This window comes from Amblyomma americanum, chromosome 5 (genome assembly GCF_052857255.1).
Source record: "Amblyomma americanum isolate KBUSLIRL-KWMA chromosome 5, ASM5285725v1, whole genome shotgun sequence".
NCBI classification, from domain to species: Eukaryota; Metazoa; Arthropoda; class Arachnida; order Ixodida; family Ixodidae; genus Amblyomma; species Amblyomma americanum.
The window spans coordinates 176,833,035-176,894,489 of record NC_135501.1 but is presented as its reverse complement, the minus strand read 5'-3'; the positions used below and the strand labels follow the sequence as shown (position 1 = coordinate 176,894,489).

The following is a 61,455-nucleotide window of genomic DNA, read 5'->3' as shown; positions in this document are numbered from 1 at the left end:
CACCGAAGAATTTAATAATTTAATGAAACAACTGGTCTCATTAAACACTATATGTTTCTAACATACAAATAGAAGTAGAACCGGACTATCGGGATTCCGCAAAGTGAGCAGACCATGACACGTGGCATGATCTAAGTACGATAATAAGGCAAAGTAAAAAGGCAGTATCGCAAAGAAACATATCCAAACTGACTTTTACCAAAAACCCTTTCAGTCGCAGTTTTCATTGCTCAGCAACACGCAAGTAGCGTAAACGTTCAGCTCAGTGCTCACATTGTGAGAGACTGGGCTATATATTCCTTCAAAGCGTTCCCTAACAGTTAAAGCGATAAAAAGTATGTGTACACTTTGAATCACCGAAATTTCATCTCACTAAAAACCTTTGCGTAATAATTTATACATATAACATCTGCCAAAAGCATGTTGGCTGTGTCGTTGCTTGACCACGAATAAAAAGAAATCCGAGTCGCGAACTATTTGCCTCCGTGCAGAATACACAACGTAAACACAGTTATATTGCAGCTGCCAGAAATTAAACAAAATTCACAACACAACATTTGCGCTTTCTTAAAATCAAATAAGCTATCATCCGAAACTCATAGCTGACACCCCCTATGCAGCTAGTCGTTATCAGCAACCTTTGTGGCTGCTATAGGCCTTCACTGACAACGCCATATCATAAATGTCGAACATTGTCTGAGAAACGTTTTGAAAACTGGAAAATTGTAGATACTGTCCTGGAAATATTGAAGCTATGTGATGGCCCATTCTATTGAAATGTAGCAAAATTGGAGTGCAGGTTACAGTTGGACTGCTTTAATTTGCATCCTAGTCTCGTGCGCTCCGCATTTCTCTGCACTGCAAAAATACCTTGCAGAACAGGGCATACAACAATTACTGTGCTTTAAAAGCAAATTCATCCAGCCTTGCGCAAAACAAAGGAATATTCCGCTAAGAGAAATCGCCGTCTCACAAACCGACCGTTGCAACTGGAAAACTGCGTGAATTGGACTTCTTGCTGCTAATTTACGCGCTGTGTTTTGACTAAGCACGGGCAAATTTACACAAGCTTGACTCCATACCATCCGCACCGAGATGAGTGTATGTTGTGCCGCACTGGAGCGAAAGCTCCACTCTCCGAGCTGCAACTTTCAAGGTCAACAAGGTTTCACTTTGACCTTGAGCCAGGCTTCACACGCCTGACGTCATACCACGTGACTGGCCACAGCTGGAGCCGAGCTCCGCCTGCGCCGATCGCCGAGCCACTGCGCCGAGCCTTCGCCATACCACGTGACATGACCACGTGTTTAGCCGTATATCACACGCGCCTCGCCGCGCTAGCTTCAGTCGGAGCCGTTGGGGTCCCGACACCGCGGAGCGATGGAGCCGGGTCCTTCGCTCGTCTCATTCGGTACAACTCAGCTAAACCCCAACCATTTTTGTGAAGCTCAATTGTCACTCTCGTTGTTGGTTCTTGTAAAGGTTTGATTAAGTTGGGTACCCCTTTACAACTGCCATGCTCGTGCAGGTTGGATTTACAAGTTCCGAGAAAGTCGCATTTCTGCTGTTTAAATGTTTATAAACGCGAGGGAAACGTATTCCAAAGCGTAGTGCTAACATTAAATAAAATTTGAAAAGAAAGGAAATTAAGAACATTTAATTACCCGTTAAGCAAAACGCCAATGTAACATTGTTGTAATGTTTCGAAGCTACCTGGCAGGTGCCAGAAAGAAGAAAAGGGGTGGAAAGCCCTCGTATTCCTTGTCATACATGTGTTGGCCTTTAGGATTCCTAGTCTCGAATTATATACACTCATGCCTGTATGTCTCAACAGTGAGGAAAAGGAAAAAAGAAAGCTGTCCAGGCACCGGTGAGATTCGAACTCACGATCTCCTGTTTACTAGACAGGCGCTTTAACCAACTAAGCCACGGCGCCGACGAGACACTGCACCAAGCTCATCCTAAATGAGCTCCGACGAATGCAATAGCGCATATTACGGATATAATTATCGTTCAGTGCACGTTGCCTCCACGCCTTGTCCGCTTGCTCATCGCCAAGGTGAGCACGCGCGGAGTGCGTGCCTAGCTTCCCAGAAGAACAGCCGTCGCGACCGGTTGCCTGTCTCGTCCGGGGCCGTCGTTTCACTGGAGAAAGCGGAAGCCCGGAGTAACAGAGGCGGTCGTAAGCCTTGAGTATATGTTAGACCTCTTTGACATGACAGGTTATCCTGAGAAACTTCAAGATCGCGTGATCTTGACCTTGAGCAAAACATGGCTGAGTGCCTAGACAGGCAAAGCATAAAGGTAGCGTAAAAAAATATGAAGAATTTTAAAGATATATTTCAGAGTCTAGGAATGGGCCTGTCCACACTCCACCATCGGCACCGAAGCATTGGCAAGGTAAGGGTATACAACTAGTTACGTTAGGTAATGGCCGCAGATCCGGGCGGACCGTGAGAGCGAAATAACTAGGAGAATAAGGTTGAATTCGAGAGCATTTGGCAGATACTTTTATATAATGAATAACAATTTACCTCAAGATAAAAGTATATAAGCGCCGTATGCCGCAAGTATTGACCTAAGGGGCAGAAACGTGGAGCATAGCCAGAGGGTTGATATTAAGTTGAGGACAACGTAGGTACCTAAGGAAACACAAATGATAGATAGGTGGAATGTTCATAGAGAGGAAGAGAGCAGCGTGCTTCAGCAACACACGTGAGTTATTGATATCCTGCTCGAAATCAAGAGGAACAAATGTGCGTGGGCAGGGAATATGATGAGAAGGCAAGGTACCCGATGGTTCATGAAGGTAACGGAGCAGATTCCAGGGAGGGCAAGCGTAGCAGGGAGCGTAAGAGTAAGGTGGGCGGGTGAGATCGGGAAGATTGCAGTTGTCCGCATCCGTGGACAGATTTTTTTCAGTTCTTGTGAACGGACGGTTCAGTGGTTGTTTCTATGTGCACAGTGTGTTTCTCTATCACCCTTCATCGAAAAAAAACCCTGGCCACGGCTGTTTTTCCATGGAAACATACTTGCGTGGAGCAGATTTTTTGGCTTGAAGGTGTATATAAGAGAGCATTGATACTTACTCAGTGCCGGCACTCACCATGTTGGATGGTGTCTGCATACAATGGGGCACTGCTGCTTATAATTCTGATGTGAGAAAGTTACAAATGTCAGTCGGAACCATGCCAATCACCCGCCGTGGGTGTGTGCCATTAAGCCTGAGGACATCATCATCATCATCATCAACCCGTCGTAAAAAGGACACTGAGAGCTGGCTCGAGCGCGAGCGCTGAATCTTAGTGAAGAAGTTGAGGACGAAGACCAAGGTCCCCGTCTCGCTGTTCTCGAAGACGACCTCCGATCTTACTGCAATCAGAAAAGAAAGGTGGCCACCCAAGCTGACGAGAATTCCACCGGCGAAAGCAGGAAGAGCCCTGCTACGTCGTTAACGTGGAGGCGCCACCCCGTTGCTGCACTGTTCCACCACGGGTTCCGCTTTCCTGTGCCACCTGCACGGAGTGTGGCTGTTCTCGGTGCCCGTCATGTACCAATGGAGCCGGCTCACCCCAGACGCGTGCTCCTCCGGCGGCGTGGCGGTATGGAAGAAATTAGCTATTCCATTCCTCAAGGACAGCGCCTACAGCCACTGCATAAGGTGAGTGTACTTCATCAGCGCCAGACAGAGCACGGGCACGTCCGCCATTTTGCGACACGCCTCGAAAATGTTCCTACAGAAGCACTTTTTCTGCCCCCTCCCGTTCAGTGCTCACTTGTCCTCTGCGTATGTCGTGGGCCACTCGAGGCGCTTACCATCGCCAGCTTACAGAGTGGAAGCTGCTCAACTCCTAGAGGACGGCACCTACAGCCACTGCACCAGGCATGTCTACTTATTCCATACTACCGACGCGCATATGCAGGCAGACCTGCCGGTTTGCTGCGGTGTTCGACACTGGTCCGACGGACGCTGCCTTTCTCTGTTATCTATTCAGTGCCGAGCTGCCCTTCGAATACGTCATGGACCACTGGTGCCGACCGCCACCGGAGGCGTTCATCATCGGCAGCGTTAAAGGGTGGAAGCAGATGGCTGCTCAGGTCCTGGAGGACGACACCTACAGCCACTGCACCAGACATGTCTACTTTTTCAGGTACCACAGATACGCGTATGCCGGCCTGCCAGTTTGCTGCGCTGTTCGACACAGAGGTTCCGTAGGGGAGGGCACCGGAATAATTTTGACCACCTGAGGATCTTTAACGTGCACCGACATCGCACACCACACGGGAAACTGAAATAGAACTTATGAAAAGCGTATAAAGTGACATAGGTACGGCCACACGTGCATGATCAAAAAAATAATAATAGTATGAAAACCGGACAGAGCATGCGGTAAAAATGTATTTCATGCAAGAATTTTGGACCTCATAACCAGTTGCGAGTTCGGGCTTTTCATTCGTGCATCTCTGTTTCTTGTCTCGTTAGCAGTGTTGAGTTGAAGCACGCAGTAACTAAGAAGCTGAACCAAGTTGCCGCGATTTTAACACTGCTTGAATTGCCCACATTCCCGTATTCGCTGAGTGTTTGGTCATCCAAACGGGCCCTCAACGGGCGCTGTCGTGCATTTCGCGGAGAGGGTGGAGATGCGATGCAACTTTCGCTGTTACTTCGCTCCGTGAAAACCAGAAAAAGAATGTGAAGGTTGTTTAATATTCCACACACGCACACACCTGAAATGAACGGGTATACAGCCAGGTTTTACTGCATCGTTATCATTGTAGTCAGGCCGCAGAGTATGCGCAGACAAGCATTTATACCCGCGAAAGAGGGGACACGACAAGACCCTAGCGTTACTTGGACCTCGCTGCTCATGCACCTAATTTCGCCGGTTTAGCGCAATTGTTGTAACGAAGGGACCGTGCTAGATATTGGTAAGGCCTGGGTATACGCTCTCCATCAGCTACAATGGTAAGACACGATGCTGCAGCTGTAGCGAGGTATCCTGATATTCTGTGATACTTCTCCACACTCAAGGGAAGTGAATTTCAAGTGAATTTCACATTAACTTGAGCAGACAAAATTAACACTGGACGGAGGGGACCTGAGAAACAGTGGTCCTCTGTATATTTCCCCTTCTGTGCGTCTTCGCTGCCATGCAGTCCCCTAATGCTGGCGTGGTAGGAAGCCTCCACAAGAGCGCCTCTTCACCCCCATATCCCACTCCACAATCCCTCGTCATCTCTTGCTAGGCCCCCTTCTAGGATTCTTCCCACCCAAGCTTTATCATTTCATTTAGTTGGTCTACCTATCTCGAATATTACGGCATCAATAGATCGGCGCCTTCCTTCTGGAATTTTTTTGTTGAACTCCTTGGCTTTCACCGACCTACGTTTATGGTCGTTCCGAACTATGTCCTTTCAAGTCAACCCGAACATCCACATCTGCTATGGTCTTAAAACACAGGTTTCGATAGTTGTGCAGAACCGAGCTAGTCTAGCCCCGCCAACGCAGTCTTGGATGACCTTATCTCCGCGAGATAGAAGGGATACTGACAATCATTACTCACAAGGAACGAATATAGCCTGCTTTTTTCCGAGCTCTTGTCTCCGGCGAGCTGTTTCGATCTCGAAAAATCAACTTGCCCCTTCCTGCAGTTTCACTAACATTGGGAATTCTGTACACGAATTGATCACTAACTAAGCGATGCTTAGTGGGGTTATAGCAGCAATCGCCTTTATGAAGGCCCCAAATTGGAATAGCAGGATTCAATTCAGCTCTTTCACTGTTCCGCACGGTTCACAACGACAAGAAATTATGTACGGAACACGAACGAAACGCAAACCGTCAACTCTGACGGGTTTAGTAGTAAATTTAAAAAACTACAGAAATGTAATCCCCGCAGGTGCGATAACCTGGGTGGCGACCGGTGGACCTGTGGGATCATCTGCGACGTCCGGAGCACCCACGTTGGAGGGTGTACAGCAGCATCTTGAGCTTCTGCCTTCCCGTGTGTCACTTGCCAACCCTGACTGCTGGCTGTTTGTCACCACTTTGGTCACACTTTCGTGGTTTCATGACGCTCGTTGTGTCATCATGAGAGGCATGGCGATGGGCCCCTTCGCACCCCTTCGCGGCTCACTGAACTCAGCCCAACCGACTTCTGTGCGATCACAACGCAGCTCACCGCCACGTCCACGACCGTAGACTCCATCTCGCTTATGTCCTTCGGGATACTCCTCGAGGGGACAAAGCGACGCTAAACAGCGTCGCAGTTCTATTAGTCACGCATGCAATGATGGGCTGTCCTCTCCATACCAACGACATTTGATTAACTACTTTTTTTAATTGATTCTGCATACGTCTAAGCGACATGGTGGCGTTAAAAACCGCCTTGTGCACTCTTTAGCGTCGTGAGCTAATTTATTATGCACTAGAAACATTACGCTTAAGTTCGTCTCATTTCTCGACAAATACACGTCGATATGAAGAATTATCTGCATATACGTATTTGAATTTTTGCAATTTTAGTGCTGTCGCAAGAAAACAAAGAATTCAAGTTGAGACGCCTGATGATCTCCATAAATATTGTAACGTTCTGTTAAATGTTTACAAAAATTCTTTACTGCCAGCGATAAATGACACCGGGGCCACGCTTTGGGCCGGGCTGGAACAGGTATACAATTTTGCTGATGCAAGTGCACCAACGGTGCGGTAACTGCTGGTCCAGGCGGGTATCGCGAAGCCCCCAATAAACCGGTCTCAATCCTTATGGACGCCGTAGCACTCCTGCGATGAGGACACAGCCAGCGGTGACGTCCTCGATAAGGTGCACATGGCGCGGCGAAGTCCCCAGTTCCTCATATATATCTACCGGGTGTTTCAATTAACACCACAGTTGGCGGACACTAGAAACCAGGTGAGTCGCTACTGAGCTGGTTTTTTTTTTAGCAACTTGCTGCTAGCCGCTTTGTTACAGGACTGAGTTAAATGATTGCACTAGACACGTCATACGGGGAAAAAATATCCGCAAAATGGAAGTTCACTCAACAGAAATATTAACTCGAACTATGAGTCGGGCGTCTGGTTGTAATCAGATATGTAGCTAGCTCTAAGAAAAGACATCGGTTTTTATATCAAACATGATTCCTGACGGTGCTGCGGCTCAACAGACTTCGGGCTTTACTGGCGCAATCCAAAAAAATCCCCCCTCGCCGAGAGTGCCGAGTGATGTCCATCAAACCGGGTCACTCCACTTAACGATTATGACAAGAGCTACACTGCCAACCGAAATAAACAAAAAGTGTGCCCTCTGTACCGCGCCTGTTGAGGATCAGAGTTCGGCAGCCACAACAGATTAACAAGTTGCATATAAATATATATATCGGTGTTATATTGAAGCAATGTTCCCGAAAGAAATCGAGTTCCTGTGAGAGCAATAAGACTAAGAAAAGAAAAACGCTGGAGGCTGGAGAACCGATTAGTCACAAAATCACAAAAAGAATGGCTTGTGAGCAGCTAACCCTTTTGGCAAACCCTACATAAAGAATGCACATTTTTCTTTAACGTTCATCCGAGATGACCAGTCACACTTAAACGCTTCAGCAAACGGTTGAAAGGTCATGACAGCCTTGTTACAGGCTCTCTCTTTATGTCCCTGCTGATGCCTGCACATTCCGAGGCACATGGTAATAAAGAAGATCTGCGTCTCGGTTGTCCTGTCCAGTATTTTTGGTCCGTCGTTATGCTTTACCGCCGTGTACGCACTGTACGCCAGCTCCAGCGCAGGCACGACTGGGAAGATGTCCTTGTCCACCGAGCGGAGGCACGCTACGCGCTTCTCGTACTCGGCCGCAGACAGTCCAGAAATCCATCGATTCCCGATGCTTCCGTACGCGTCGACAACAACCCCTGTGCTGTCAAGCGCGCGCACAATTTCCCTCCCGTACTGGTAACCGAGGCCTCCGTAGTTCACCGCCCGGGTCCCGGCTGCGTAGAAGAGAGGTCTTGACAAGGCTGCCATGGAGATAAAGGCGATATTCAAGACGGGGACGTAACTAATAATCGGCACGTCGTAGCTACCCGGAGCGCCCAGGAGCTCAACGTTGCCTACAAGATTTTTCGTGGTGTAATTTCTGATCCCTGCTCTAGTCTCCATCCAGTATTCCATGAAAGAGGACGCATTGTCAGGAAAGGCACGATATATGTTGAATAGATCGCCTACCGTGATAAGTTCATTTGGGGGCCAAAGCAGGGTTTTGAGGCCGTCAAGCTTCGCGATAGCCATGCTCTTGCTACGCCATTCTAGCCAATCTACGTCCCTTATCAATTGTACTGCTCTTTGATGGATTCCTTTTATCAGCTCGATGATGGACTGGCGTTCAAGAGGCGTCAGACGCGAGAAAGCAAAGAGAGCATTGACCAGCAGGTGGTAGCTGGCTTCCACCTGAGACGAGCAGTAACGGTGGAGCGTTTTGTTGGCGTCTCGGTCGTGTCCATGTGACAGTAGCATGGAAGGGTCAGATATTGGGCCATAAACATCCTGGAAGAGCCACAGGACATGTTGCATCAGCTCTCTGTTCTCAAACCTGGCGAAAGCCGCGTTGATGGCTTCGAGCAAGTGCGCTTCTTCAAAGATCATCAAATCTTCTTTAGAAAAGTTCTCATTCGATCTAATGTGCTGATTAAGCAGCTGCGGCATGTCACTGGCGAAACTGGCATGATTGGATGCGTCGCCTAGGGCAAACCTGCGCAGTCCGTCGGTGGTAGACGAGCTCTTGCTCAATAACATGCGGAAGATTGCCCTCCTGGTCTCGTAGCTTCGGAGGATGACGCTGTCGCTGGCATGCACACCCTCCGTTTGACTCCAACGCTTGCGGTACTCGTCTCTGCCGTTCAGGCCCTCTAGCGCTGCCTGCCACTCCGCAATCAGCGGGTTCCGGGTGATGAGTACTCGACGAGACGGATGGTGAGCGTTCCGGGGCAGGACGGCAACCCGGAACCACAGCGGCGCCTGCCAGTTGTATGCGACGTCCACAAGAACACCGAACACACTCGTCACTTGCTGTCGCTGGTCGATTGATCGAAGTTTCAGCATATCCATGAACTGCTCAACGGCATCCTTGTTCGCTGGCTTGTGAGTCAAACAGCTGGCGTACATTGCAGCCGCCTTGTTTCCGACCGCTAGGAACTCTTTCCCGTCCTCGAGTAATTTCTCGAAGCCATCCAGCCAATGTCGCCGCATGGATGAGAGAGTGGACGTCGAAACGTCCACGCCGTATGCCGTGGCGGAGGGTGTCTGGTGGCGAGGGCAGACAAAAGCATCGAAGTCCTGGCACGGGTCGACGCTGTCGTTAAGAACGGCGTCGAGGAGGTTCCTGTGTGCCGCGCAATCTAGCGTCATGCACAGCCAGCTGCCCCCGGCTTTGATTTGGCCGGCATGCAGCACTGTTGTCAACACGGCGGCAGCGATTAAAACGAAGCCGGTGAGCGCGGCAGCTGTCTTCGCGTCCAGCCAATGGAGCCATTTGGCGAAGCCTTGGGGTGGTGGTGTCAGTTCCTGTCAATAAACAGAAGGTAATGATATCGACGGGGGACACTTGCAAATCGGGAAAAAAATACGCATGTTATGCACAGAGGTAAGGGAATACGTCTACTTATGGCAGGTAGCGATGGCTGATCCTGATCGCTAGAGGGAAATAACTAGAGAAATAATAATGCGATGGAGCGCATATGACAGGTTCTTTCAGGTCATGAATGGTGGTTTACCAATATGCCTCAAGAGTAAAGTATACAACAGCTGTATCATACCGGTACTCACCAACGGGGCAGAAACAGGAAAGCTAACGAAAAGGGTTCAGCTTAATTAAGTTAAGGAGAACGAAGCCAGCTACGGAAAAAAAATGAAAGGTGTAACGTTAAGAGACCGGAAGCGGGCAGAGCGGGTGAGGGAGCAAACGTGGGTTAATGACATCGTAGTTGAAATCAATAGGAAGAGATAGGCTTAAGGAGGGCACGCGATATGAAGGCAAGACAACCGCTGGTCGTAAAGGATAACGGAGTGGATTCAAAGAGAATGCAAACGTAGCAGCCGGCGGCAGAAAGTTAGGTGGGCGGGTGAGTTTGCGGTGATATGGTGAAAAGGATTCCGCTCAGTTAAGGACAACGCAGCGAGATATGCAAAGAAAAATGAGAGGTGCAACGTTAAGAGACCGGAAGCGGGCACAGTGGGTGAGGGAAAAAACGCGGGGTAGTGACATTCTAGACAAAATCCAGAGGAAGAACTGGGCTTGAGTAGGGCATGTGATGAGAAGGCAAGCTAACCGCTGGCCCTTAAGTGTAATGGAGTGGATTCCAAAAGAAGGCAAGCGTAGCAGGGAGCGGAGAAAGTTAGGTGGGCGGATGAGATTAACAAGTTTGCGGGGATAGGGTGGCTGCAGCTGGCAAAAGACAGAGTTATTTGGAGAGACATGGGTGAGGCCTTTGCCCTGCAGTGGGCGTAGTCAGCCTGAATATCAATATACTCAGCTTTATATCGAATACATCTGTCGAAACGAGGCATCGTTCCGTTCCACAATACTGACGAAGCGCTAGGAGACCACTTCCTTGTCCAGAGCAGCACTGTGGAAGCTATACAGGCAGGAGGGCAAGAGGCGTGACCTCTTGTGCAACGCAGCCCGTCCATCGCGCCTCGCGCAACATTCGTGGTCATGGCGTGGATCTGATAGGCCTTTCGAAACGCTACTCTGACACTGCACGTGCGCGAGTGATCAGAGCCCGCTAACCTATGCCAGGATGAAGAATGACAGCAGGCGCTCGGGACGTTGTCCGCGAACTTGTCGCCCGATAACATCCGCAATTTTATGCCGACACATTTCAAGCTCAAAAAATTAGGTGAACACCGGAACTCCGTCCTTAAGGGTATGAAGAGATTTCGTTAAAGGCTAGTTTCAGCGGTTTCTCTTCACAAATTTTCACTGTTATTTGTTCACGTATGCACATTTATCACAATTATCGCAACGCAGTTTCTGCAGTCTTTGAACTCTTCCACACTGCAGATTAGGCAAATAATCTTATCTATACATTCAGGAATATTCCACACGGTCCCAGATTCCGCACTCAGAAAACTGTACTGCTTCCGTGCCATCTGCTGGGGCAGCGGCGTACATCTGATCGCGAGGGGTTTTTCGTTGGCCGCCGCATGCCGGCGCCACTTTGCAGTGTCAAGCAAAGCGGATATCAAAAAGCAAAGGCACAGTAACTGTCTCACTTATCGGTGGACACCTCAACCGCGCCCATCGGGAAGGCACGACGGTGAGAGTGAAAGATGAAAGGTAGAAGGAGATGCCGTAGTGATGGCTTCACAACAATTTCGACCACCTGGGCATCATTAACGTGCAGTGACATCGTACAGCGCACGGGCGCCATTTAATTTGAGTTTCGCATGGAACAAAACGCGATTGCCGCGCCCAGATTCGAACCCTTGTAGTCCGGCTCAACAAACGGGTGCAAACCTTTGACGTACCAAGAAGGAAAGGTAACAAAGAGGTGAAGTAGCACAAATTTTAAGAGACTGACAAGTGCGCTAGCTACCACTGAATCTCGCGGATTATTATAACGATCATTACCAGGAAATCGGGCAAGCGCTTCTAGTTCCCGTCCCTGCCACCACGTGACGAACAGCAGAAATGCAGGCGCCGCGTCAGAAATTCTGTATACGGTGTCGTGTCCCGCACCCAAGCACAATAACGACTGAGGCGGCGAGCTGCAGCTAGTAAAAATTACTCATCAGGGAGATATGTCTCCTCACCATGAAGGACGATGGGGACGCGGCTCCATCGCGCATCTCGTAGCCTTCGGCGTTGTAGCTGGGCCTCCGGTTGCCTCTGGATGAAACCGATGCCCGGGAATCCCGCCAGCGGTACGACTGGCGCCGCTGAACTGCCAAGGTAGACGGAATCACCTGGAGGGAGACGCGCACAGGAACCTGGACTCCAATTCGTGAGCAAAAGGCCGGCATATGCGGCCGGTTGGTGTGACTAGAACACGTTCTTGGGCAAGTTGATGCATTGCATGAGTAGATGAAGCGCCCAAAGGACAGCAAACAGACAGAGAATAACACGAGATTGACGCTTCGTGTTAATCTGTTGTGGTACGACTAGCAAAGACTTCTACGCACAGCCACCCCATGAGCACAGCTGATGTTGCGTTGACGCAATCAACGGCTATACCGCGGCGTGTACAATGAATCATCTAAAACAAGAAGTAACAGGCGGAGCTATAAGGTATCAGAAAAGAAGCGCACAGACCTGAACACTATAAAAGGCAACAAACGTTTTGCACGAAACTGCGAATTTTCTGGGTATTTATGCACTGAATTCGAGCGTGATTTTGGATATGATACGCCAAGAGAAAAACTAGTAACAAAACTTAAAAACGCTGCCTGTTACACATAGTAATGGATTAATTAATAAATGAATGTTCAAGCTTTGTTCTATTTCATGCTGCTCACAATACTACAGTCAGATTTGATATTCCCGCGATAACTTTAGACTGAACCTACTCGGACAAAGTGTTCAACCGCCACTGATATTTCACAAGAAAGCTAAGCATAGTACGGCCTTTGTCAAAAATATGCTCGCCTGCGCAACACACGGCTCGATTTGCATTGGCGGACCTGCAGAGCTTTTGAAGTTGAACAAAACTCTCGTCCTCATTCCTGCGGAGATTAAAACTTCCCATCGTTCTACAACAATAGCCCCACTACATGGCCGAGAACCGAAGCTTGTTGGCTCTATGAACATTTCTTACAAAAGCATTACATGAGCATAGCTGGGTGGATCCTTTGTCCACCGGTCCTACATGGCCCCTTTTTCAGGAGGGAGGCATGCACACTTCAAAACTTCTTTCGGTCTTGGTCTTCCGAAGCGCGAGAGATCTCATCAATTAACGTTGACTGTATAATTGGCAGAAACTGATACGGTTCTATAAACCCCACCTCTTTTCACGAAATTTGAGCCCCAGTGGAGCATGCCAGTTTCAATCGGGTGAAAAATCGAAGCAGTTCGAGAGGAAACCCCGGCATCACTACGATATATGTCTGGGTAACAGTTAAGCCTATTTTCGTTGAGAGAAGTCCAGCGCCTTAGCAGCGCCTGAGATTCTTTTGTTTTTTGCGTTTCGAGCCTGTATGAAATTTGCAAGCATGAAAGTAGGTGCGCCACTACTGGGGGCGCATTAGATTCTTGTAAGGTACGGCTCCTTCCTCCCTTGCAGTGCGTTTACCGCGAACCGGAATGCATGTTCCAATTTTCACCACCGCAGCGGTGGTCTAGTCGTTTGAGCATCCACCTCGCATGCGGGACGTGCGGGGTTCGATCCCCAGTTCCACCGGGTACCCACCGGTGATACAATGGGCACAAGCTTTCCCCTGCGTGGTGCTCGGCTTCTTTAGGGTGAAATGCTTGGGAAATGGGTCCATGACCCCACCTCGAGTAAAAGCAAGAAATCCTTGTGCCATGGCGCTGTTTGGCCACAGATGCCCTTGCGCCATAAAAATTCATGATCATCGTGTACAGGTTTTCCCTTAAGCCACTCCAAGAGCAGTGGAGACCGGACTTGGCTTATGCAAGTGGCTAAAATGCTGCCCGAAGCGCAGTTCAAGTGGAAAAAAAAATGAATTTGTCATTTTTTTTATTTTAGAGTAAGGAATCACGTAAAGGACAATTATATCCGGACAGTAACATTCAAGTGTTTTGCTTCATTCTCATCATTCCGAAGATGTTCAGAAGCGAAAGTGCTTCCGTTCTTTTTAGTACAAATTTTTAGTAGAAATTTTTGCAAGTCTGAGGCTCGAAATGCAACGCACAAAAATGAAGAACCTTGCGGCACTTCTGTTAGTGGGACACTTTTGTTAGTGCATGCTATAGCAGGGACATTTGTAACTTAAGCGAAACAAGTGGCACGTATATTTCGAGTATTGACCAGAAGCGCATCCAGCGTACGACCGAGCTCACAGTCCGGATACGTCTCGCGGTCGCCAGCAAACCTCGAGGAATATTTTATTTCTGATACTGGTCCCTACATTTTCTTTTGTCATTTTCGTGCTCATCATGACTGCGATTTCGGCTGGTATTAATAAATACTTCGGTATAGCTTTCCTGATTCTACTCGCTAGAGCACCGCTAGAGCATAAGTGTGCCTCCACGTGTTATTGCATGCACCGCTTATCTAAGACACTGAATTCGATATCTTTAATCATAAGTAATTTTTCCCACTGAAAACAAACATTCATTACGGCACACTTTACTATGAACTGTCGTCACTCCGGAGCGAGATAAAGATGCATGGCGAAACTCCCCTCAATGCCCGCGCCACCTAGGACCTCGAAATTGCCCAGGTTATTGAGAATGAGTTTCGGTTATTGTGTATTTTTGACTTCTCCAGCGCCTAAGTATCGTCTTATCGTAATTACTCTGCACATGAGATGCCATTGTATATGTATATGCAGAGAAATGGGAGAAGGTATTTGCCCTGCAGTGGGGGCAGTCAGTATTGTAATGATGGTTATTATGATCATGCCATGTCCTCAACAATCTGGTCTACATCCTGGGTCTCCCGTCTGCGTATAGGCTGTTGAGCAGAGAGCATCCTTGATTACACCCGCCTCGGGTCACTCCACCGATGTACCACAGTGCTTTACGAGCTTCCCGAACGAAACCGCAACTACCGGTACAAAAAGTATGGTGGGGCAGCCAGAAAAAGAATGTAAACCAATAGGCCCCTGCCTGTGCCACTAAGTATAACAGGCTCACGTACCGGTACAGGTGGCACTGGCAGCGCCGGCAGAAAGTCGGGACCGGGAACCGCGAGGTCTCCTTCACAAGACTTCGGTGAGGTCGCATCTAACGGCCGGCTGTGAGCGGAAATGGCGGAGACGTCCGCAGGCTGCTGAGCTTCGGGCATAGCTTGTGGCGAGACAAGGTTGGAGACCGCGGCCACGTCTTCGGGCTGTTGCGGCGGGGACGCGACCGGCGGCGGTGGGCCCCGGTTAGCGGCCACGACATCGTCATGAGGTTGTTCCGATGAGGGTACAACCGACGGAGGGACCTCGTTCGAGACCACGGCCACGTCTCCAGGCCGTTCAGGCGGAGATGCAAGAGGTGCCAAGTCCTGGCTGGAGATGGCGGCAGCGTCCTTAGGTTGTTCCGTTGAGGACGAAGCTGGGGGTGGCGGCGGGAAGCGGTTCGAACCTGCCGGGATATCCTCAGGCTGTGGCAACGGCGGTGCATCAGGCGGGGCCGAGGTGGGTTTGGAGAGGGGAGCGACGTCGTCGCGTACGCGTCCGCCATCTTGGGCGGCGTCGCTCTTGCTGACCCTTCGGCCCGCGTCGTCAGCGGTCGCTGAAGACCGCCGTTTCCCGCCACCCTCCGAGATGGAAGACTTGTGGCCACGGCCCTTGCGAGAACCCTTCGAGCGGTCCTTAGGCGGTTCCTGCGTCGACATGGCCGCCCGCTGCGCTCGATGATCTTCTTGTTCTTCAGGCCACGCTAGCGCGAGCGCACGGGGAAGTGTTCGCGTGGCTGAAACGGACGATCATGATGATGATTATGATGATGATGATTTTAATCGGCACGAAAACTGTTGGCCGATCCCCCTGTTAGGGGACTCCATTGGATCTTGCAGCCGCTCTAGCCCTTTCGGTCAGCTGCTGCTGAACTTTCGGGTCTGAGCTGCACAGCATTTCCTCCCACCGCTCAATTCACCGTTCTTCTATCCTCTCTATTTCTGTGTTGTTTTGGCAGGCGCAGTACAGTGGTGCTCAGCGCAACGCAACATAGGCAACTACAACAAAAGCCACAACAAGAACGATTAAAGAAAATGTAAGTAAGTTATACTGATCTTAATGGCACAAAAGCAGCTGCTGCTTTATGATACGGATGAAAGAAAATGGAATACCATGATCATCGTAAGCGACAAAATGTAGTGACAGGAAACAATATTCATAGGCTTCAGAAGGCTTCATAACTGTCATTCTTCTTTTTTTTACTACAGTTCTCTTGGTTCTTTGTGTTTATATGCGCCCTTTCTGGACATGCAAATCAAAAAAATATTTTCCCGCACCCCCGCGATGGCTCAGTGGTTAGCGCGCTCGGCTACTGAGCAGGAGAACCCGGGTTCTAACCCGACCGCGGCGGCCACGTTTCGATGGGGGCGAAACGCAAAGGCGCCCGTCTGCTGTGCGATATCAGTGCACGTTAAAGTACCCCAGGTGGTCAAAATTTCTCTGCAGCCCTCCACTACGTCACCTCTTTTTTCCTTTTTTTATTTTACTCAAAAGTTTATCCCTTCCCTTACTGCACGGTTCACGTGTCCGCCGAAATGTGAGACAAGATACTGCGCCATTTCCTTTCCTCAAAAGCCAATTTTCCAATTTCCTGATTTTCCGAACTCACATCGCAAATAGCGTAATAGGTCAAAAATAAACATGATCAATGCATACTCGATTCAGACGATCCTAACTTTATGCCGAAACAGAAACTTAAAGCCAATTCACAATGGCGAATCGGGGAGGTCGGCCGACAAGTTTAAATCTATTTGTTACGCTCCATCCCCGTTCTCCTATAGTGCTTCGGAAACGGTAGCTAATTGACCGAAATCAGTCCCGCAACGTTTGCGGCTCGCTAGTGTGAATCCGCCTTTAATCCAAACCGAATACAATGAGATAAGCTCTCCCGGCTTCTCCTTATTATAGTAATAATAATAATAGGCAGGAGCGAAGTCATATTGAAAGACTATTGTTTGGTCACTATCAGCGTCTCCACCGCTAAGAAAAAGTTTTGAATCGCCGACGGCCTTTTTCTTTAGTTCTCGATTTTGTCTTTCATTATTTAGCTCTGTGCTGAATCTCTGAGCATTGAAATTTTCATTCTCGATATTTCTGTGATTCCAGCGACAGTCTTCAGATCCGTTATCATGCTTTTAGATGCCAACTGCGTGTGCGTATTTCGAAATGTATTTACATGTATATACCATAAATTACTTCCAAAGTTAGCTGCACCGCTAGCATTCTTCTTTGAGTGTGTATTAACATAATTGTACAAGTTTTCCTTTTATTCTGTTCCTCTCAGCTTCCACCAGCATTTCATGTGCTTAAAAATGGCCGCAAGCATTGCTCTCTACGTTCTCTCCACCACCCGTGTCTGCAAGAAGCGAAACTGTCCATGACAAAGACGACGGCAAACCAATGTCACAGCGTTCTCAAAATCTTGAACACTTCCAGACAATTACGGAAGGGACCGGTCGCCGTCATTCTGTCACGCTACAGGAACCGAGAGAGCGCATAGCGTCCTTGGGACCAGGTAACTCGGCAGGGTCCGGAGGCAGCGTGCACTGAACATTAATTAGGTGAGGAAAGTGGAATGGTATCGGAGAGATGCTTGAGTAGAGCGGACCACGGCATCTGGCTGTACGGCGCCGTGGCTTAGTTGGTTAAAGCGCCTGTCTAGTAAACAGGAGATCGTGAGTTCGAATCTCACCGGTGCCTTTGCATCCCTTCTTTGGCAGCACCTGCTAAACAGCAGTGCCGTGGGATCAGAATTTTTTTAATTTTTTTGCATGTTTATTCGTTGTGGTTCATACCAGGCGACAGTAGGCGTGACAGGGAGTGAGTCGATGAGTTATGGTACGGTAAGGAACGCTACGGCATGATATGACACGGTATCTTAGGTTTCGCATGGTATCGTATGCTATGGTATTTTACGTTACGATATGGTGTGGTATGGCATAGTTGGCACGGCATGATAAAGCACGGTACAGTACGCTATAGTGTCAAGGTACGGTATATTCGATACCGTGCGGAATGGTACAGCATTATAGCACTGCAAGGTGTGGCATGTTTCGTATGGTATGGTATGGTGTGTAAAGTTGTGTGGTAGGGCGTAATACGACATGGTACAGTTTGTTCGGTATGGTGTGGTACGGTATGGAACCGTATAGTATGTAATGTATGGTAAGTATTGGTATGTTACAGTATGGTGTGGTACGATAGGGTAGGGTATGGCAGGATGGTACGGCACAGTATGGTCTGTAATGGCATGGCGTGATATGGTGATATAGTAAGGTACGTAAGTTATGGCACGGCATGGCAGGGTACGTTAAGGCATAGTATATTATGGTACAGTATCGTATTGCAAGGTATGATAGTGCATGGTATAGTTTGGTAAGGTATGTTATTTCATCATGCCATAACATACCTTACCATACAGTACCATGCTTATCATAGCATACCAAATGGTACGGTATGGCATAGTATGGCAAGCTGCAGTATGAAATGACATGGTATGGTATGGTATGGTTGGTATGTGGATTTTAACGTTCCAGAGCCGCACATAGGCCCCCTCAAATCTTGTAGGAATAAGATTTTCTGTCGCTCTCGGCCGCGCTCAACTTCTGATTGCTCGAACTTTATGAATGGCAAGACTGCACCGTCGATATATATCAGCCTCGGGTTCGATCCCCGCCGCGGTGGTCGCATTTCGATGGAGGCCAAATGCCACAGGCCCGAGTTCCGTGCGACGTTAGTGCACGTTAAAGAACCCCTGGTGGTCGAAATTATCCAGAGAAGCAGTATCACGCGATCGCTATCTTTCCAGAGCGACCCAGTGTACGACTGATAATTTTCTCGATGAGGCGAACAGAAAGCGACGGCGATTAAGAAACGGCAAGGCATTAAAATATAAAGATATTTGAAGCAACACACTGCGCTTACTGTGCGCACAGCCTGTCGTGAAATCCAGAGCAGCATTTCAGAACGCCGTCTAATAGCCATTAAGTGAAATACTAAAAAACTGAGATCACTGCGGCGACCCGCATTGGAGAAATGCGAAAGCATTGCGTTACTTGTTTGTATAGACGTGCAGTGACGTCGGCGGATGTGATGTCATGGCACTTTCTAGAACGAGGGGTTTTTCCACGACGCCATTAGGCGTTCCATGACGCCATCGAGTGACGTCCAGTTATGTCGATGTCCGGGGCTGCTGTGACGTCTGAGTGTAATTTTCATGTTTAATTAACTAACTTCAACTCATCAACCATGTTTTTCCCACACCAAGATCTCAACACGCACTATCAAACAAAAACTTTTGCACATTTATCTTCACAGGACAACGTAATCGTGCGGACAACTTTTGCGGACACGAAACACGGGACATAGCCTTGTAATGCTCGCGCACTAATAAGAAACAGGAGTAAAGTCTTCCTTCGGCGCATTATAATCAGTAACTGGAAAGAAAAAGTGACGGACAGGCACCGGTGAGATTCGAACTCACGATCTCCTGTTTACTAGACAGGCGCTTTAACCAACTAAGCCACGGCGCCGACACCGCATTGAGCGAAGTTCCATTCATCTGAAGAATAAATCACATCTCATTAGACATTCCTTACCTCATTTATATTCAGTACACACTGCTAGCTACCGGACTTTGCCAATTAACCTGGCGCCAAGGGCGCTGTGAGCTCGTTTCCTTTCTGTAGCGTGGCTCAGTAATGGCAGCTGGCCCCTTCCGTAGCAGTATAAAATACAGTCGCATTTTTTTTTTCGTAAGTATATTCCACAAGGCCTAGAGAGTAAAAATAAAACTGAAGCGTTAAGTATTGTCACAAGTAGCCAACCAATCCAATTCAGTGCAAGTAACGACCAACTGCGACAAACAAATCGGTCCGTCAACCACAAGTGGAAATGAGAGTTACTGTTCGGAAGGCAGCGCCGCCTCCCAGCGAATTTCAAATGCTTTTAAAAATAGCTTTTTGCAGCGCTGTCTATTAATAGCCGTGGTCTTGGGTCTTTGTGCTATCATCGTGGTCGTCGGGTGGTAAACGCGGTCGTCGCAAGACGCCGTGAAACGCGTCCTAAAGCCTCTCGGGAAGTCATTCTGAAATTCCTCAAGTCTTCCTAACCGGTTTCTATCGCACTTCGGCCTGCAGTCGCCCTTGACGGCGAATTCAACGCCGACATCACGAAGCGTGACAAATTAGTCGGTCGCATTAGGCGACTTCACTCTCAAACCTTCTGCCCAGTCAACATCATGAAACACGTTCAACGTTCTTATGTTCAGCAGGCAGGCAGTGCAAAAGTGATTACGACATATATGCGAATTTCCGTATTCGCAAAGCAGTCATAACTAACACGCAGGAAACAGATGCAGACAGAGCTAATAAATGCATTTATCAAACGCAGTGGTATGCATTGTCTTCATTTCATGTTAAAAATGATGTTAACCAAGGACCCGCCATTGAAATATATGTGTGTGTGTGTGTGTGTGTGTGTGTGTGTGTGTGTGTGTGTGTGTGTGTGTGTGTGTGTGTGTGTGTGTGTGTGTGTGTGTGTGTGTGTGTGTGTGTGTGTGTGTGTGTGTGTGTGTGTGTGTGTGTGTGTGTGTGTGTGTGTGTGTGTGTGTGTGTGTGTGTGTGCGTGTGCGTGTGCGTGTGCGTGTGCGTGCGTGTGTGTGTGTGTGTGTGTGTGTGTGTGTGTGTGTGTGTGTGTGTGTGTGTGTGTGTGTGTGTGTGTGTGTGTGTGTGTGTGTGTGTGTGTGTGTGTGTGTGTGTGTGCGTGTAACAAAGGCAACAATAAAGATGTCGCTATGCATCTCCCTAAACTTGTGATCACAAATGCTAGCGCTGACATTTGCAACATGTTTAGAGTGGATGCCCGTTGTTTTTACAGCGAGAGCTGTTAGGAGCCCGTTCCTGGCTTTCGCGTCGCCGTCGGCGTAACCGGTGGGTGGATATCATTAACGCAGCCACCGGCCATTAACGCACTCACCTTGCATCACTGTTAAGCTGGGTCGCATAAGCCTACGGGTGGCTCTGTTTGGAACAGCCGCCTGTCAGTGCAGGGGTGCATCACGTTACCACTACACCAGCTATCGCTGAATCTCGCGTTACACAGTCGTAACCGCCCTGTGAGTTTTTTTTTTTTGTCAGAACATTGTCTGAATGGAACACATACCCCTCCATGTTTATCAAAAAAATGATTTCACAAAGGAAAAAGTTTTTTTTTCTTACACAGTGCAATAGCGTTCAATATACCTGAACACACTCCGTTATACCGAAAACATTTCATTTCGCCTTACAAATGGTTCTCAAGAATTACAACAACACAACAGTGAAATAGGATCAGACAACTCCCAACCTAGACATTCTATACAACTCTCGTTGGATAGCGTGCAGCCAGAATAAAATGTCCCGGAAACGGCGGGAACAGTCGGAGATTACGTCTACTCGGCATCCTGAGGCTCAAGCGTTTAAGCAGGTCGTCACGAAAACGAAGCGGCCCGTAGGAATCGCTCTGACTGTTGTGTAGCTTAGGCACAAGTACGAACAATGGGGTCCTCTGAAGGACTTTAAGAGGCGTGGAAATGGGGCGGCAAATCAAAAATCCCGCCTATAGAGTGTACGGTTCGTCCTGCATCTCATACCTTAGGAGCTTGTATGATCAGATAGCAATCCTTTTTTTCCCGAACCATGCAACTCATCCGGAGCTGCCATAGACAAAACACGCGGTAGACAAGAGAGGAATTACATCATAACCATTTATTAAACTGGGGCTACTGGCTCCTGTGGAATCGAGTGGAATAACAACGCCGGTAATAGTAACATTTCATACCAAGTCTTTACGAACCAGGAAGGAGAAACTATTAATGACCTTTTGGGTCGTGACGTAAAGCAACGAAGGGAAATTCTACTACACTGTAAACAGTCGGCCGTGGTCCCGATACCGAAAGATGGAAGACCTCCTACCAATATACAGTCATTACGTTCCGGCTCACAACACGCCAACAATTTATAAAACTTAGGAGAAGGTGAATGTCGTGTGCTTGTTATGGCGGCTATAGAAAACAAGCTCAAATTCCATTCACGACAGATTGGGTTTCGGGAAAGCTTGTAGGTACACGGAAACTGGATTGGCTACACTGGTTGAATAGGCCATACACATGTCGCCTCATGGCCACCTTGCAGGCACAGTGGTGCGTACGGACCTAGCGAAAGCGTACGACAACCTGTTACACGCGAAGATCTTTGAGAAAATGGAAGATGCGGTCATTTCCCTACCGACCACGAAAGTTGTACATGACCTGCTTAAATACAGGGTGTTATTTTTCGCCTATATAGAAAATAATAATAATATTAATAATAATAATAATTGGTTTGGGGGGAAAGGAAATGGGGCTGCATTTGTCTCATATATCGGCGGACACCTGAACCGCGCCGTTAGGGAAGGGATGAAGGAGGGAGTGAAAGAAGAAAGGAATAAAGAGGTGCCGTAGTGGAGGGCTCCGAAATAATTACAACCACCAGGGGATCTTTAATGTGCACTAGCTGAAATCGCTACCAGATTAATGGTTTGGTCGCAATGAAGAAATCCCGGGAAAAAGAATGGCGTTTTCCTTTGTCCTCTAGAATGGAAAACCTCACAATGCTGTTCGTGCATTTGGCTGAGTTGAGAAAATCTTGTACCTGAAGTCCCTACGCTCCATTAATCTTAGATTCTATATAGAATATTCAGTTCCTATGGATGGGTAACAGGCCTGCAGAGGAGAATGCGTCGACGCCATGTAGCGCATCATCCTTGTCAAAATAAAATGCAAGCTTCATGTGCAATTATACTTTTCTCTTTATTTGTGTGACTTAAGTCAAGAATAACAATCGCAAAGCTTGATCAAGGGATTAAAAACTGCACATAGTGCCAAAAATCTTTCCTTTTCCCAAATGGATTTACGTTCCTGATTCAGTGCCTTTGTTGCTCACTTCTACGATTAGTCTTTGTTATTCCTGGTTATTCAGTTATATCCTTCAGTGATAAGGAAACTGAGGCAAGTTATTTCCGTTTACACTGAATGCCTTTAGTTCTCTCCACTGCAGTTTCGCATTTTTCATTCCTTGTAAGCACCTAAACAATTTCTAGGCATCTTCAATGCTGCGGACTGGCACGATAAATTGCACCTCGCCACCGATGCACTATTCGGTCTGCTGCTGGTTTGGAAGCACCAGTCTGAAAACCTGCCAGTCTGTGAATCCAGTCTGTAGCAGCCACAGCGCAGAGCAGATGCTTTCGTTGAAGCAGCACAGGTAATCAGCCCAACATTGCAAATGGATGATATCACCCTGGTCCTTTGTTGGGCCGGCTTTTGCCAATGCGTTACCAATATTGGGTTGATTACCTGGGCAGCACAGTCACTGCACGTCTTTCGAGCACACCAGCGAAGCGACACGTCCTGCTCAACTCGACACGCGAGTTTACCCGTGGTGCGCAGTGTTCATGAGGACTCGGGTCTGCGTTGGAGACCCCAGCTCGCTCTTACTGGCCACGCAGATGCACGCCGTGGTCACCTCGACGCTGGAGTTGCGACGCTGAGCCGGATAGTTGACCATCAGCTTCTCCTTCAACTCATGGCAACGGAAGTCGCCCACGTCTCCGCACAGCGATTCGACGCAGTTGCAGTGCACAGTGGCGATCTCTGGAGGGAAGCGAGCCGGGTCCCCGTCCAGGGTGCGGATGTAGGGGCACAGCGCCCGGTCACCGATGTCGCTCGAACTTAGGTCGGGCTCGCAGCTTGTCCCGCTCTCTTTCTTGGCTAGGGCGGCTGTCCAGGATACAGCAAAGGTGATGACCGTAAGGAGTGGGAGGTGAGTAAAGGACTTCATCACTCGAAGGCCGGCAGGAGATTGAAGCTTTGAGAACGTCACTTGGGTGGCATGTGGTTCGCTTGTCGACCACTTTCAGGCGCTGATCGTATAGATCTATATCCCTAGGTCACATTCGTTGCTTTACGATGGTGGTGCTCGAGATTCAGGCGCACTCAAAAACAAAGACAAAACGCCTCAATAATGTCGAGCTGGGAGCCACTCTGATGTCGTCAGTGGTCGGATCGTTGCCAGAGACGTATGTTACCTTCGCTCACAAGCAGTGTGGAGCTAGATGTGTAACACAAACGGGCTAAGCGCTCCGCTTTTGTTCGCCGCACAGTAGCTGCAGTGGACGCGCATGACTTAGTTACATGCACTCCGTGCGTTCTACGCACGATATGACGGATTTTCCTGACATCACGAAACGAACTGGTTTCACAGTAAGAGCCGGATGTGACCGACGTTGGAAGGAACAAATGTTCGGCTCTGTAATATTACGGCATGAATCGATCGCCGCCTTCCTTCTGGAATTTTCGTTAAACTCCTTGGCTCTGACCGACCCACGTATGTGGTCGTTCCGAACTACGTCCTTTCAAGTCAATCCGGACGTCCACATCTGCAATGGTTTTAAAAGACAGGTTTCGATAGTTGTGGAGAACCGAGCTAGTCTAGCCCCTCCAATGATCTCTTGGATGACCTTATCTCCACGAGATAGAAGGGAGACTGACAATCGTTACTCACAAGGAACGAATCTATAGCCGGCATTGTTCGGTGCTCTTGTCTTTGGCGAGGTGTTTCGATCTCGAAAATCAACTTTCCTCTTCCTGCAGTTTCACTAACATTGGGAATTCTGTACACGAGTTGATCACTAACTAAGCGATGCTTAGTGGACTGATAACTGTAATCGCCTTTATGAAGGCAGCAAATTGGTATAGCAGGTTTCAGTTAAGGTCTTTCCCTGGTCCGCGCTGTTCACCACGGCTACAAGAAAAAATGTACAGAACATGAACGAAACGCAAACCGTCAACTGTGACGGGTTTAGTAGCAAATTAAAAAAACTACAGAAATCTAATCACCGAAGGTGCGATAACCTGGGTGGCGACCGGGGGACCTGTGGGATCATCTGCGACGTCCGGAGCACCCACGTTCGAGGGTGTAGAGCAGCATGTTGAGCGACTGGCTTCCCGTGTGTCTCTTGCCAGCACTGACTGCTCGCACTGTTTGTCACCACTTTGGTCACACTTTCGTGGACCATGACGCTCGTTGTGTCATCATGAGAGGCGTGGCGATAGGCCTCTTCGCACCCCTTTGCTGCTCACAGCGGACACTGAACTCAACCCAACCGACTTCTGTGCGATCACAACGCAGCTCACCACCACGTCCACGACCGTAGACTCCATCTCGCTAATGTCCTTCGGGATACTCCTCGAGGGGGCAAAGCGACGCTAAACAGCGTCGCAGTTCTATTAGTCACGCATGCAATGATGGGCTGTCCTCACCATACCAAGGACATTTTATTAACTACTTTTTTTCATTGATTCTGCGTACGTGTAAGTGATATGGTGCCGTCAAAAACCGCCTTCTGCGCTCTTTGGCGTCGTGAGCTTATTTATATGCACTAGAAACATTATGCTATAGTTCGTCTCCCTTCTCGACAAATACTCGTCGACATGAAGAAATATCTGCATATACGCATTTGAATTTTTGCGGCTTTAGTGCTGTCGCAGGAAAACAATAAAGAATTCAAGTTGAGACGTCCGATGACCTCTCCGTATATTTGTAACGTTCTCTTGCGGGCTTAGAAAAATTCTTTGTGGCCAGCGCTAAATAACACCGGGGCCATGCATCGGGTCGGACAATTTTGCTGATGCACGTGCACCAACAATGCGGTAACTACTGGTCCAGGCGGGGACCGCGAAGCCCCCCAATAAACCGGCCAAAATCGTTATGGACGCCGTAGCACTCCTGCGATGAGGACACAGCCAGCGGCGAGGTCCTCTGAATGTTTCCATAAGGTGCACATGGCGTGGCGAATTCCCAGTTCTTTCATATCAAGGCACAAAACGTATCAACTAGGTGATTCAGTTAATACCTGAGTTGGCGAACACTAGAAATTAGGTGAGTCTCTAAGTAGTAAGCTGGTTATTTTTTTTGCAACTTGCTGCTAGCCGCTTTGTTAGAGGACTGGGTTACAATATAATTGCACTAGAGACGTCATACGGGGAACAAAATATCCGCAAAAAGGAAGTTCACTCAACAGAAATCTCAACTCGAACTATGAGCCGGTCGTCTGGTTGTATTCAGATATGTAGCTAGCTGTAATTAAAGACATCAGTTTTTATATCAAAAACTTGATTCCTAACGGTGCTGTGGCTCAACAAACTTCGGGCTTTACTGGCGCCATCCGAAAAATCCGCCCTCGCCGAGAGTTCCGAGTGATGTCCATCAAACCGCGTCACTCCACTGCGCACGCGACGCGTGACCTTCTTTTAAAACTTAGACACTGAACACTGTACTCAAATTATACATTATATTAGACACTAAACGACTATGACAAGAGCTACACTGCCAACCGAAATAAACAAAAAGTGTGCCCTTTGCACCGCGCCTGTTGAGGATCAGAGTCCGGCAGCCAAAGCAGACTAACAAGCCGCATATAAAAACATAAATCCGCGTAAAAATGAAGCAATGTTCCCGAAGCAATCCAGTTGCAGTGAGAGCAATATGACTACGAAAAAAAAACACTGGAGGCTGGAGAATCGGTTAATCACAAGATCACAAAAAATATGGCTTGTGAGCAGCTAACCCTTTTGGCAAGTGCTACATAAAGAATGCACATTTTTCTTTAACGTTCATCCGGGATGACCAGTCACACTTAAAAGCTTCAGCAAACGGCTGAAAGGCCATGACAGCCTTGTTACAGGCTCTCTCTTTATGTCCCTGCTGATGCCTGCACATTCCGAGGCACATGGTAATAAAGAAGATCTGCGTCTCGGTTGTCCGGTCCAGTATCTTTGGTCCGTCGTTGTGCTTTACCGCCGTGTACGCACTGTACGCCAGCTCCAGCGCAGGCACGTCTGGGAAGATGTTCTTGTCCACCGAACGGAGGCACGCTACGCGCTTCTCGTACTCGGCCGCAGACAGTCCAGAAATCCATCGATTCCCGATGCTTCCGTACGCGTCGACGACAACCCCTGTGCTGTCAAGCGCGCGCACAATTTCCATCGCGTACTGGTAACCGAGGCCTCCGTAGTTCACCGCCCGGGTCCCGGCTGCGTAGAAGAGAGGTCTTGACAAGGCTGCCATGGAGATAAAGGCGATATTCAAGACGAGGACGTAGCTTATTATCGGCACGTCGTAGCTACCCGGAGCGCCCAGGAGCTCAACGTTGCCTATAAGATTCTGCGTGGTGTAATTTCTGATCGCTTCTCTAGTCTCCATCCAGTATTCTGTGAAAGAGGACGCATTGTCAGGGAAGGCACGATATATGTTGAATAGATCGTCTTCAATTATGAGCTCATTTTGGGGCCAAAGCAGGGTTTTGAGGCCTTCAAGCTTCGCGATAGCCATGCTCTTGCTACGCCATTCTAGCCAATCTACGTCCCTTATCAATTGTATTGCTCTTTGATGGATTCCTTTTATCAGCTCGATGATGGACTGTCGTTCAAGAGGCGTCAGACGCAAGAAAGCAAAGAGAGCATTGACCAGCAGGTGGTAGCTGGCTTCCACCTGAGACGAGCAGTAACGGTGGATCGTTTTGTTGGCGTCTGGGTCGCGTCCATGTGACAGTAGCATGGAAGGGTCAGATATTGGGCCATAAACATCCCGGAATAGCCACAGGACATGTTCCATCAGCTCTCTGTTCTCGAACCTTGCGAAAGCCGCGTTGATGACTTCGAGAAAGTGCGCTTCTTCAAAGATCATCAAATCTTGTTTAGAAAATTTCTCATTCGACCTAATGTGCTGATTAAGCAGCTGCGGCATGTCACTGGCGAAACTGGCATGATTGGATGCGTCGCCTAGGGCAAGCCTGCGCAGTGGGTCGGTGGTAGACGCGCTCTTGCTCAATAACATGCGGAAGATTGCCCTCCTGGTCTCGTAGCTTCGGAGGATGACGCTGTCGCTGGCATGCACACCCTCCGTTTGACTCCAACGCTTGCGGTACTCGTCTCTGCCGTTCAGACCCTCTAGCGCTGCCTGCCACTCCGCAATCAGCGGGTTCCGTGTGATGAGTACTCGACGAGATGGGTGGTAAGCGTTCCGGGGCAGGACGGCAACCCGGAACCACAGCGGCGCCTGCCAGTTGTATGCGACGTCCACAAGAACACCGAACACACTCGCCACTTGCTGTTGCTGGTCGATTGATCGAAGTTTCAGCATATCCATGAACTGCTCAACGGCATCCTTGTTCGCTGGCTTGTGAGTCAAACAGCTGGCGTACATTGCAGCCGCCTTGTTTCCGACCGCTAGGAACTCTTTCCCGTCCTCGAGTAATTTCTCGAAGCCATCCAGCCAATGTCGCCGCATTGATGAGAGAGTGAACGTCGAAACGTCCACGCCGTATGCCGTGGCGGAGGCTGTCTGGTGGCGAGGGCAGACAAAAGCATCGAAGTCCTGGCACGGGTCGACGCTGTCGTTAGAATGGCGTCGAGGAGGTTCCTGTGTGCCGCGCAATCCAGCGTCATGCACAGCCAGCTGCCCCCGGCTTTGATTTGGCCGGCATGCAGCACTGTTGTCAACACGGCCGCAGCGATTAAAACGAAGCCGGTGAGCGCGGCAGCTGTCTTCGCGTCCAGCCAATGGAGCCATTTGGCGAAGCCTTGGGGTGGTGGTGTCAGTTCCTGTCAATAAACAGAAGGTAATGATATCGACGGGGGACACTTGCAAATCGGGAAAAAAATACGCATGTTATGCCCAGAGGTAAGGGAATACGTCTACTTATGGCAGGTAGCGATGGCTGATCCTGATCGCTAGAGGGAAATAACTAGAGAAATAATAATGCGGTGGAGCGCATATGACAGGTTCTTTCAGGTCATGAATGGTGGTTTACCAAAATGCCTCAAGAGTAAAGTATACAACAGCTGTATCATACCGGTACTCACCAACGGGGCAGAAACAGGAAAGCTAACGAAAAGGGTTCAGCTTAATTAAGTTAAGGAGAACGAAGCCAGCTACGGAAAAAAAATGAAAGGTGTAACGTTAAGAGACCGCAAGCGGGCACATCGGGTGAGGGAGCTAACGTGGGTTAATGACATCGTATTTGAAATCAATAGGAAGAGATAGGCTTAAGGAGGGCACGCGATATGAAGGCAAGACAACCGCTGGTCGTAAAGGATAACGGAGTGGATTCAAAGAGAATGCAAACGTAGCAGCCGGCGGCAGAAAGTTAGGTGGGCGGGTGAGTTTGCGGTGATATGGTGAAAAGGATTCCGCTCATTTAAGGACAACGCAGCGAGCTATGCACAGAAAAATGAGAGGTGCAACGTTAAGAGAGCGGAAGCGGGCACAGTGGGTGAGGGAAAAAACGCGGGGTAGTGACATTCAAGACAAAATCCAGAGGAAGAACTGGGCTTGAGTAGGGCATGTGTGAGAAGGCGAGCTAACCGCTGGTCCTTAAGGGTAATGAAGTGGATTCCAAAAGAAGGCAAGCGTAGCAGGGAGCGGCGAAAGTTAGGTGGGCGGATGAGATTAACAAGTTTGCGGGGATAGGGTGGCTGCAGCTGGCAAAAGACAGAGTTATTTGGAGAGGCATTGATGAGGCCTTTGCACTGCAGTGGGAGTAGTCAGCCTGAATATTATTATACTCAGCTTTATATCGAATACATCTGTCGAAACGAGGCATCGTTCCGTTCCACAATACTGACGAAGCGCTAGGAGACCACTGCCTTGTCCAGAGCAGCACTGTGGAAGCTATACAGGCAGGAGGGCAAGAGGCGTGACCTCTTGTGCAACGCAGCCCGTCCATCGCGCCTCGCGCAACATTCGTGGTCATGGCGTGGATCTGATAGGCCATTCGAAACGCTACTCTGACACTGCACGTGCGCGAGTGATCAGAGCCCGCTAACATATGCCAGGATGAAGAATGACAGCAGGCGCTCGGGACGTTGTCCGCGAACATGTTGCCCGATAACATCCGCAATTTTATGCCCACACATTTCAAGCTCGAAAAATTAGGTGAACACCGGAACTCCGTCCTTAAGGGTATGAAGAGATTTCGTTAAAGGCTAGTTTCAGCGATTTCTCTTCACAAATTTTCACTGTTCTTTGTTCACGTATCCACATTTATCACAATTATCGCAACGCAGTTTCTGCAGTCTTTGAACTCTTCCACACTGCAGTTTAGGCAAATAATCTTATCTATACATTCAGGAATATTCCACACGGTCCCAGATTCCGCACTCAGAAAACTGTACAGCTTCCGTGCCATCTGCTGGGGCAGCGGCGTACATCTGATCGCGAAGGGTTTTTCGTTGGCCGCCGCATGCCGGCGCCACTTTGCAGTGTCAAGCAAAGCGGATATCGAAAAGCAAAGGCACAGTAACTGTCTCACTTATCGGTGGACACCTCAACCGCGCCCATCGAAAAGGCACGACGGTGAGAGTGAAAGATGAAAGGTAGAAAGAGATGCCATAGTGATTGCTTCAGAACAATTTCGACCACCTGGGCATCATTAACGTGCAGTGACATCGTACAGCACACGGGCGCCATTTAATTTGAGTTTCGCATGGAACAAAACGCGGTTGCCGCGCCCAGATTCGAACCCTTGTAGTCCGGCTCAACAAACGGGTGCAAACCTTTGTCGTACCAAGAAGGAAAGGTAACGAAGAGGTGAAGTAGCACAAATTTTAAGAGACTGACAAGTGCGCTAGCTACCACTGAATTTCGCGGATTATTATAACTATCATTACCAGGAAATCGGGCAAGCTCTTCTAGTTCCCTTGCCTGCCACCCCGTGACGAACAGCAGAAATGCAGGTGCCGCGTCAGAAATTCTTTACACGGCGTCGTGCCCACAGCCGAGCACCATAACCACTGAGGCGGCGAGCTGCAGCTAGTAAAAATTACTCATCAGGGAGATATGGCTCCTCACCATGAAGGACGATGGGGACGCGGCTCCATCGCGCATCTCGTAGCCTTCGGCGTTGTAGCTGGGCCTCCGGTTGCCTCTGGATGAAACCGATACTCGTGAATCCCGCCAGCGGTAAAACGACTGGCGCCGCTGAACTGCCAAGGTAGACGGAATCACCTGGAGGGAGACGCGCACAGGAACCTGGACTCCATTTCGTGAGCAAAAGGCCGGCATATGCGGCCGGTTGGTGCGACTAGAACACGTTCTGGGGCAAGTTGATGCATAGCAAGAGTAGATGAAGCGCACCAAGGACAGCACACAGACAGAGAATAACACAAGATTGACGCTTCGTGTTATTCTGTTGTGGTACGACTAGCAAAGGCTTCTACGCACAGCCACCCCATGAGCACAGCTGATGTTGCGTTGACGCAATCAACGGCTATAGCGCGGCGTGTACAATGAATCATCTAAAACAACAAGTAACAGGCGGAGCTATAAGGTATCAGAAAAGAAGCGCACAGACCTGAACACTATAAAAGGCAACAAACGTTTTGCACGAAACTGCGAAGTTTCTGGGTATTTATGCACTGAATTCGAGCGTGATTTTGGATATGATACGCCAAGAGAAAAAATAGTAACAAAACATAAAAACGCTGCCTGTTACATATAGTAATGGATTAATAATTAATGAATGTTCAAGCTTTGTTCCCTTTCATGCTGCTCACAATACTACAGTCAGATTTGATATTCCCGCGATAACTTTAGACTGAACCTACTCGGACAAAGTGTTCAACCGCCACAGATATTTCACAAGAAAGCTAAGCATAGTACGGCCTTTGTCAAAAATATGCACGGCTGCGCAACACACGGCTCGATTTGCATTGGCGGACCTGCAGAGCTTTTGAAGTTGAACAAAACTCTCGTCCTCTTTCCTGCGGAGATTAAAACTTCCCATGGTTCTACAACAATAGCCCCACTACATGGCCGAGAACCGAAGCTTGTTGGCTCTATGCACATTTCTTACAAAAGCATTACATGAGCATAGCTGGGTGGATCCTTTGTCCACCGGTCCTACATGGCCCCTTTTTCAGGAGGGGAGGCATGCACACTTCAAAACTTCTTTCGGACTTGGTCTTCCGAAGCGCGAGAGATCTCATCAATTAACGTTGACTGTATAAGTTGCAGAAACTGACACGGTTCTATAAACCCCACCTCTTTTCACGAAATTTGAGCCCCAGTGGAGCATGCCAGTTTCAATCGGGTGAAAAATCGAAGCAGTTCGAGAGGGAACCCCGGCATCACTACGATGTGTGTCTGGGTAACAGTTAAGCCTATTTTCGTTGAGAGAAGTCCAGCGCCTTAGCAGCGCCTAAGATCCTTTTGTTTTTTGCGTTTCGAGCCTGCACGAAATTTGCAAGCATGAAAATAGGCGTGCGCCACAACTGGGGTCGCATTAGATTCTTGTAAGGTACGGCTCCTTCCTCCCTTGCAGTGCGTTTACCGCGAACCGGAATGCATGTTCCAATTTTCACCACCGCAGCGGTGGTCTAGTCGTTTGAGCATCCACCTCGCATGCGGGACGTGCGGGGTTCGATCCCCAGTTCCGCCGGGTACCCACCGGTGATACAATGGGCACAAGCTTTCCCCTGCGTGGTGCTCGGCTTCTTTAGGGTGAAATGCTGGGGAAATGAGTCCATGACCCCACCTCGAGTAGAAGCAAGAAACCCTTGTGCCATGGCGCTGTTTGGCCACAGATGCCCTTGCGCCATAAAAATTCATCATCATCGTGTACAGGTTTTCCCTTAAGCCACTCCAAGAGCAGTGGCGACCGGACATAGCTTATGCAAGTGGCTAAAATGCTGCCCGAAGCGCAGTTCAAGTGGAAAAAAACAGAATGAATTTGTGTCATTTTTTTTATTTTAGAGTAAGGAATCACGTAAAGGAGAATTATATCCGGACAGTAACATTCAAGTGTTTTGCTTCATTCTCATCATTCCGAAGATGTTCAGAAGCGAAAGTGCTTCCGTTCTTTTTAGTACAAATTTTTTGTAGAAATTTTTGCAAGTCTGAAGCTCGAAATGCAACGCACAAAAATGAAGAACCTTGCGGCACTTCTGTTATTGGGACACTTTTGTTAGTGCATGCTATAGCAGGGACATTTGTAACTTCAGCGAAACAAGTGGCACGTATATTTCGAGTATTGACCAGAAGCGCTTCCAGCGTACGACCGAGCTCACAGTCCAGATACGTCGCGCGGTCGCCAGCAAACTTCGAGGAATATCTTATTTCTGATACTTGTCTCTACATTTTCTTTTGTCATTTTCGTGATGATCGTGACTGCGATTTCGGCTGGTATTAATAAATACTTCGGTATAGCTTTCCTGATTCTACTCGCTAGAGCACCGCTAGAGCATAAGTGTGCCTCCACGTGTTATTGCATGCACCGCTTATCTAAGACACTGAATTCGATATCTTTAATCATAAGTAGTTTTTCCCACTGAAAACAAACACTCATTACGGCGCACTTCACTATGAACTGTCGTCACTCCGGAGCGAGATAAAGATGCATGGCGAAACTCCCCTCAATGCCCGCGCCACCTAGGACCTCGAAATTGCCCAGGTTATTTAGGATGAGTTTCGGTTATAGTGTATTTTTGACTTCTCCAGCGCCTAAGTATCGTCTTATCCTAATTACTCTGCCCATGAGATGCCATTGTATATGTATATGCAGAGAAATGGGAGAAGGTATTTGCCCTGCAGTGGGTGCAGTCAGTATTGTAATGATGGTTATTATAATCATGCCATGTCCTCAACAAACTGGTCTACATCCTGGGTCTCCCGTCTGCGTATAGGCTGATGAGCAGAGAGCATCCTTGATTACACCCGCCTCGTGTCACTCCACCGATGTACCACAGTGCTTTACTAGCCCCCCGAACGAAACCGCAACTACCGGTATAAAAAGTATGGTGGGGCAGCCAGAAAAAGAATGTAAACCAATAGGCCCTGCCTGTGCCACTAAGTATAACAGGCTCACCTACCGGTACAGGTGGCACTGGCAGCGCCGGCAGAAAGTCTGGACCGGGAACCGCGAGGTCTCCTTCACAAGACTTCGGTGAGGTCGCATCTAACGGCCGGCTGTGAGCGGAAATGGCGGAGACGTCCGCAGGCTGCTGAGCTGCGGGCATAGCTTGTGGCGAGACCAGGTTGGAGACCGCGGCCACGTCTTCAGGCTGTTGCGGCGGGGACACGACCGGCGGCGGTGATCCCTGGATAGCGGCCATGGTATCGTCATGAGGTTGTTCCGATGAGGGTACAACCGACGGAGGGACCTCGTTCGAGACCACGGCCACGTCTCGAGGCTGTTCAGGCGGAGATGCAAGAGGTGCCAAGTCCTGGCTCGAGATGGCGGCAGCGTCCTTAGGTTGTTCCGTTGAGGACGAAGCTGGGGTGGCGGCGGGAAGGGGTTCGAACCTGCCTGGATATCCTCAGGCTGTGGCGACGGCGGTGCATCAGGCGGGGCCGAGGTGGGTTTGGAGAGGGGAGCGACGTCGTCGCGTACGCGTCCGCCATCTTGGGCGGCGTCGGTCTTGCTGACCCTTCGGCCCGCGTCGTCAGCGGGCGCTGAAGACCGCCGTTTCCCGCCGCCCTCCGAGATGGAAGACTTGTGGCCACGGCCCTTGCGAGAACCCTTCGAGCGGTCCTTAGACGGTTCCTGCGTCGACATGGCCGCCCGCTGCGCTCGATGATCTTCTTCTTCTTCAGGCCACGCTAGCGCGAGCGCACGGGCAAGTGTTCGCGTGGCTGAAACGGACGATCATGATAATGATTATGATGATGATGATTTTTATCGGCTCTAAAACTGTTGCCCGATTCCCCTGCTACGGGAGCCCATTGGATCTTGCAGCCGCTCTAGCCCTTTCGGTCAGCTGCTGCGGAACGTTCGGGTCTGAGCTGCACAGCATTTCCTCCCAGCGCTCAGTTCACCGTTCTTCTAACTTTTCTATTTCTGTGTTGTTTTGGCAGGCGCCGTACAGTGGTGCGCAGTGCAACCCAACATTGGCTACTACAACAAAAGCCACAACAAGAACGATTAAAGAAAATGTTAGTAAGTTATACTGATCTTAATGACGCAAAAGCAGCTGAAGCTATATCTTACAGATGGACGAAAATGATTACGATGATCATCGTAAGCAACAAAATGCAGTGACAGGAAAAGATATTCAGAGGCTTCAGAAGGCTTCATAACTGTTATTCTTCTTTTTTTTACTACAGTTCACTTGGTTCTTTGTGTTTATATGCGCCCTTTCTGGACATGCAAATCAAAAAAACATTTTCCCGCACCCCCACGATGGCTCAGTGGTTAGCGCGCTCGGCTACTGAGCAGGAGAACCCGGGTTCTAACCCGACCGCGGCGGCCACGTTTCGATGGGGGCGAAACGCAAAGGCGCCCGTGTGCTGTGCGATGTCAGTGCACGTTAAAGAACCCCAGGTGGTAGAAATTTCTCTGCAGCCCTCCACTACGGCACCTCTTTTTTCCTTTCTTCTTGCCCCCATGTTTATTCCTTCTCTTAGGGCACGGTTCAGGTGTTCGCCGAGGTGTGAGGAAGATACCGCGCCATTACCTTTCCTCAAAAACCAATTTTCCAATTTACTGATTTTCGACCACTCACATCACAAAGAGTGCAATAGGTGAAAAATAAATATTATCAATCCATGCTGGATTCAGACAATCCTAATTTTATAATAATAATAATAATTGGTTTTTGGGAGGAAAGGAAATGGCGCAGTATCTGTCTCATATATCGTTGGACACCTGAACCGCGCCGTAAGGGAAGGGATAAAGGAGGGAGTGAAAGAAGAAAGGAAGAATAGAGAGGTGCCGTAGTGGAGGGCTCCGGAATAATTTCGACCACCTGGGGATCTTGAACGTGCACTGACATCGCACAGCACACGGGCGCCTTAGCGTTTTGCCTCCATAAAGACGCAGCCGCCGCGGTCGGGTTCGAACCCGGGAACTCCGGATCAGTAGTCGAACGCTCTAACCACTGAGCCACCGCGGCGGGGCCTAATTTTATGCCAAAACTGAAACTTAAAGCGGATTCACAATGGCGAGTTTAAATCTATTTGTTACGCTCCAATCCCGCTCTCCTATAGTGCTTCGGACACGGTAACTAATTGACTGAAATCAGTCGCGCAACGTTTGCGACTCGCTAGTGTGAATCCGCCTTTAATCCAAACCAAATACAAAGAGATAAGCTCTCCTGGCTTCTCCTTATTAAAGTAATAATAATAGGCAGGAGCGAAGTCATATTGAAAGACTATTGTTTGGTCACCATCGGCGTCTCCACCGATAAGAAAAAGTGTTGAATCGCCGACGGCCTTTTTCTTTAGTTTTCGATTTTTTCATTATTTCGTTCTCTTCGGTCTCTCTGAGCATTGGAATGTTCATTCTCGATCTTTCTGTGATTCCAGCGGGAGTCTTCAGATCCGATATGATGTTTTTAGAAGCTAACTGTGTGTGCGTATTTCGAAATGTATTTACATGTATATACCATAAATTACTTCCAAAGTTAGCTGCACCGCCAGCATTCTTCTTTGGGTTTGTATTAACATAATTTTACAAGTTTTCTTTTTATTCTGTTGCTGTCAGCTTCCACCTGCATTTCATCTGCTTAACAGTGGCCGTAAAAATTTCTATCTCCGTTCTCTCTGCCACCCGTGTCTGCAAGAAGCGAAGCTGTCCATGACAAAGACGACGGCCAACGACAGTCACAGCGTTCTCAAAATCGTGAACACTTCCAGACAATTACGGAGGGGACCGATCGCCGTCATTCCGTCACGCTACAGGAACCGAGAGAGCGCATAGTGTCCCTGGGACCAGGTAACTCGGCAGGGTCCGGTGGCAGCGTGCGCTGAACATTAATTAGGTAAAGAAAGTCGAATGGTATCGGATAGATGCTTGAGTAGAGCGGACCGCGGCATCTTGCTGTACGGCGCCGTGGCTTAGTCGGTTAAAGCGCCTGTCTAGTAAACAGGAGATCGTGAGTTGGAATCTCACCGGTGCCTTTGCATCCCTTCTTCTTAACTCAGCTAGAGTGCACCTGCTTAACAGCAGTGCCATGGGATCGGAATTTATTGTTTTCATGTTTATTCGTCCTGGTTCATACCACGCGACAGTAGGCGTGGCAGGGAGTGAGTCGATGAGGTATGGTATGGTATGGTATGGTATGGTATGGTATGGTATGGTATGGTATGGTATGGTATGGTATGGTAAGGAACAGTTCGGCATGATAAGGCACGGTATCGTAGGCTTGGTATGGTATCGTGTGCTATGGTATTTTACGTTAAGATATGGTGTGGTAGGTCATGGTTGGCACGGCATGATAAAGCACGGTACAATACGCCATAGTGTTAAGGTACGGCATGTTCGATACCGTGCGGAATGGTACAGCATTATATGGCACTGCAAGGTATGGCATGTTTGATATGGTATGGTATGTAATATTGTGTGGTAGGGCATAATATTACGTGGAACAGTACAGTTTGATATGGTGTAGTATGGTATGGTATGAAATCGTATAGTATGTAAAGTATGGTAAGGCTTGGTATGTTACTGTAAAGTATGGTACGATAGGGTAGGATATGGCAGGATGGTAAGGCACTGTACGGCATGGTATGGTATGTTTGGTATGCTATGGAATCGATGGTATGGCAGAACATGGTATGGCATGATACGGCACGGCATTGTATATTATAGTATGGTATGGCATGGCGTGGTATAAAACAGGAGCACATAGTGTGGAGCGGTATGGCATGGTACGGCACGACACGTTATGGTGTGTAATGGCATGGCGTGATATGGTAATATAATACGGTACGTATGTTATGGCACGGCATGGCAGGGTACGTTAAGGCATAGTATATTACGGCACAGTCTCGTATTGCATGGCATGATAGTGCATGGTATATTATGGTAACGTATGTTATTTCATCATGCCATAACGTACCTTACCATACAACACCATGCTTATCATACCATACCAAATGGCACAGTGTGACATAGTATGGCAAACTGCAGTATGAAATGACATGGTATGGTATGGAATGTTATCGTATGATATGTGAAGCCTAATGTTCCAGAGCTGCACATAGGCCCCCTCAAATCTTGTAGGAATAAGATTTTCTGTCGCTCTCGGCCGCGCTCATCTTCTGATTACTCCGAACTTTCCGGATAGCACGACTGCACCGTCGATATATAGCAGCCTCGGGTTCGATCCCGGCCGCGGTGGTCGCATTTCGATGGAGGCCAAATGCCACAGGCCCGAGTATCGTGCGACGTTAGTGCACGTTAAAGAACCCCTGGCGGTCGAAATTATCCGTAGAAGCGGTCTCACGCGATCGCTATCTTTCCAGAGCGACCCAGTGTACTACTGATAATTTTCTCGATGAGGGAACAGAAAGCGATACGGTCGCAAGCCGACGGCGATTACAAAGGGCAAAGCATTAAAATATACAGGTATTAAATTTATGGGGCACCTAGAGCCCTAAGTCGGTCGTATTTTCCAGAATTCAGCACCACATTGGCCAACCCGCAGAATCTATGCCTCCAGAGCAACTTCTTCAGCGTTATTCACTCTATTGCCCGCCATAAAAAAGTGGACATTTGACATTGCGAATGTTACCCTGCCCTGTTCCTTATTGAGTCTGTGAAACGAGCACTCGCTTACTCCAAAGGTCGCTGCCGCATGTGTTGTGATTTATCGTTTGCTGTTGTGGCTATCGAAGTTCACTCCTCCAGCAGCACTGCACCTTACTCCGATGTGCTGTTTTCTCGTTGCGCTGTTTTTTTTTTTTGCATGTGCTCTTCTGTCGACGTGCTGTTTTTTCCCTGTGTCGCTTGGTGGCTGGGCCGTTTTTTACCTGTCCTGTTTTGTCGCTGGGCTGTTTCTTATGCGCTGTTTTTACGCATGCTGTATTATCGCGTGCTTTTCTTTCATAGCGCCATATGATAAATATAAGGAAATACATTATTTAGTAATTTTCTTTCATAGCTCTAAACCTACCGCAACACTGAAATATGATAAGAAATTTGCAGTCGGCGTAAATAAAAGTAGTGCCTATTTTTTTCTCTCTCCTTTTCTAGCATTCTTGGGGGCGGTGGGGCTCAAACTATTGGCAGTACTCGAAAGCTGTCTTCAAAGGCTGCTTATGCGACAATGCGAACACAAACTGAAAGGAATATTGTCGTCGTGAACCTTCCAACTGACTGGCACCGATTCCTCAACATTTAGCCGCAATAGTAAGCGTTCATGTTTGTATTGTGCCTGAAGTAGTTAATTTGGTCTGATTTTCCTAGTTTGCGTGTGGTTCCAGATAATCCATTCCAAATTATTAACTCAGTCAGTGTACCTACACACGCAAAGAGGTCACCGTCGTCGCAAAATTCCCCCCGGTGTGACGCAAGTTTTAATATCATTTACTGAAACGTTCCATTCGAGCCGCTCGTATGGAATTATGGGAAGGTGGAGTCCATAAGATATGGAAATTATGTGGACTTCCATAGGTTTTCTGTATGAATTCCATACCATTTCCATATAATTTCCATTAAATGCACTTATCATCAAATGGAGTCCGTAAGTTTCCATACGCGGTTTCTATAAAATCCACACCGGCTCTATACACTCCATATTGCCTCCATATATGGAAATATATGGGATTATAGGAATCACCTTATGAAAGCTTTCATAGGGATGGCGCTTTGTCTACCGACTGAACAGAACGACTGGCGATGCCGACACATTTTCCATTTCACTTTCGACTACAAAATTGAAGACGTGCCCTACGCAACAACGTCGTTATGCAAAGAAGGAGAACCGCTGAAGGAGTACTGCCGGGACCACTAGAGGAGCACTGTCAGGCCTGTTAGATGAGCACTATGAAGGCCAATAGGGGAGTATTGTTAAGGTTAGTAGGAAAGCACTGTTGAGCCATTAGGGGAGCGTTCCATTGCACGCCTATGTTGCGGAAATATAGAACTTTCTACACATTCTAAAAACAACCCAGATCACAGCCGAGGAAATCGAACAGTACGAGCATTACTCTACGGAAATTCCGCGTTACCAATTATAACTTCTCAGCCCAATATTTCTGTTATATTCATTAGCTTAATATTCGAATTATATTTTTAGTAATTTCTTTAATTGCTAAAAGCAAAATTGCTCTTGTTTGTTCAAGGAAGTAGGCAACATTACTGGTTGTTTCAAACCTACTGCATGTGTCAAGACCTGCTGCATGCTAGCCTCGTCTGTATTGTTTTGTTTTTTTTTCTCATTTCAGGTTCCTCTCTGCGAAGAATCATGAGACAGCGGTGGATTTCGCATAACCAATCTCCTGTCTCCAGCTTCGTATGGTAAACGGGGACAGCATAACACAAGTCGATCAATTTTCACGGGACGCATTACTACGCCCGAATCATGATATCACAATTTATATCTGTTATACCAGCTTTGGTTCTAGGCAGTAAAGCTGAAAGCAGAAAACGTACGCGAAAATTTTGGTTTCTTAAATAAGATTTCGGTTTGAAGTATTCCGCTTACGATTGGCTAATTAAAAAATGTGAAAGGTGCACACTCAAGGTCATTTAGTGCTGTGAATGCGAAAGCAGCCATTGACTTAAACGCCTATTATTTGAGAAAGGAAACACACAACTCAGATTACAAATAGTGACGCAACAAGAGGTTAATGAACCCAGTCGATCGCCTGCCTGCTTTGCATACATTGCTGTAAAAAGCGCTGCACTTTCACAGTGAAATTAGAGGGCTGCCTTTTAGAGGATGGGGGGGGGGGGGGGAGGAAGCAAACATTTTAACTAATAGGATCAAAAGCTACGGTGAGCAAACAGATTACAACATCAAGTGCTCACACAATCAAGAAGTATGAGAAGGTACGGATTAATTAGTAAATAAGGGTAGTGAGCTTTTATTCACAGGAAGTATTCAAGCAAGCACTAGCTTTGAAAGATCACCCCCACCGAAGAATTTAATAATTTAATGAAACAACTGGTCTCATTAAACACTATATGTACCTAACATAAAACAGAAGTAGCACCGGACTTTCGAGATTCCGCAAAGTGAGCAGACCATGACACGTGGCATGATCTTCGTACGATAATAAGGCAAAATAAAAAGCCAGTATCACAACGGAACACTAAAAAACTGACTTTTACCAAAAACCCTTTCAGTCGCAGTTTTCAGCGCTCAGCAACATGTAAGTAGCGTAAGCGTTCAGCGCAGTGCTCACTTTGTGAGAGATTGGGCTATATAGTCCTTCAAAGCGTCCCCTAACACTTAAAGAGATAAATAGCATGTGTACAATTTGAATCACGGAAATTTTACGTCACTAAAGACCTGTGCGTAATATTTATACATTTAATAACTGCCAAAAGCATGTTGACTGCGTCGTTGCTTGACCACGATCGCAAATAAATCCGAGTCACGCACTATTCGCCTCCTCGCAGAATACACAACGTACAAACATATACATTGCAGCTGCCAGAAAATGAACAAAATTCACAACACAACATTTGCGCTTTCCTAAAAGCAAATAAGCTATCATCCGAAACTCATAGCTGACACCACCTATACAGCTAGTCGTTATCAGCAACCTTTCTGGCTGCTATAAGCCTTCACTGACAACGGCATATCATAAAAGTTGAACATTCTCAGACAAAAGTTTTGAAAATTGGAAAACCGTAGGTCCTGCTCTGGAAATATTGAAGCTAGGTGATGTCCCATTCTTCTGATATGTAGCAAAATCTTTTAAAGTGTTTCCATCGATCGCATCGAGCAGCTAAGACCACCATAGAAAACCAATGGGGAACGCTTGCTTTTGATGATAGCAAAAGTGTTAATAGAACAAAAAATTGCAGAGTACACTTAAGCTCCGCCTTATGGGTATGTCGCGATAGCGTAGTGGGTTAGGCTTTCCATTCTGAGCAGTTTGACCCCTAGAACGCATTTTCATTTTTTAAATTGCTTCAATTAAATATTTGATCAATTACACATCCTAAATTGTCTTAATTAACATGATCAAGCATAGGCTTTTCGTTCTGAGAATTTTGACGCCTTTGAACCCCTTTTTCCTTTTTTCATTTTTTTTCCATTTCTTTAACTACTCAGTTAATTAAAATCATTTCAACAACTCTTGATCGCCAATCACACACCAATCAATCTTAAATCAATGGAACCACAAATTACCATGACACTGTTTTTTTTTTTTTACGCAGCCCCCGATTATTTCTGACATGTGGTGCCGACTATGCCGACGGCTTTCTGAACGAACGCGCTGTATACGCTATCGCGTAAAAAATTGCAAGACTACCATCGGGTGGTCTGCGGATATACTGATTATTACAGTGAAACCTTGCATTATATGAAAAAAAAATTGCGTTCACAAAAGGTTTTCCCGCTCAAAAATGCTTTTGCCCAGAATTGCTGGGTACGTACTGAAGGGAGTTTAACACCGCACCGTGCCTGTGTGATGCCACTGGAGCAGTTGTAAACTTGGCAGTTTCCTACGCAGCAACATTTCTTCGCGGGCTGTGCGCTCTGCGTATCGAACGATTACGTTTTCCGGGGTGGCAGCAACGTCAAAACCTACGACTTCAACCATGGCTTAAACTGTGCCTAGTGCGGTAAAATGCGCTCAGGTAACCGATGAATACTTAGCACCAGGACAGAGTAACCAAGCACTTGAAGTTAACTTTTATAATAGGCGAGCAGCCGCACCCAACGAAGTGATGAAGCCACGAGTTGCTGAGAGCAACACAGGCCGGTCAAGGCCGGCAGCATGTTGGCTGGCAGTCAGCGATAAGCAAGCAGAAGAGTCATGGCATAAGAGCCACTTCCCGCAGATGCGAGCGAGCATTTTTTTTTATCGAAAACTGGTTGTACTTTCCAGCAAATGTACGAAAGTAAAAACAGTAACTATAGAATGGTGTTTCAAATGACTAGGAACCAGAAAAATAAAACCAATTACTTTTTTCTTGCTCGTACTTGTTTCACTCACCTCATTTTGGCGCTTGAGTTCCACTGCTTCAACTGATGTCGCTGGCGCTTGGTTCTAGACCGCGATCCAGCACCGCCTTCGCAACCCAAATCAATTGACCTAGATTTAAATCTTTCACATGGGCACTGCTAAAACATTGGAGCAGACGTCGTCTGCTCAAAAAAAGGTTTCGATTCCTCTCAGAATTGCTGCACCCCATTTGTTGTTTTGTGTCTTGATCCAGTTGCACGGAATCATGATTTCTGTTGCGCACAAAAACATATTAGAGAAGTATGCACACATAGAACCTGTGCTCAAAATAACCAATATCTGAAATATTCTTACTCTCGAATAGTGTCGAGTGCGCTTCTGTACTCGTTCATCACTTTAAATAGCTGCGCACTATATAAATCTCACCGGCGCGTTTCCACGAGCCTTGTGATTCATCTCACAATTTTCTGTTGGAATTTATGTAAATAACAGGCAAACACTGAATTTCCCGATATAGATCTTCTAAAATCTTCTCACAGCATGAGTCTTTCAATATTTATAACTCGGAATACAGATCACAGTTCGATTGCTTTAATTTGCATCCTAGTCTGTTTCGGGAGCTCCGCATTTCTGTGCACTGCAAAAATACCTTGCAGAACAGAGTATACAACAATTACTGTGTGTTTTAAAAGCAACTTCATCCAGCCTTGCGCAAAAGAAAGGAATGTTCCGCTAAGACAACTCGACGTCTCACAAACCGACCGCTGCAATTGGAAAACTGCCCCTACAAGCAAAATATCAGTGCACAAAGTTCTACACTGATGCCTCAAAGACATCCTCAGTTTCATGTGCAGTGCACAGTTGTCAATTTTCTGAAACAAAAACACTGAATAGACACACAAACATATTTACTGCGGAATGCCATGGTATTCTGTTGGCTGTTAGATTCATCCTGGAAAAGAAAGTCCCGAGCTCTGTTATATACTCAGATTCCTTAAGTGTGATTATGGCCCTGTCTACTGGGAAACCCTGTAAAAACCCTGTAATTAATTCCCTCTTGACATGCTTTATGTCTGCGCACACATTGAACCTTAAAATTACAGTATGCTGGGTACCAGGTCACTGTGGAATAAACGGAAATGAAGAGGCTGATAGGCTTGCAGCTTCAGGTGCCGAACTGAGTAGGATTGATATAAAACAACTTACATACCAGGACTTCAGGCCATATATTAGGACTGCACTTCGCAAAGAGTGGCAGCAGGATTTGGATCAACAAACAGACAACAAACTGCACACAACAAAACCACGGATTGGGAGGTATGCCACAGAAAAACAAAATAGATTCAAAGAAGTCGCTCTCTGTACACTGAGGATAGGACATGCATGCATCACACACTCGCATCTTTTACAGGATACTCCGGCACCACAATGCGCGAGATGTGGAGCCCACATCTCAGTTGTCCATACATTAATCATATGCCCCAGACTGGATATACAAAGACGACCGCACTTTCATGAACTTTACACATTTAACATACCAATGCACCCTTCATTATTTTTAGGTGATCACCGCATGTTCTCATTGGATGGAGTTTTTAAATATTTAACTGATGTAGGTTTTTTAGGAGAGATTTCATATTCAAAGTAACCTATTTACCTCCTCATTGCTGAGGAGTGTGCTGAGCTCACCCATATCTGCCAGACGCCTCGCCCCTCTTGCTGAAGCAAGGACTGTGGTTGAGGCTACCTGGCCTCGGCGTTCATATATATCTCCTCTTAGAACAATTTTAGGCATTATACATAATTTTAAGCCATTCCACCAGATTTTTAGGCACCCTCTTCAGGCTATAATCATGCACATACTCACTACTCCTAGGCCCTATACACCTGCTTTTAATGCTATCATCTGTACACATTCCAGCCCGATTCGACCAAGAACATCGTGTTCTGGCGCTCTTTGACCTTAGTTGCCCTTGCGCCATAAAAACCGAGCATCATCATCAGCAATTGGAAAACTGCGGGAATTGGACTTCTAGCTGCTAATGTGGGCGCAGTGTTTTGACTAAGCACGGGCGAATTTACACAAGCTTGACTCCATAGCATCAGCACCGATATGAGTGTATGTTGTGCCATACTATGAGCCATATGTTGTGTTGAAATCTCCACTCTCCGAGCTGCAGCTTTAAAGGTCAACAAGGTTTCACTTTGACTTTGAGCCAGGCTTCGCACACCTAACGTCATACTACGTGACTGGCCACAGCTGGAGCCCAACTGCGCCTGCGCCGCGCCGCGCCGCAGCGCCATCGCCGTACCATGTGACATGACCACGTGATTAGCCGTATATCACGCGCGCCTCGCCGCGCTCTCTTCAGTGGGAGCCGTTGGGATTCCGACCCCGCGGAGCGATGCAGCTGGGTTCTTCGCTCGTCTCATTAGGAACAGCTCAGATAAACCTCAACCATTTTTGTGGAGCTCAATTGTCACTCTCATTGTTGGTTCTTCTAAAGGCTTGATGAAGTTTTGTAACCCTTTACAACTGGCATGCTCGTGCAGGTTGGATTTACAAGTTCCGAGAATGTCGCATTTCTGCTGTTTAAATGTTTATAAATGCGAGGGAAACGTATTCCAAAGCTTAGTGCTAACATTAAATAAAATTTGAAAAGAAAGGAAATTAAGAACATTCAGTTAACCGTTAAGCAAAACGATAACTTAACATTGTTGTAACGTTTTGAAGCTACCTGGCAGGTGCCAGAAAGAGGGAAAGGGGTGGAAAACCCTCGTATTCCTTGTCATAAATGTATTGGCCTTTAGGACTCCTAGTCTCGCATTCTATACACTTATGCATGTATGCCTCAACAGCGAGGAAAAGAAACAAAATAGAAAGCTGTCGAGGCACCGGTGAGATTCGAACTCACGATCTCCTGTTTACTAGACAGGCGCTTTAACCAACTAAGCCACGGCGCCGACGAGACACTGCACCAAGCTCATCCTAAATCAGCTCCGACGAATGCAATGGCGCATATTACGGATATAATTATCGTTCAGTGCACGTTGCCTCCACGCCTTGTCCGCTTGCTCATCGCCAAGGTGAGCACGCGCGGAGTGCGTGCCTAGCTTCCCAGAAGAACAGCCGTCGCGACCGGTTGCCTGTCTCGTCCGGGGCCGTCGTTTCACTGGAGAAAGCGGAAGCCCGGAGTAACATAGGCGGTCGTAAGCCTTGAGTATATGTTAGGCCTCTTTGACATGACAGGTTATCATGAGAAACTTCAAGATCGCGTGATGTTGACCTTGAGCAAAACATGGCTGAGTGCCTAGACAGGCAAAGCATAAAGGTAGCGTAAAAAAAAAATATGAAGAATTTTAAAGATATATTTCAGAGTCTAGGAAACGACCTGTCCACACTCCACCATCGGCACCGAAGCATTGGCAAGGTAAGAATATACAACTAGTTACGTTAGGTAATGGCCGCAGATCCGGGCGGACCGTGAGAGCGAAATAACTAGGAGAATAAGGCTGAAATGGAGAGCATTTGGCAGATACTTTTATATAATGAATAACAATTTACCTCAAGATAAAAGTATATACGCGCCGTATGCCGCAAGTATTGACCTAAGGGGCAGAAACGTGGAGCATAGCCAGAGGGTTGATATTAAGTTGAGGACAACGTAAGTACCTAAGCAAACACAAATGATAGATAGGTGGAATGTTCATAGAGAGGAAGAGAGCAGCGTGCTTCAGCAACACACGTCAGTTATTGATATCCTGCTCGAAATCAAGAGGAACAAATATGCGTGGGCAGGGAATATGATGAGAAGGCAAAGTACCCGATGGTTCATGAAGGTAACGGAGCAGATTCCAAGGAGGGCAAGCGTAGCAGGGAGCGTAAGAGTAAGGTGGGCGGGTGAGATCGGGAAGATTGCAGTTGTCCGCATCCGTGGACAGATTTTTTTCAGTTCTTGTGAACGGATGGTTCAGTGGTTGTTTCTATGTGCACAGTGTGTTTCTCTATCACCCTTCATCGAAAAAAAACCCTGGCCACGGCTGTTTTTCCATGGAAACATACTTGCGTGGAGCAGATTTTTTGGATTGAAGGTGTATATAAGAGAGCATTGATACTTACTCAGTGCCGGCACTCACCATGTTGGATGGTGTCTGCATACAATGGGGCACTGCTGCTTATAATTCTGATGTGAGAAAGTTACAAATGTCAGTCGGAACCATGCCAATCACCCGCCGTGGGTGTGTGCCATTAAGCCTGAGGACGTCATCATCATCATCATCACCCCGTCGAAAAAAGGACACTGAGAGCTGGCTCGAGCGCGAGCGCCGAATCTTAGTGAAGAAGTTGAGGACGAAGACCAAGGTACCCGTCTCGCTGTTCTCGAAGACGCCCTCCGATCTCACTGCCATCAGAAAAGAAAAGGTGGCCACCCAAGCTGACGAGAATTCCACCGGCGAAAGCAGGAAGAGCCCTGCTACGTCGTTCACCTGGAGGCGCCACCCCATCGCGGCACTGTTCCACCACGGGCGCCGCTTTCCTGTGCCACCTGCACGGAGTGCGGCTGTTCTTGGTGCCCGTCTTGTACCAATGGAGCCGACACACCCCAGACGCGTGCTCCTCCGGCGGCGTGGCGGTATGGAAGAAATTAGCTATTCCATTCCTCAAGGACAGCGCCTACAGCCACTGCATAAGGTGAGTGTACTTCATCAGCGCCAGACAGAGCACGGGCACGTCCGCCATTTTGCGACACGCCTCGAGAATGTTCCTACAGAAGCACTTTTTCTGCCCCCTCCCGTTCAGTGCTCACTTGTCCTCGGCGTATGTCGTGGGCCACTCGAGGCGCTTACCGTCGCCAGCTTACAGAGTGGAAGCTGCTCAACTCCTAGAGGACGGCACCTACAGCCACTGCACCAGGCATGTCTACTTATTCCATACTACCGACGCGCATATGCAGGCAGACCTGCCGGTTTGCTGCGGTGTTCGACACTGGTCCGACGGACGTTGCCTTTTTCTGTTATCTAATCAGTGCCGAGCTGCCCTTCGAATATGTCATGGACCAGTGGTGCCGACCGCCACCGGAGGCGTTCATGATCGGCAGCGTTAAAGGGTGAAGCAGATGGCTGCTCAGGTCCTGGAGGACTGAACCTACAGCCACTGCACCAGAGATGTCTACTTTTTCAGGTACCACAGATACGCCTATGCCGGCCTGCCAGTTTGCTGCGCTGTTCGACACAGAGGTTCCGTAGGGGAGGGCACCGGAATAATTTTGACCACCTGAGGATCTTTAACGTGCACCGACATCGCACACCACACGGGAAACTGAAATAGAACTTATGAAAAGCGCATAAAGTGACATAGGTACGGCCACACGTGCATGATCAAAAATATAATAATAGTATGAAAACCGGACAGAGCGTGCGGTAAAAATGTATTTCATGCAAGAATTTTAGACCTCATAACCAGTTGCGAGTTCGGGCTTTTCATTCGTGCATCTCTGTTTCTTGTCTCGTTAGCAGTGTTGAGTTGAAGCACGCAGTAATAAAGAAGCTGAACCAAGTTGCCGCGATTTTAACACTGCTTGAATTGCCCACATTCCCGTATTCCCGTATTCGCTGAGTGTTTGGTCATCCAAACGGGCCCTCAACGGGCGCTGTCGTGCATTTAGCGGAGAGGGTGGAGATGCGATGCAACTTTCGCTGTTACTTCGCTCCGTGAAAACCAGAAAAAGAATGTGAAGGTTGTTTATTATTCCACACACGCACACACCTGAAATGAACGGGTATACAGTCAGGTTTTACTGCTTCGTTATCATTGTAGTCAGGCCGCAGAGTATGCGCAGACAAGCATTTATACCCGCGAAAGAGGGGACACGACAAGACCCTAGCGTTACTTGGACCTCGCTGCTCATGCACCTAATTTCGCCGGTTTAGCGCAATTGTTGTAACGAAGGGACAGTGCTAGATATTGGTAAGGCCTGGGTATACGCTCTCCATCAGCTACAATGGTAAGACACGATGCTGCAGCTGTAGCGAGGTATCCTGATATTCTGTGATGCTTCTCCGCACTCAAGGGAAGTGAATTTCAAGTGAATTTCACATTAACTTGAGCAGAGAAAATTAACACTGGACGAAGGGGACCTGAGAAACAGTGCTCCTTTGTATATTTCCTCTTCTGTGCGTCTTCGCTGCCATGCAGTCCCCTAATGCTGGCGTGGTGGGAAGCCTCCACAAGAGCGCCTCTTCACCCCCATATCACACTCCACAATCCCTCGTCATCTCTTGCTAGGCCCCCTTCTAGGATTCTTCCCACCCAAGCTTTATCATTTCATTTAGTTGGTCTACCTATCTCGAATATTACGGCATCAATAGATCGGCGCCTTCGTTCTGGATTTTTTTGTTGAACTCCTTGGCTTTCACCGACCTACGTATATGGTCGTTCCGAACTATGTCCTTTCAAGTCAATCCGAACATCCACATCTGCTATGGTCTTAAAACACAGGTTTCGATAGTTGTGCAGAACCGAGCTAGTCTAGCCCCTCCAATGATCTCTTGGATGACCTTATCTCCACGAGATAGAAGGTAGACTGACAATCGTTACTCACAAGGAACGAATATACCTTGCATTATTCGGTGCTCTTGTCTCCGGCGAGCTGTTTCGATCTCGAAAAATCAACTTGCCCCTTCCTGCAGTTTCACTAACATTGGGAATTCTGTACACGAATTGATCACTAACTAAGCGATGCTTAGTGGGGTTATAGCAGCAATCGCCTTTATGAAGGCCCCAAATTGGAATAGCAGGTTTCAATTCAGCTCTTTCACTGTTCCGCACGGTTCACAACGACAAGAAATTATGTACAGAACACGAACGAAACGCAAACCGTCAACTCTGACGGGTTTAGTAGTAAATTTAAAAAACTACAGAAATGTAATCCCCGCAGGTGCGATAACCTGGGTGGCGACCGGTGGACCTGTGGGATCATCTACGACGTCCGGAGCACCCACGTTGGAGGGTGTACAGCAGCATCTTGAGCGACTGCCTTCCCGTGTGTCACTTGCCAACACTGACTGCTGGCTCTGTTTGTCACCACTTTGGTCACACTTTCGTGGTTTCATGACGCTCGTTGTGTCATCATGAGAGGCGTGGCGATGGGCCCCTTCGCACCCCTTCGCTGCTCACTGCGGACACTGAACTCAGCCCAACCGACTTCTATGCGATCACAACGCAGCTCACCGCCACGTCCACGACCGTAGACTCCATCTCGCTTATGTCCTTCGGGATACTCCTCGAGGGGACAAAGCGACGCTAAACAGCGTCGCAGTTCTACTAGTCACGCATGCAATGATGGGCTGTTCTCACCATACCAAGGACATTTTATTAACTACTTTTTTTCATTGATTCTGCATACGTCTAAGTGACATGGTGGCGATAAAAACCGACTTGTGCACTCTTTAGCGTCGTGAGCTAATTTATTATGCACTAGAAACATTACGCTTAAGTTCGTCTCATTTATCGACAAATACACGTCGATATGAAATATCTGCATATACGTATTTGAATTTTTACAATTTTAGTGCTGTCGCAAGAAAAAGAATTCAAGTTGAGACGCCTGATGATCTCCATAAATATTGTAACGTTCTGATAATGTTTACAAAAATTCTTTACTGCCAGCGATAAATGACACCGGGGCCATGATTGGGGCCTGACTGAAAGAGGTATTCAATTTTGCTGATGCAAGTGCACCAACGATACGGTAACTACTGATCCAGGCGGGGATCGCGAAGCCCCCAATACACCGGCCTCAATCCTTATGGACGCCGTAGCACTCCTGCGATGAGGACACAGCCAGCGGTGACGTCCTCGATAAGGTGCACATGGCGCGGCGAAGTCCCCAGTTCCTCATATATATCTACCGGGTGTTTCAGTTAACACCACAGTTGGCGGACACTAGAAACCAGGTGAGTCGCTACTGAGCTGGTTTTTTTTTTTGCAACTTGCTGCTAGCCGCTTTGTTACAGGACTGAGTTAAATATGATTGCACTAGACACGTCATACGGGGAAAAAATATCCGCAAAATGGAAGTTCACTCAACAGAAATATTAACTCGAACTATGAGTCGGGCGTCTGGTTGTAATCAGATATGTAGCTAGCTCTAAGAAATGACATCGGTTTTTATATCATAAACATGATTCCTGACGGTGCTGCGGCTCAACAAACTTCGGGCTTTACTGGCGCAATCCAAAAAAATCCCCCCTTGCCGAGAGTGCCGAGTGATGTCCATCAAACCGCGTCACTCCACTTAACGATTATGACAAGAGCTACACTGCCGAACGAAATAAACCAAAAAGTGTGCCGTCTGTACCGCTCATGTTGAGGATCAGAGTTCGGCAGCCACAACAGATTAACAAGTTGCATATAAAAATATATATCGGCGTTATATTGAAGCAATGTTCCCGAAGCAATCGAGTTCCTGTGAGAGCAATAAGACTAAGAAAAGAAAAACGCTGGAGGCTGGAGAACCGATTAGTCACAAAATCACAAAAAGAATGGCTTGTGAGCAGCTAACCCTTTTGGCAAACCCTACATAAAGAATGCGCATTTTTCTTTAACGTTCATCCGAGATGACCAGTCACACCTAAACGCTTCAGCAAACGGTTGAAAGGTCATGACAGCCTTGTTACAGGCTCTCTCTTTATGTCCCTGCTGATGCCTGCACATTCCGAGGCACATGGTAATGAAGAAGATCTGCGTCTCGGTTGCCCTGTCCAGTATCTTTGGTCCGTCGTTATGCTTTACCGCCGTGTACGCACTGTACGCCAGCTCCAGCGCCGGCACGTCTGGGAAGATGTCCTTGTCCACTGAACGGAGGCACGCTAAGCGCTTCTCGTACTCGGCCGCAGACCGTCCAGAAATCCATCGATTCCCGATGCTTCCGTACGCGTCGACGACAACCCCTGTGCTGTCAAGCGCGCGCACAATTTCCCTCGCGTACTGGTAACCGAGGCCTCCGTAGTTCACCGCCCGGGTCCCGGCTGCGTAGAAGAGAGGTCTTGACAAGGCTGCCATGGAGATAAAGGCGATATTCAAGACGGGGACGTAACTAATAATCGGCACGTCGTAGCTACCCGGAGCGCCCAGGAGCTCAACGTTGCCTACAAGATTTTTCGTCGTGTAATTTCTGATCGCTTCTCTAGTCTCCATCCAGTATTCCATGAAAGAGGACGCATTGTCAGGAAAGGCACGATATATGTTGAATAGATCGCCTACCGTGATAAGTTCATTTGGGGGCCAAAGCAGGGTTTTGAGGCCGTCAAGCTTCGCGATAGCCATGCTCTTGCTACGCCATTCTAGCCAATCTACGTCCCTTATCAATTGTACTGCTCTTTGATGGATTCCTTTTATCAGCTCGATGATGGACTGGCGTTCAAGAGGCGTCAGACGCGAGAAAGCAAAGAGAGCATTGACCAGCAGGTGGTAGCTGGCTTCCACCTGAGACGAGCAGTAACGGTGGAGCGTTTTGTTGGCGTCTCGGTCGTGTCCATGTGACAGTAGCATGGAAGGGTCAGATATTGGGCCATAAACATCCCGGAATAGCCACAGGACATGTTGCATCAGCTCTCTGTTCTCAAACCTGGCGAAAGCCGCGTTGATGGCTTCGAGCAAGTGCGCTTCTTCAAATATCATCAAATCTTCTTTAGAAAAGTTCTCATTCGATCTAATGTGCTGATTAAGCAGCTGCGGCATGTCACTGGCGAAACTGGCGTGATTGGATGCCTCGCCTAGGGCAAACCTGCGCAGCGCGTCGGTGGTAGACGCGCTCTTGCTCAATAACATGCGGAAGATGGCCCTCCTGGTCTCGTAGCTTCGGAGGATGACGCTGTCGCTGGCATGCACACCCTCCGTTTGACTCCAACGCTTGCGGTACTCGTCTCTGCCGTTCAGGCCCTCTAGCGCTGCCTGCCACTCCGCAATCAGCGGGTTCCGGGTAATGAGTAATCGACGAGACGGATGGTGAGCGTTCCGGGGCAGGACGGCAACCCGGAACCACAGCGGCGCCTGCCAGTTGTATGCGACGTCCACAAGAACACCGAACACACTCGCCACTTGCTGTTGCTGGTCGATTGATCGAAGTTTCAGCATATCCATGAACTGCTCCACGGCATCCTTGTTCGCTGGCTTGTGAGTCAAACAGCTGGCGTACATTGCAGCCGCCTTGTTTCCGACCGCTAGGAACTCTTTCCCGTCCTCGAGTAATTTCTCGAAGCCACCCAGCCAATGTCGCCGCATGGATGAGAGAGTGGACGTCGAAACGTCCACGCCGTATGCCGTGGCGGAGGGTGTCTGGTGGCGAGGGCAGACAAAAGCATCGAAGTCCTGGCACGGGTCGACGCTGTCGTTAAGAACGGCGTCGAGGAGGTTCCTGTGTGCCGCGCAATCCAGCGTCATGCACAGCCAGCTGCCCCCGGCTTTGATTTGGCCGGCATGCAGCACTGTTGTCAACACGGCGGCAGCGATTAAAACGAAGCCGGTGAGCGCGGCAGCTGTCTTCGCGTCCAGCCAATGGAGCCATTTGGCGAAGCCTTGGGGTGGTGGTGTTAGTTCCTGCCAATAAACAGAAGGTTAAGATATCGACGGGGGACACTTGCAAATCGGGAAAAAAATACGCTTGTTATGCACAGAGGTAAGGGAATACGTCTACTTAGGGCAGGTAGCGATTTCTGACCCTGATCACTAGAGCGAAACAACTAGAATAACAAGAGTGTGGTGGAGCGCATATGACAGGTTCTTTCAGGTCATGAATGGTGGTTTACCAATATGCCTCAAGAGAAAAGTATACAACGGCTGTATCTTACCGGTACTCACCTACATGTCAGAAACGGGAAGGCTAACGAAAAGGGTTTAGCTTAATTAAGTTAAGGAGAACGAAGCCAGCTACGGAAAAAAAATGAAAGGTGTAACGTTAAGAGACCGGAAGCGGGCAGAGCGGGTGAGGGAGCAAACGTGGGTTAATGACATCGTAGTTGAAATCAATAGGAAGAGATAGGCTTGAGCAGGGCATGTGCTATGAAGGCAAGATAACCGGTGGTCGTAAAGGGTAACGGAGTGGATTCCAAGAGAAGGCAAACATAGCAGCAGGCGGCAGAAAGTTAGGCGGGCGGATGAGATTAAGTTTTCGGGCATACGGTGACGAAGATTATGATGGCACTCTTGACAACCTCAGATGCCAATAAAATCCGGAATAATTCAGACATGTTTCAATAGTAGTGACATTATCATCTCTGGGCACCCCCTAGGCAGTGGTTTTACTCCTTTAGCTCTCTCTTACCCCCCCCCCCCTCCCCAGTGCGACGTAAGATCCAGAGCGTTCCTGAGTCTGTAAAGGTTTGGTCCACGTTTATAGACGAACTCGGAAGTTTTACACGAGGGCACGTCTCGATAGGTGAGTTGAACTCCACCTACTCGCACTCCTGGGATAGGGTGGCCACATCTGTCAAACGAGAGAGTTATTTGGAGAGGCATGGGTGAGGCCTTGGCCCTGCAGTGGACGTAGTCAGCCTGATGATTATTATAATCTTTTTTATATCGAATACATCTATCGAAACGAGGCATCGTTCCGTTCCACAGTACTGACAAAGCGCTAGGAGACCACTGCCTTGCCCAGAGCAGCACTTTGGAAGCTACACAGGCAGGAGGGCAAGTGGCGTGACCTCTTGTGCAACGCAGCCCGTCCCCCGCCCCTCGTGCAACATTCGTGGTCATCGCGTGGATCTGATAGGCATTTCGAAACGCTACTCTGACACTGCACGTACGCGGGTAACGAGAGCCTACTAACATATGCCAGGTTGAACAAAGACGGCAAGCGCTCGGGACGTTCTTCGCGAACATGTCGCCCGATAACATCCGCAATTTTATGCCCACACATTTCAAGCTCAAAAAATTAGGTGGACACCTGAACTCCGTCCTTAAGGGTATGAAGACATTGCGTTAATGGCTCCTTTCAGCGGTTTGTCTTCACAAACAGTCGCTGTTCTTTGGTCACGTATCCACATTTGTCACAATTATCGCAACGCAGTTTCTGCAGTCTTTGAACTCTTCCACACTGCAGTTTAGGCAAATAATCTTATCTATACACTCAGGAATATTCCACACGGTCCCAGATTCCGCACTCAGAAAACTGTGCTGCTTCCGTGCCATCTGCTGGGGCAGCGGCGTACATCTGATCGCGAAGCGTTTTTCGTTGGCCGCCGCATGCCGGCGCCACTATGCAGAGTCAAGCAAAGCGGATATGAAAAAGCAAAGGCACAGTAACTGTCTCACTTCTCGGTGGACACCTCAACCGCGCCCATCGGGAAGGCACGACGGTGAGAGTGAAAGATGAAAGGTAGAAAGAGATGCCGTATTGATGGCTTCAGAACAATTTCGACCACCTGGGCATCATTAACGTGCAGTGACATCGTACAGCACACGGGCGCCATTTAATTTGAGTTTCGCATGGAACAAAACGCGGTTGCCGCGCCCAGATTCGAACCCTTGTAGTCCGGCTCATCAAACGGGTGCAAACCTTTGTCGTACCAAGAAGGAAAGGTAACGAAGATGTGAAGTAGCACAAATTTTAAGAGACTGACAAGTGCGCTAGCTAACACTGAATTTCGCGGATTATTATAACGATCATTACCAGGAAATCGGGCAATCGCTTCTAGTTCCCGTGCCTGCCACCACGTGACGAACATCAGAAATGCAGGCGCCGCGTCAGAAATTCCTTATACGGTGTCGTGTCCCGCACCCAAGCACCATAACGACTGAGGCGGCGAGCTGCAGCTAGTAAAAATTGCTAATCAGGGAGATATGTCTCCTCACCATGAAGGACGATGGGGACGCGGCTCCATCGCGCATCTCGTAGCCATCGGCGTTGTAGCTGGGCCTCCGGTTGCCTCTGGATGAAACAGATGCCCGGGAATCCCGCCAGCGGTACGACTGGCGCCGCTGAACTGCCAAGGTAGACGGAATCACCTGGAGGGAGACGCGCACAGGAACCTGGACTCCAATTCATGAGCAAAAGGCCGGCATATGCGGCCGGTTGGTGTGACTAGAACACGTTCTTGGGCAAGTTGATGCATTGCATGAGTAGATGAAGCGCCCAAAGGACAGAAAACAGACAGAGAATAACACGAGATTGACGCTTCGTGTTATTCTGTTGTGGTACGACTAGCAAAGGCTTCTACGCACAGCCACCCCATGAGCACAGCTGATGTTGCGTTGACGCAATCAACGGCTATAGCGCGGCGTGTACAATGAATCATCTAAAACAAGAAGTAACAGGCGGAGCTATAAGGTATCAGAAAAGAAGCGCACAGACCTGAACACTATAAAAGGCCACAAACGTTTTGCACGAAACTGCGAATTTTCTGAGTATTTATGCACTGAATTCGAGCGTGATTTTGGATATGATACGCCAAGAGAAAAACTAGTAACAAAACTTAAAAACGCTGCCTGTTACACATGGTAATGGATTAATTAATAAATGAATGTTCAAGCTTTGTTCCCTTTCATGCTGCACACAATACTACAGTCAGATTTGATATTCCCGCGATAACTTTAGACTGAACCTACTCGGACAAAGTGTTCAACCGCCACTGATATTTCACCAGAAAGCTAAGCATAGTACGGCCTTTCTCAAAAATATGCACGCCTGCGCAACACACGGCTCGATTTGCATTGGCGGACCTGCAGAGCTTTTGAAGTTGAACAAAACTCTCGTCCTCATTCCTGCGGAGATTAAAACTTCCCATGGTTCTACAACAATAGCCCCACTACATGGCCGAGAACCGAAGCTTGTTGGCTCTATGCACATTTCTTACAAAAGCATTACATGAGCATAGCTGGGTGGATCCTTTGTCCACCGGTCCTACATGGCCCCTTTTTCAGGAGGGGAGGCATGCACACTTCAAAACTTCTTTCGGTCTTGGTCTTCCGAAGCGCGAGAGATCTCATCAATTAACGTTGACTGTATAAGTTGCAGAAACTGATACGGTTCTATAAACCCCACCTCTTTTCACGAAATTTGAACCCCAGTGGAGCATGCCAGTTTCAATCGGGTGAAAAATCGAAGCAGTTCGAGAGGGAACCCCGGCATCACTACGATATGTGTCTGGGTAACAGTAAAGCCTATTTTCGTTGAGAGAAGTCCAGCGCCTTAGCAGCGCCTGAGATTCTTTTGTTTTTTGCGTTTCGAGCCTGTATGAAATTTGCAAGCATGAAAATAGGTGTGCGCCACAACTGTGGGCGCATTAGATTCTTGTAAGGTACGGCTCCTTCCTCCCTTGCAGTGCGTTTACCGCGAACCGGAATGCATGTTCCAATTTTCACCACCGCAGCGGTGGTCTAGTCGTTTGAGCATCCACCTCGCATGCGGGACGTGCGGGGTTCGATCCCCAGTTCCGTCGGGTACCCACCGGTGATACAATGGGCACAAGCTTTCCCCTGCGTGGTGCTCGGCTTCTTTAGGGTGAAATGCTTGCGAAATGGGTCCATGACCCCACCTCGAGTAAAAGCAAGAAACCCTTGCGCCATGGCGCTGTTTGGCCACAGATGCCCTTGCGCCATAAAAATTCATGATCATCGTGTACAGGTTTTCCTTTAAGCCACTCCAAGAGCAGTGGAGACCGGACTTGGCTTATGCAAGTGGCTAAAATGCTGCCCGAAGCGCAGTTCAAGTGGAAAAAAACAGAATGAATTTGTGTCATTTTTTTTTATTTTAGAGTAAGGAATCACGTAAAGGACAATTATATCCGGACAGTAACATTCAAGTGTTTTGCTTCATTCTCATCATTCCGAAGATGTTCAGAAGCGAAAGTGCTTCCGTTCTTTTTAGTACAAATTTTTAGTACAAATTTTTGCAAGTCTGAGGCTCGAAATGCAACGCACAAAAATGAAGAACCTTGCGGAACTTCTGTTAGTTGGACACTTTTGTTAGTGCATGCTATAGCAGGGACATTTGTAACTTCAGCGAAACAAGTGGCACGTATATTTCGAGTATTGACCAGAAGCGCATCCAGCGTACGACCGAGCTCACAGTCCGGATACGTCTCGCGGTCGCCAGCAAACCTCGAGGAATATTTTATTTCTGATACTTGTCCCTACATTTTCTTTTATCATTTTCGTGATCATCATGACTGCGATTTCGGCTGGTATTAATAAATACTTCGGTATAGCCTTCCTGATTCTACTCGCTAGAGCACCGCTAGAGCATAAGTGTGCCTCCACGTGTTATTGCATGCACCGCTTATCTAAGACACTGAATTCGATATCTTTAATCATAAGTAATTTTTCCCACTGAAAACAAACATTCATTACGGCACACTTTACTATGAACTGTCGTCACTCCGGAGCGAGATAAAGATGCATGGCGAAACTCCCCTCAATGCCCGCGCCACCTAGGACCTCGAAATTTCCCAGGTTATTGAGAATGAGTTTCGGTTATAGTGTATTTTTGACTTCTCCAGCGCCTAAGTATCGTCTTATCCTAATTACTCTGCACATGAGATGCCATTGTATATGTATATGCAGAGAAATGGGAGAAGGTATTTGCCCTGCAGTGGGTGCAGTCAGTATTGTAATGATGGTTATTATGATCATGCCATGTCCTCAACAAACTGGTCTACGTCCTGGGTCTCCCGTCTGCGTATGGACCTCCTGCATGTTTGTAAACAAACGAGGTGGCGCTGCAGTCGCTAGCGAGCTCGTGGTAGGCAAAAGTTCAGGGAGTGGCGTCGCGGATAGGTGTTGAGCGCGGGTTTTCAAGGCTTGTAGGCGCGTTTCCAGTTTCTGCGAATCATAGCAATGGTTGATGCTTCCAACTTAGTAATTTGTCGAAGTACACGAGCTCGCGTTGTCCACGTGCGGCCTATAAAGAGAAATAGTTTGCCACTGTGTATTGTATATGTGGTTAGTAGTAAACATGTAGAAAGCGTTCCTGCCGTTTATTTATGCGCTCGGCATTGAATAAAACAAGTTTTGACACTCTGCACTAGCCGGAATGATTTTACTTCGGGACAGTAGTGAGGGGAAGTGCTGGCGTTGTTTCGTCGGAGCAGACATGCGCTCATCGTCTGCTGACATACGTACGTGTCGCGCTGCGCGAAAAGTGGGGACAGCGTCGTGTCCCCGATCTCCTGTCTCGCTTAGCGCTTTTTTTAGGCGCATGACCACGCACCAGCCAGGCCGACTTGTCCTCTTGTTAAGCTGATCGATTTGCTGAAAATTTTTGATTTCTAGAATTATTTCCTTTCCTAGCCCTGAAGTCTAGTTTCGTGACGAAAAATTATAGCAAAATATTGAGTACAAATTTATAAATTACGCTTTTTAGAAGTGTGGTCGTCAAAAATTGTGAGGTAATTTCTTTGATTTCAGTGCCGCATTTCTTTGACCAAATCGAAAGCGAAGATGCCATAAACGAGGGAATAAACTTTAAGGTTCGTTTTGTGACCTCTCACATTTTCTGCGACTGGATCACTCACCTTCGTAATTCGCATGAAAATCAAATGATTCCATTTGTCGCAAACTATTCCTGAGACGTTGAGTAGCGTAATAAATCTCTCGATTTTTTTCCCTACACGTGCAGTATTGTGTTATTTTTTGTAAGAAACGTTTTCATGTAACTATGCATGCATAAGTACAGATCATATAGAAAAAGAACTAATCGCGTCATCATACAGAATAGGGCTTTATGTACATGCTGGCATAAAAAAACTGCGCACTATCTACTCAATTATTTGAGACCTTGGGGGGACTCGACGACGGTGTTAATTATAATTGCCCAGAACTGCACCAGGTATAGCTATGAATAAAAGGAATGACTGCAACTAGCGTAGGAATTTCATATTTGCACCAAGTTTAGTTACATATCGCATGCATGAATAACGAAAACACTTTTCATGCCGCGTCCCCTCTCAATCTCGCCACGTGTCTGTTAGTAGCACGCCTGCGGCTGCTTCTTTGCAAACAAGCTTCGCGATCATGTATTACCTCATGAAACATGACACATGCATGATACAATGAAAATAATGGCGTTTAGCACACTTAAGGTACGCTATTCTAAGCACACCAACGCGACCGCGCAAGATTGACACAACTTACCAGACTTCTTTCTACTCGAATGAAATAATTACGTCGTCATATCAAGAAACAGTTTCAAGTAAATAATAAATGTGATAAAACGCGCCATTAAAACATGGTGTGCTATTAACAAAAAAAACGCATTCCTTGGAGGCGAGTGAACCTGTTGGCGCCCCGTGCAGTCGGCTCAAGATGATAAGTACGTGTGCAGCTGCATATGTCTTTTTTTCCTTGAGCAATTATCAGCCTACTATCCTAAAGTTCAGGTGAATGAACGCAGTAACTTGCATGCTATTAAGTGCATTGAGTGGCAGTGCCTATCGACTCCCAGACTTCGCGCTTTACTACCGTGGCCCAATGCCTGTTAGCCAGTTTCCGAATGCGGCATTTATGCGCGAGAAACCTATCGAGGCTAATTTAATATTTTTTATGCTACTACGCGGATCCAGCAGTGACGCAGCCGGTCAATATATGCTGCTTCTACAGTGCACAGGCTTGAAGCAGCCGCCGCTAACTGCGGCAGCTGCGGTAGGCACGGGCAAGCGGAACCTGTTTTGCCTACCATGCGAAAGTCGCTGCTAACATCAGCGCCACCGCATCTTCGTGACGTCGCGGGGTGAAGGAGGTCCATAGGCTGATGCAGAGAGCATCCTTGATTACACCCGCCTCGGGTCACTCCACCGATGTACCACAGTGCTTTACGAGCCCCCCGAACGAAACCGCAACTACCGGTGCAAAAAGTATGGTGGGGCAGCCAGAAAAAGAATGTAAACCAATAGGCCCCTGCCTGTGCCACTAAGTATAACAGGCTCACCTACCGGTACAGGTGGCACTGGCAGCGCCGGCAGAAAGTCGGGACCGGGTACCGCGAGGTCTCCTTCACAAGACTTCGGTGAGGTCGCATCTAACGGGCGGCTGTGAGCGGAAATGGCAGAGACGTCCGCAGGCTGCTGAGCTGCGGGCATAGCTTGTGGCGAGACCAGGTTGGAGACCGCGGCCACGTCTTCAGGCTGTTGCGGCGGGGACACGACCGGCGGCGGTGGGCCCCGGTTAGCGGCCACGGCATCGTCATGAGGTTGTTCCGATGAGGGTACAACCGACGGAGGGACCTCGTTCGAGACCACGGCCACGTCTCCAGGCTGTTCAGGCGGAGATGCAAGAGGTGCCAAGTCCTGGCTCGAGATGGCGGCAGCGTCCTTAGGTTGTTCCGTTGAGGACGAAGCTGGGGGTGGCGGCGGGAAGGGGTTCGAACCTGCCGGGATATCCTCAGGCTGTGGCAACGGCGGTGCATCAGGCGGGGCTGAGGTGGGTTTGGAGAGGGGAGCGACGTCGTCGCGTACGCGTCCGCCATCTTGGGCGGCGTCACTCTTGCTGACCCTTCGGCCCGTGTCGTCAGCGGGCACTGAAGACCGCCGTTTCCCGCCGCCCTCCGAGATGGAAGACTTGTGGCCACGGCCTTTTCGATAACCCTTCGAGCGGTCCTTAGGCGGTTCCTGCGTCGACATGGCCTCCCGCTGCACTTGATGATCTTCTTGTTCTTCAGGCCACGCCAGCGCGA

At 48.1% G+C, this 61,455-nt stretch overlaps 5 non-coding genes across 5 annotated transcripts; 2 read left to right on the top strand and 3 right to left on the bottom strand.

The window, feature by feature from the left end:
* Window positions 1-1,862: 1,862 nt before the first annotated feature.
* Window positions 1,863-1,936, bottom strand: TRNAT-AGU (transfer RNA threonine (anticodon AGU)). The gene has a single exon. It is a non-coding gene; the product is annotated as a tRNA-Thr (tRNA).
* A 15,530-nt stretch (window positions 1,937-17,466) lies between these two features.
* Window positions 17,467-17,540, top strand: TRNAT-AGU (transfer RNA threonine (anticodon AGU)). The gene has a single exon. It is a non-coding gene; the product is annotated as a tRNA-Thr (tRNA).
* A 1,758-nt stretch (window positions 17,541-19,298) lies between these two features.
* TRNAT-AGU (transfer RNA threonine (anticodon AGU)) lies at window positions 19,299-19,372 on the bottom strand. Its single transcript has one exon. It is a non-coding gene; the product is annotated as a tRNA-Thr (tRNA).
* A 17,368-nt stretch (window positions 19,373-36,740) lies between these two features.
* Window positions 36,741-36,814, top strand: TRNAT-AGU (transfer RNA threonine (anticodon AGU)). Its single transcript has one exon. It is a non-coding gene; the product is annotated as a tRNA-Thr (tRNA).
* An 8,860-nt stretch (window positions 36,815-45,674) lies between these two features.
* TRNAT-AGU (transfer RNA threonine (anticodon AGU)) lies at window positions 45,675-45,748 on the bottom strand. Its single transcript has one exon. It is a non-coding gene; the product is annotated as a tRNA-Thr (tRNA).
* Window positions 45,749-61,455: the final 15,707 nt, after the last annotated feature.